The sequence below is a fragment of the Rhineura floridana genome, chromosome 5 (assembly GCF_030035675.1).
Source record: "Rhineura floridana isolate rRhiFlo1 chromosome 5, rRhiFlo1.hap2, whole genome shotgun sequence".
Taxonomy (NCBI): domain Eukaryota; kingdom Metazoa; phylum Chordata; class Lepidosauria; order Squamata; family Rhineuridae; genus Rhineura; species Rhineura floridana.
In genome coordinates, this window is record NC_084484.1 from 60,658,022 (window position 1) to 60,710,720 (window position 52,699).

At 43.0% G+C, this 52,699-nt stretch overlaps 1 protein-coding gene across 3 annotated transcripts; it reads left to right on the plus strand.

The window, feature by feature from the left end:
* The first annotated feature begins 9,282 nt into the window (after positions 1-9,282).
* Positions 9,283-43,706, plus strand: LOC133384946 (inosine-uridine preferring nucleoside hydrolase-like). Of its 3 annotated transcripts, none has more exons than XM_061626913.1 (6): positions 9,283-9,339; positions 22,469-22,659; positions 29,216-29,395; positions 35,133-35,244; positions 37,952-38,088; positions 42,636-43,706. In XM_061626913.1, the coding sequence occupies exons 2-6, from the start codon at positions 22,480-22,482 to the stop codon at positions 42,978-42,980; spliced, it is 954 nt and encodes a 317-aa protein (XP_061482897.1). In that variant the 5' UTR covers positions 9,283-9,339; positions 22,469-22,479; the 3' UTR covers positions 42,981-43,706. The 3 variants fall into 3 exon arrangements, with proteins under 3 accessions (XP_061482897.1, XP_061482898.1, XP_061482896.1); XM_061626914.1 differs by lacking the exon at positions 9,283-9,339 and adding an exon at positions 21,097-21,157; XM_061626912.1 differs by lacking the exon at positions 9,283-9,339 and adding an exon at positions 21,346-21,532.
* Positions 43,707-52,699: the final 8,993 nt, after the last annotated feature.

The following is a 52,699-nucleotide window of genomic DNA, read 5'->3' on the forward strand; positions in this document are numbered from 1 at the left end:
ACATTTTAATCAAGTACTTGAACACTTAAGTTATTAATTTTCAGCTTTAAGTACTGCTTTAGAGGAAGGGCTACTGAATTATTAGAAAAGATTTCAGTAATTTAAATAGTCTAATCACCTAAAGCTTGGGCCAGCAGTGTGCTTAAAACTGAATGCACAGAATATTGCGAGCATGACATCACAAGATACAACAACCTTTCCCTTATTTCACCCATCTCTTCTAGCCATGGGCCTTTTTCTGCCTTCAGGTGTTTCCCCATTTTTTTAATAGAAAAGAGAATCTGTGCACATTAAAAGAGATGCATGCAGAACCACCCTTTATTGAATGAAATCATGAAACCCATATGCACAAAGGTCGACATGTACATCATAAAATAAATACAGCTCTGAATTGGAACAGTATCAGCAAAATCAGGATCAGATTTTTAGTTATGCCCCCTCTAAATAATTGTGAACCCTTATTTTACATACTACTTGAATTACACTACAAAAAACTGTTCGTTTTTGTAATACTGCATTTCCTTCAATGAGGCTTTGCTGATAGAAGATTATCTAGCATTGCAATACTTATCTGAATAATTTCCACATTCTTAATATACCTACTTTGAACCCCTCATTTTTTAAAATAAGAGGCAGGACACCAAGCTACAATGCTGCATTAAATGCGAGGAAGGTATTCAATATTCTGATTTCTTTCTTGTTTTGTTGCTTGCAGTATGTAAAGCAACTTTCTCCACCTAATAGCTTATATAGACAATTTGACATACATATAAATAGGATTCCATGGAGAGCAGACTGAATAGAGCTTAATCAAAAATTGGAAAATGTAAATCCATTAATCCATATAGGAAATGTCATATCATTTTTAAAGTTTTATTTGGGGGATTGCATTAAAAAGGCATTCTTAAGGAGTACTATAACATGTTTTTTTAAGTATCTTTTAGAAATGAAATCTACTAAAGGGGTATGAAAGAAACTACTGCCAGGTCTGTTCTGTCTCTGTTCTATGAAAGCATCCACAGCACAGTTGCCTTTGGGTATAATTTATGTATGTAGAGCTATTGTAAAATAGAACTTTGTTTTTGTCCCAACACAGTTGTATTTGCCAAGCTTGGTGCACTGAAAAGTTTATTTTATTTATTTGCTTTGCAACAGTATTAACACACCATAAACATATGGTTACTGTTTTATATAGTCAATTCTTCCAATCCATGTATGCTGTAAATGTGCTAGTCTTTAGGGGTTATAATAATAATAATAAAGAACTGACAAGAACGCTGAGATGAGTATTTCTCCTTTCGTTCAAAAAGAAACTGGCAAATGACATTACAACTTTCAAGGATTTTCACCATACATTTGGTTATATGCCCCAGGTTTTACCTACTAGCAGGGGTGTCAACAGGATTTTCTGGGGCTAGTACACTGTATGCAGATTGGACCCTCCAAACTACCTGCAAAAAGGGACACATTTGCATAAAATTTGCATGTGTATTATCATATGTAAATTTGTGCCCTCTTTTGCTGATGGATTGGAGGGCCCAAAAATAAATCAGTGGCCACACACAAAATTATATAGCCACAAGAGTGGCAGTATACTATAGCCAACATGGATTTTTCACATTCTGTCATATTAAATTGAAAATACTCCCGTGTCATTCTGCTGCTTCCCATAAGCTCATTTCAAAACACAATCTTCCAAAACATATAGTCCTGAACTCAGAAACACTTGCTTAACAACCGTCTTACATTTTTGCGGCAATATACAAAACTCTAATGGAAAATTCAGAGTTCAATGTCTAAAACAAGAGTAAAATAATCCAGACCCCTGTTGGACTTTTTTCTGTCAGTGGTCTCGTAATTTGTTGAAATTAATTAAAAATCAGCCATGTTCACAGAGTACATGTATTCCTGTTACTGGCTTTGTCCCATACTCTGACCTTCATCTTCTGTAGCTTAAAAGTTAAAAAAAATGCATGGCTGACTTTTAATTAAATTAAACATTGGAGCCTATGACAGTGCAGGCATGCTCAGTAAGAACCAACTGTCAGTGTTCTAAAAGCCAGACTAATAGTTGTTTGGCTTGGCTAATCGGAGCCACACCCACGCCAGACATTTATTCCACTTAAAGCAGTCATGGCTTCCCTCAAAGAATCATGTGAAATGTAGTTTGTGAAGGGTGCTGAGTTGTTAGGAGACTCCTATTCCAGTGGCCAGAGTGGTTTAACAGTCAGCCCCTTTCCCAGAGAATTCTGGGGATTGTATCTTTGAGGGGAATAGGGTGTCTCCTCACAACTCTCAGCCAGGGTCAATTTTGGTTTAAATTTAGGTGGGAGACTATGTGTGTCTGCTATAGCATAAAAAGGTGGGAGAAATCCCCCCAAAAATGATACTGTTAACAATGTTTTCCTTTTGGAAAGGAAAAGGGCTTTTCCTCTGCCCAGTGCCCACCCACCCAATCTCCTTCCTCCCCCTTTTCCTCCCCCTTCCTCCCTACCCCTAGCCTTACTCCCCTTCTCCTCCCCCAGGTCAGTTTCACCTATCCTAAGTATGATTGCACAGGAGTAAATCCTGTTGAACTCAATAAGCATGCAAATGATCAAATCTGCCCTCTCCCTTCCTTCACCCTCCTACCCTCTAGATATGTCAACCTAGTGTGCGGCAGCTGTGAAAAAGCCAAATTCCATGTTAGGATCACTAGGAAAGGTTTTGAAAATAAAACTGCCAATATAATGCTGTTATACAAATCCACGGTGTGACCGCATTGGAAATACTGTTCATAATTCTGGTCGCTTCACCTCAAAAAGGATACTGTAGAGTTGGAAGAAGTTTTTAAAAGGGCAGTTAAGATGATAAAGCGGATGGGAGCAACTCCTCTATGAGGAAAGGTTCAGCATTTGGGGCTTTTTAGTTTAGAGAAAAGGCGAGTCAGAGGAGACGTGATAGAAGTGTATAACATTATTGCATGGTGTGGAGAAAGTGGATAGAGAATCTAAAATTTGGCACAGGGGACACAGAAAGCGTAAAGCAAGAAAGAACATGATGATTTCAGTTACACATGCTTAGACTTGATTACAGGCTCAGGGAGCAATCCAAACCCAAGATCTGCCGGCAGAGTTTGGAATAGGTGGATTGCTAGCTGAGCCTGGGCTATACTGAAGCTATGCCAGCTGAAATCCCTCATCCTGGCTCAGCCAGAACTGCAGCATAAAGTCTTGCCCAGGTCAGCTGAGGCAGGCCCTGAGAAAGGGGTATTCTGGGGTGTGTGGGAGGATGGGCTAAGGGGAGGCTTATCCCTATTCTGAACGCTCTTCAGCTCGGTCTCATGACCTAGCAACCCAGTGGAAGTTACACTAGTGAGAAGGGTGGTGTAAGTCAAACTTTATTTTGACCTGTTTTCCCTCTGCCAAGCTGGAGGTCAGATGGGGTTCTCAGCCAGCAGTAGCCCTGCTCCTGAACAGGGTTTGGAATAGGGGTAATTTGCACCGGCATAATTTACTTCAAATATAATTTGAATTGCTCTGCCCATTGCTGTATGGCATGGTAACCAGGGGGCTGAACCAAGGCTTCACAGAAAAGGTGGATTTTGAAAAGGGATGTGAAGGAAATAAGAAGGAAATGGCATCACACATGTTTCTGGGAGGCAGTTCGAGATGGACAGGCCAGCAAAGGGAAAGGAGGCATAATGTTTTGAAGCAGGAGACTTCTGGGTGACTGAGGGTGGTGGAAGTGGAAGAGTGACAGCGATATATATGAGGATACTAGGGGCTCCACCCCTGCTTGTGTTGCTCACTGACCCCACCTACAACTCCACCCCCACCCCTGATTGATCCTTCTTCCCTTAGACCTCACCAAACCCCCCAAGACTAACTCATTAGATCAGGGGTGGGGAACATATTTGGCTCCCACCCTATGGGCCACGTTTGACGGGAGGGACAACTCACATGCCAGTCACGTGGCAAGATTGTCATGTTACATGATTGACAGGATGGTTGCCCAACCCACATGTCAAAGTTGGCTCACAGGTTAGGGGCAAAAAAGGTCCTCCACCCCTGGTCTAATGAGTTAGTGTGGAGGGTTTAGAGCTGGCTGAGCCTCCCTTCCTTCCCCCCCGGCACTCAGCAGGATTGCCCTCCCACCCCTTATCAGCTTAGCACTAGATTCAGATGCATGAAAGAGATCCCTGCAGGGACCTCCCTCATGCACCTGGACTAAGCAGGGTCACCCTGCCTTCGTATCAGCTTATGCAGAGTGGAAGGGCAATCCTCCTTATCATTGGCTTCAGGGGCACAAAAGAGATCCCTGCAGGGACCTTTTTCATGCACATGAACCCTGTGCTAAGCAGGGTTACATCTTCTCCCGCAAGGAGGAGGGAAATGGGGGAGTTAGACAGAGGTGGGTGGCCCAGGCAAGTTACTGGAAAATCTCAGGTCAGGCTGGGGCAGCACCTCAGCAACTGTCCTGCCGCCCACTGCTTCCTTCCTCCTCCACCACCACTAAGCCTGAAACACCATCATCAATGAGACAAGGCAGTAGTGGCACAAAAGAGCAGGACAATTGCTGAGTCATGATTGCTCTTCCGTGGCTTGCCTACAGCAGCCACCATACCACCTCCCTCGCCTCCAGCTGTGGTGCGCCTGTTGGTCCACTCAAATTCCTTGCTTGCTTATCTTGCCTGATCCTCCACTGCCACCCCCGTCTCAGTTTCTTTCTGCTAAACCTTCACACCCACCCCACTTTACTGCTACTTCTCTCTGTTTCTCTGTTCCACTATACATTTTCCCCTTTACTCCTGCCTGTTTCCAGTTCTTTTTCATCCCTCGAGCATGTGCCTCGCACATAGGGTTGCCATATTGCCCAGTTAGCCAGGTTTTACCCGGATTCTTTGCATGCCACCTGGCGCCCGGCTCGCCCCTTAGGTGGCCCAGATTCTCAGCTTTAATTTTTTAAAAAATTAAGTTTCTAGGTGGTCTGGTTCTTGAGATATACATAAAAACATCAGCTGCCCCCGACTGTTAAATCTTTCTTTAAACAGTTCTGTATACTATAGCACTTCGTAGCTTTAACCCCACCCATTCAGGATTGCAGCCAATCAGTGAAGCCAGGGTTGTGTTTCAGTTTCATTGACCTGAGGCAGTGTCTAGAAAACAAAATGGTGGTTTCCCCGCGTTTATCTGAAAATCTCATGAATTGGGTAAGTACATTTCAGTTTTTTTTTTCTTCTTGTGTGCAGATCCTGGGCAGTGTTTTGAAGACCTTCCCAATACTTGCTTTTGTGGGGGTCAAAGCTAATCCCATATGCCCAGAGTAAATCCCATTGAATTCAATAGGACTTACTTTTGAGTAGACATGGTTATGAATGTGCTGAAAATCAATGGGACTTTGGAGTGAATGTAAAAAAGAATTGTGTTTGTGTTCTAACTCTTTCTGTCCCCCCCCCTCCAATCCTATTTTAAAGCAAGTAGGCAGGGCTTACTTAGGTATTACAGTTTTTATTCTGTAGGAAACTAATACTGATTTTTTAAAACTAATACTGATTTTTCTGCAATGACCAACTGGTTTGACAATAAACTATTATATGGGCTGTATGTATTTATACATCTGCAGCATGTGCGTGTGCGTGTATGGAGTCTTTCCAACAACCCTGTGAGGTAGAGTTGGAAACCAAGGCAGCTCACAACAAGAAATAAAGCCATTTAAAATCCAATAACCATAAAAACAAGTATAAACAGTTGCAAAACAGCATAAAGTGGCATGATTTGGAATTTTGGGTTGCTTATCACTTGAGGTTGCATTTCTGTCCCTGTTTGAGTAAGCCCCACTGAATACACTGGGACTTGCTTCTGAATAAATAAACCTAGGATTGCACTATAAATATCTTTACAGTTTGTGTAAATAATAAATATATTTGATAGTCATGCTTATATAAATATTTCTTCATTTATCATATTTTTGGTTTATGGTTAGGAATCCTGACTGGTTGTGAGATGCTTAGTTTTCTGCCTTACTCATAGGAATCTTGTTGTGGTTGATATGGTATTGCATTTAAGAAATCATGGTATGAAATGGCCTGAATCAGTATAAGGCAGATTCCTTGGTTCCTAAAAGTGGGAAGAGACTCAAGGGCCACAGTGACTCCAACATTTATTTATTTTTATTTACAACATTTATATACCGCTTTATTGTAAAAAATCTCAAAGCGGTTTACAGAAAGAATTAAAACAATAAAATTATTGGCAAAAGCATTAAGGACAGATACTTAAAAACATTCAAAATAATAAAACGAACAATGAGTTAAAAACAGATTTAAAAATACAATAGCTTCCACATGCCTGGAGAGCCTTGCCTCTAGAAAACTGATTTTAGCAGGTGCTGAAAAGAGGCGTCTCCCTAATGTCAATAGGCAAGGAGTTCCAAAGTGTAGGTGCTGCCACTTTACAGGACTGATTTCTTTCAAGAGCAGAACAAGTACTATGTGGCACCCATAACATGGAAAGCACAGCTTGAACTTGGCCTGGTAGCAAATCAGCAACCAATTCAGATTTCAGAGCAGAGGTATTATGTGCTGATAGGATCTCACTCATGTCAGTAATTGTGCTGCAGCATTCTGCATTAACTGCAGTCCCCAGGTCAGGCTGTGCTGCATGGGGATTTCTGTGACCTTGGCTGACTGGCTGCTAGGATGTTTTTAGTTTGGGTTTTTGGTTATGAATCCTGACTGGTTGTGGGATGCTGAGTTTTCTGCCTTACTCATAGGAATCTTGTTGTGGTTGGTATGGTATTACATTTAGGAAAGTGTTACTGCCTTTTGTGTTGTTTTTTTCCTATTTGCATTTCACTTATCTTTAACCTCTCTCCGTTACAGCCATAGAAGCAACAGCAGCATATGCAAGATAATTAACCCATTAGTGATAAGAGCAAGAATTTATAATTACTATTTTAATTAAAACAAGAGGCTTATCAGTACTTTGAAGAGGACCAGATATTTATTTTCTTTCTGAGCCCAGGACTGGGTCTTTCATGATGCCCGGGGGGGGGGCAGGAGAGTAGTCGATAAGACATACATCCTGGCATTGGTAATCTAATTAGCAAGATATGTGTGGGGTTGTTGCACACTTCCAGGCCCAGTTTCACTTTGAGTATGGAGGTGGAACCTGTGTAGATGTGGTTGATCAAAGGGAGAAGAAATTTTGAGTTAAGCAAAGCTCTGCTTTTATAAAACCTAAGAAACATACAGATACTTTGAATGTCTGAGTGCCTGCACCAATGGAATACTGGAGGAACTTGTAAAACTTGCTGCAACAGTATTTAGAACTGAGCATGTGGTGTGAAAGACTCCTTTTCCTAACATTTTGGCTTCTTGTTTTTCTCCACCCACCACATCTTTGAAATATATCGTATATGGTTAACCGTACTGCTGTCCTGACTTACTTTATGTTTGTTGCTATTTTGTGTTTTTATTATGTTTTTATATTGATTGTGTATTTTTATTGTTTTTATTATATTTGTAAGCTGTGCTGAGCTCTGTTTTTAACAGCAGAAGGGCAGGATATAAATCCTCTTAATCAATCAATCAATATTCCATAGTGTTGGAAACTAGAGTCTAGGCATTTAAGGCTGAAAATGTTGCTTTTAAAAAAAAAGATTTCTCACATCTTTCTCCAGTTTTTGGTGGTAATTCCTAGACACAAAAACAAAACAACCGAACAATCCAAATATTAATATGCAAATATTTGCATAATATGCAAATAATATGCATAATATGCAAATTAGCCTGCCTGGATTTGTGGAACTGGAATATGGCAACCCTACTCGCACACTCATTCTCCTGCCTGGCCTGGCCTGGCCACTATCATGGAATGATACCTGGCATTATCATGCTATAATTCACAGCACCACCTGTCTGTGGCCAAGCAAACTGCAGCGTGACACTTAATAAAAATATTACATAGATATATTTATTACCCATCCTTCACCCTGAGGTCCCAGAGCAACCATTTAAAATACATCCTTAAAAACAAATTTACAATTTACAATCACAAAAATAGGGTGGGTCCCAAAAATATACATCTCAAGTGTCAAAGGTGAGGGTAAAGAGGTGTGTCTTCAGCATTTGCCAAAAACTGTATAGTAAAGTTGCCAAATGCACCTTGGAGGGTGTTCCACAACTTACGGGCTGCCACAGAGAATGCCCCCTCCTGGGCCAAGCCCCCTCCCCCAAGCTGAGGGTGGTGAAACTACCAAGAGGCTCCTTCTATAGATCTTAACATCCAAGAAGGTCGGTAGGGATGGAGGTGGTCTTTCAGATATTTGGGGCATGAGTTTAGGGCTTTAAACATTAATGTGAGTGCCTTAAATTAGGTCTGGCAACTAATGCAGCTGTTTTAAAACAGGGTTTATATGTGATTTAATCAGAACCCTAGCCAGTAATCTGGCCACTGCATTTTGGACCTGTTGAAGTTTCTGGGTTGTCTTCAAGGTCAGCTCCACATAGAGCATGTTACAGTGATCCAACCTGAAAGTTACCAGAGCACAGAGTATAGTGGCCAAGTCATTTCTGTCTAAAAGGTGGCATGAGCTGGAAAAAGGCAGTCCTAGGCACCAAAGTGAGCTTAGCCTCCAGTGACAGTGTTGAATCCAGAAGTACTCCCAAACTGTGGACTTGCTCCTTCCAGGAGAGTGCAACCCCATCCCAGATCAGGGCATCTCCCCACCTCCTGGACATCAGAACTCAAGACTCAGAACACCTCTGTCTTTTCAGAATTCAGCCTCAATTTACTGGACCACATCCAGCCCATCACTGTGTCATGGAGATGATAGGAGGCTAATGGAACAACCACATACTTAATTTTCATATGCTTTTTGTTTCTTTGGCAATATGGATTTGCAAGGAGGCTAGGAGATAATATACTCCTGCATCATTATTTTTATTTTGGTTTCCCTGTTCTCTCACATCCACTATGAATGAGTATGATTGGGTGCTGCTAAATCAATGTCTGGAAGCACCCTTTATTTGTGATGACAAGATCCATTAAATACTCCACAGAGACATGATTTAGGGAGTGAGACTTTCAGGGGGGAAAGTCAAGAAATCCAATCCCATGGGATATGCCATATAAGGTGTAATTTGGCCCTAAGAGTATTTATTAATTTTGATTTCCATGATCACTTTCTTCTCGCCAGTTGTTGAAGAGACCTACTGTAAACCCACATTATTATACCATTGGTAAATATTAACTTTCATGCTGTTATAAAACATATTAGTTCAGGTCAAGTTCCACTGGGCTAAAAGGTAGCAATCAAAGAGCAGTTTGCAAAAGAATTTGACAAATACTCAGTCAGGTAAGAGCATAAATTTTAAATTCAGTTTGGAGGAGGGATTAAAGTGATGAGTGGGGAGGGAGAGAAATGGTATTTCCTTTGATGAAAAAATATTTTATTATTGCACAGTACCATACATAGTTATGAGGATCCGATGTTTAGTTTTGAATTTCCAAGTATGCATTTTTCAGTTTAACTGTGTTTGAGAATGCTCCCAGGGCAATTTTTTTTTCATTTCATGAGAGGGTAATGCAGTTTAAAAACCTAGCTAATACAACTTCAAGAAACTGTGAGGAATGTGGTTTCTTGGGTATATGGTTTCAGGGCTTCATAAGCTGGATAAATAATACATTTTAAAATGCAGCACTCTTGTAATACTACTGTTGGCTAAGATCCTTATTAATAGGTTATGTTCTCCCTAACTAGAGAACTGTAATGTGAGATAGAAAGGCTGTGTACACGCTAGAGTGTTAGTGTGCACATGGGTCACACAGATCCAGTTTTTCCATGTCCGCTTTTGTACACGTTTGTCCATACATGAGTGTGACGGCTCCACCCGGCCACTCTGGGTCTCTGGTTGCCTGGGAAAGGGAGATCTGGTCACAAGAGAGCATACCCCTCTCTTTTCACCCTCCCCCCCATGCTACCACCAGATAAGGAATTACAAAGTTTGAGAAAGCCACTCCTTATCAAACAGCTTCATCAAAGATGCCACGCAACAAGATCAGCCTCAAAAGGCCTCGTCTCTATCCCACCAGTTAAAACAGCTAGAGTGGTGAGGACTAGGGAGAGGGCTTTTTCTATTGTGGCTCCCACCCTGTGGAATTCCCTCCCAAACGATCTCTGTCATGCCCCCACTATGATGAGCTTCCGCCAGGCCTTGAAGACCTGGCTCTTCAGACAGGCTTTTGGGGTGGGTTAGGTTTATTACTACTGTTGAGATTTTAATGTTTTAATGTATTTGTATGTTTTTATTCTGTACGTTGCCCAGAGTGGCTGGACAACCAGCCAGATGGGCGATAAATAAATAAATAAATAACAGCCTCTAAAATTCCTTGGTTTATCTCTGAAGCTTCTTGTGGTACAATGGCTTCAGGCATGGTGGTGAAAATAAAGAGAGACCACACCAGGTTTATAAAACAATTAAAGAGTTTACTAACAGAAAGAAAAAATTGAAGTTTAAGCCAAGCCAAAGTTATAGAGAAAGAAATGCAATGCCCCAAAATTACAGGAAACTCCCAGAATATCCGTTTGAAGCAAAAACAAATTGAAACAGTCCACTTGCCCTAGTCTAGACAGTCTCACCAGGCCCTCAGTAGGATTCCGTGCACACAAGTAGCCCTTTGTTCCTTGGAGCCTTCCTCCCAGGGTCAGCAAATTTCTTCCTATCTCCCAGGCACCTTATCATAATGAGAACGTGTCTTATTCTCAAAAACTTCAGAATGGCTATTCTGTAATAAAAACTCTGCATGTTAATCATATGCCCCACTCCAGTAGGTCATAGGAAGTAATGGATGGTCCAGACTAGGATATGACTTTCCACACACAGGCAATGGTGGACACACTGCCTTGAAAGTTTTGCCACCAGGCCAGATCATGCCATTTGGCTGGTTAACCCTATAACTTCCTAAGCAAACATGCAACATGCATTCCTATATTATACACAACATGTTCTACCAAGTAAAGAACAGATTAACAGTCCAGGACAGCAAGGATCAATTAAGCTGAACTATTTCAGTGTTTTGTGCCCACACTAGTGGGCAGTGCATGATGGGATGTATTCACACCGTGTGTTGCCTCTTCCCCTCAATTAGAACTTCCCCACCCTCACTGAGTTCTGGAAACTGAGGTCTACACTGGGGAAGGAGCAGATATTGCGCACATGACAATTTTTTTAATGAGATATGTTTTCCAGTATACCAGACATGCACAAAACAGTGTGTCTTAGATCTTAACGTGTTTTAGATCTTAATAAAACAAATTAACTGTTTTATTGATAATTTTGTTTTTGTAAACTGCTTAGAGGTTTTTTACAATCAAGTGGTATATAAATTTTGTTACATAAATAAAATACCTCCTGGATACCTTCATTGTACGATACCTTCATTGTACCTTATTAACAGAGGTACAATATGAACAATAGCAACAGTGATATTTATCATAGATCCAACCATACTGCCTGAACCCATTGTATTCATTTTCATGGATGCAGAAAAAGCTTTTGTTTTTTAAAAATAGTGTCTTCTGTATTTGAGATGCTATTGGGCATAGCTGAACCAATTGGATTCAGTGATCACGGGTAGAGGGAAATAAAACCATGGGGATGTGGTGAATTACCATAGAAGATGAGGGCAAGGCTATCTGCGCCTTGTTCCTTGTTGCCACTCCTCTCATGGATGGGTTCCTTGTTGCTCATCTGCTGTGCCCACTGGCCAGTGTGTGTTGCTGTTTAAAGCCAGATCAGTACACAATAAGACCGCTGTCGTCCATGATTTGATTTTGGATGAAGGGGCCAATTTGGTGTGCATTACCAAGACCTGGGTGGGTGAGCTGGGAGGAGTTGATCTGACCCAGCTTTGCCCATCTGGATACTCAGTGCAACACCAGCACAGGCTGCAGGGATTGGGGGGGGGAGAAGGAGTTGCTGTGGTCTAGAGAACTACCATCTCTGTCACCAGGAAACCATTCTGTCTTGGAGCTGGCTGTGAGGGCCTGCACCTGGTGTCGGGCCAAGGAGACAGTAAACTAGGGTTGCTGCTGGCAGCTTCTCTGACCGAGCTGGCGGAGTCCATCTCGGCTGTGGTGTTGGAGGAGCCCAGAATGATAGTGCTGGGTGATTTCAACGTCCATGCGGAGGCTGTCTCCAGTGTTCCGGCTCGGAACTTCATGGCCTCCATGACAACCATGGGGCTGTCTCAAGTTGTCACTGGCCTAACACATAGGGCAGGGCACACCCTCAACTTGGTTATTGCTCCAGATGGAGGAAGGGGTGGTCTGGAGATAGGGGGGTGGATGTCACCCCATTGTCATGGTCAGATCACTTCCTGGTGAAGTTTAGACTTATGGCTCCTATCCTTCCCTGCAGGGGTGGTGGACAGATTAAGATTGTCTGCCCCCGGAGCCTAATGGAATCCACAGGATTCCTGAATGCCCTGGGGGAGTTTCCAGTAGATAGAGCAGGTGACCCTGTTGAAGCTCTTGTCACGCTGTGGGACAGTGAGGTGCATCAGGCTCTTGACACGGTTGCCCCGGAGCGCCCTCTCTGGCATTGTGGAGCCCGGTTTGCCCCTTGGTACACCAGTGAGCTAAGGGCAATGAAACAGACTGGACAATGGCTAGAGAGCAAGTGGTAAAAGACATGCTGTGAGGCTGATCGGGCACGAGTAAAACATCATAACCATGCCAACTGTGTGGTAGTGAGGGCGATGAAGAAGGCCCACTTCTCTTCCGCCATCATATCCTCAAGTAGCCATCCAGTGGAGCTTTTCTGTATTGTCAGGGGTCTGTTGACATCAACTTCAGGAAATGGGAGTTTTAGACCCTTCAGAGGCCCACTGTGAATCGTTTGCAAGGCACTTTAAGGGTAAAGTTGCTCGCCTCCATAACAGTCTTGATGCCCCATCCACATCTACTGTAGTCCCCAATGAAGTGTCCAATGCAACGTCTGCTGCAACGTCTTGGGAACGGTTTCAGTTGATGCAGCCTGATGACGTAGACAAGGTGATTGTGATGCTGCTGCCAGCAATGTGTCCTCTCGACCCTTGCCCTTCTTGGCTTATTAAAGCATGCCGAGGGGGTTTGACCGAATGGATCCAGGGTGTGGTCAAAGCATCATTGCAGGAGGGAGTGGTTCCAGCCGCCTTGAAAGAGGTGGTGATCCGACCTGAAAAAGCCCACCCTGGACCCATTGGTTTGTGACAACTACCAACCGGTTGCAAATACCCTCTTTTTAGGGAAGGTGATTGAGAGGGTTGTGGCACAGCAGTTGCAAGTACTCTTGGATGAAACAGATTATCTTGACCCATCCCAGTCTTGGTTCAGGCCTGGTTATGGGACTGAATCGGCCTTGGTCGCCCTGATGGATAACCTTTATCGGTAGAAGGACAGGGGGAGTGCGACCCTATTATTCTTACTTGATCTCTCAGTGGCTTTTGATACCATTGACCATGGTATCCTTCTGGGCCGACTTGGTGAGATGGGTATTGGAGGCACTGTTTTACAGTGGTTTTGATCCTATCTCCAGGGTCGCTGTCAGAGAATAGCATTGGGTGACTGTCTTTCGGCCCCCTGGCAGTTGCGCTGTGGGGTGCCACAGGGTACCATCTTGTCCCCCATGCTGTTTAACATCTATATGAAGCCCTTGGGAGCAGTCATCAGGAGCTTTGGGGCAAGTTGTTAGCAGTATGCTGACAATACCCAGCTCTATTTCTCCATAACATCTGAATCGGGAGAGGTTGTGCAAGCCTTGAACCTCTGCCTAGACTCAGTGGTGGGCTGGATGAGGGCCAATAAACTGAGTCTGAATCCTAGCAAGACTGAGGCGCTGTGGGTTGGTGGTTCCCGAGTTCGCATAATTGGTCAGTTGCCTGCTTTGGACGGGGTCGCACACCCTCTGAAAGAGCAGGTCCGTAGTCTGGTGGTCTACGTAGTCTTTAACCCTTTTTAAAATATGTTTTTAAAGTTTTTTTAAAAAATGTTTTTAAAGTTCTTTTGATTTAATGTATTTTAAGGTCTGTTTCTATGATGTTTTCATGTGTTTTTTAGCGCTTTTGTTTGCCGCCCTCGGCTCCTGCCGGGAGGAAGGGTGGGATATAAATCAAATAATAAATAAATAAAAATACTCAATACAAACCTGTTTGCTAAACTGAACATACAGAAATTATCATACTTTGGAAATCTTTGTGCATTATTTTTACTAGAAGACCAGGACTAACCACAGAACTGGATGAAACATGCACAAATGAAAACCCAGATATGTGCTGACGCATGGAACAGAGTATCTTGTAGCCAAGTGGTATCAATATTACAAACACTGACCTGCTGAATTCTTTGTCAAAAGTTCTTGTACTTATAAAACACTCGAGAAAAGTAGTAGTTTATAATATAAATGCAGAAAAAAATCCATTTATGAGCATTAATAGCACTTGAGATGGTTATGAAATACTGGTAAATGTATATGGATTAGGGATATATCTTTATGTACAGAATATACTAATATCTCAAAAGATTAAGGAATTAAGAGATTTTTACCCTTAAAAGAAATTGCTAAAAAAAAAAACCTGTACATTTGGAACTATTTCCATTTTATCTTGGCTACTGCAGATTTGAGCCATAGATTTATTTAAATATTTTTATACTGCCTTCCTAAAAATATCCCAAGGCAGTTCTCAATAAAACATTAAAAACACAATAAAAACAATAAACACAGCAGCAATAAAGTCTGGGTAATCAACACACTGGTATTAATGGCCAGCAAAGATCTGGGAGAAAAAAAGTCTGTAGCAAGGGCCAAAGACCAAGAACATGAGGTGTTAGCCTATGGAACAACCTTCGCCCACAGAAAAGGCAAAGGGCCACAAGAAAAAACGCTGCCCAAAGGTTGCCACAAGATAGACCTTTGGAACAACTTGGAAGGCCTCTTTGGAAGATCTTAGTGACTGGGCAGGTTTACACAGGAGAAGGCATTCCTTCAGAAAGCCCAAGTTCTCAGGGCTTTATAGGTAAGTACCAAAACTGGTGGTGTTACATGGTCATAATAAGCTGCCCAGTTAGCAGCCTTATCACTGCATTGTGCACTAGCTGCAGCTGCCAAACCAGCCTTGAGGGCAGCCCCACATAGAGCTCAGTTCAGTCTTCAGGTAACCAACACAAGCTGTCTTAGGCCAGGAATGGTTGTAGCTGGCACTCCAGCCAAAGCTGGTAAAAGGCATTCCTAGCCACTGCGGCTATCTCATCCTCCAGCATCAGTGATGGATCAGTGAGCACCCCCAGACTATGCCACTGATCCTTTAGAGGAAATGCATCTCCATCAATAATAAGCAGATCACCTAATTCCTGGTCTCAGGACCCACATGCCTTCAAGGTCACCCTCTTATCACCTTCATCTTACTGTCCCTCATCTAGCCCACCATTGGATCCAGGCACCGATCTAGGGCTTTTATGGCCACACCTGATTCAGAAATAACAGAGAAATAGAGTTGAATGTTATCAGCATACTGTTGACATCACACTCAAAATCCCTTTATTACTGCTCCCAACGGCTTCATGTAGATGTAAAACAGCATCATCGCCCAATGCCATTCTCTGGAACCAGCCCTGCAGGTAGGAGCAGAACCACTGCAAAATAGTACCTCCATCTCCCAAATCACTACGCCAATTCAGTAAGATGCCATGGTATCAAAAACTGTAGAGAAATTCAGCAAGAGCAACAAGGTTTCACTCCCTCTCTCAATAAAGGTCATCTATCAGGGTGACCAAGGCCAATTCAATCCCCAAAACAGGCCTGAACCTAGACTGAAATGGGTCTAGATTATCGGTTTATCTGGCGCACTGGGAGCTAGGCTGCTGTTACCCTCTCAAGTAGTACCCTCAAAAAGGTGTATTTGTGACCAGGTGGTACTTTCTGCAAACCTTGGCATCCAGGGTATTCCCCCACTGCAGGGGGAATGTCTCTTTAAAAGCAGCTTCCACCATCTCCTTACATTAACAACATGTTTACCACACCCTGAACCCACCCAGTTAACCCCACCCAGTTAGCTCATATCAGCCACAAGGAGTAAGAATTGAGGGGGCATGTAGTTGGCCAAACAGCCTCAAATGCCTGGTTCGTGTCTTGAGGCCTCAAAAGCTATAACCGAGTCCACAAAACTGGACAAGATGGTGCATTGGGCACCTCCCTTCCCCTGGACCTGTTAAAACAGCATCCAAGTCATCAGAGGTGAGCAATTTTATCCTCAAATGGGCTCCTGAAGTTCCAACACCCCATTCTCTGGGGTTGATGTTAATAAACTCCATACCACTTGGAAAAGCTGTGCCAGATGGCTACTTGATGCAGTGAAGCCCCAAAGTATTCTGACTTTCAGGGCCAGGAACAGGCATGACTGGGCCCTTGGGCACCAGCTTGTCCTGGGCACATGACTCCTGCTTGTTTCACCTACCTCTCTCTTGTCTCCTGTTGCTGCGTGCACTGTGCGCACAGGGCTGCCACCAACCAAGATGGCAGGGGAGGCTTCTCTAAAGGGCTGATGTCCCCTCTGCCATATTGGTTGATGGCATGCACACGCGATATATTACGCGCATGCACATGCACATGCCTGCCATCAACCAAGATGGCAGTAGGAGCATCAGCCCCTTAAAAAAGCCTCCGCCACCATGTTGGTAGATGGTAACCCTGCGCGTGCAGTGCCGCAGCCTCAAAAGACAGGAGAGGTAGGTAGATGGAGCAAGCAAATGGGTGGGTGGCCTGAAAGCTCCCCCCTGCGATCTGTGGCAAGGGAGCGCTCCTCCCCCACCCTAACGAGGAGCCCCTGTGGGCCGTGGGGCCCTCAGCAAGGGCCCGACCTGGCCACCCTTTGGTGCCGGCCCTGCTGACTTTGCTGCCCTCTGCCACACAATGGGCACAATTACTTGCACTGACATTTGTTCAGTATTTTCACAATGAGTTCCAAGCCATTTATTTATTATTTGATTTATATCCCACCCCTCTTCCCAGCAGGAGCCCAGGGTGGCAAACAAAAGCACTAAAAACACATCAAAACATCATAAAAACAGACCTTAAAATACATTAAAACCAAACAACTTTAAAAACATTTTTTTTAAAAAAAAGCTTTAAAAACATCTTTTAAAAAGGGTTAAAAACATTTTTTTTAAAAAACATATTAAAAGCAATTCCAACACAGATACAGCCTGGGATAGGTCGCAACCTAAAAGGCTTGTTGAAAAAAGAAAGTCTTCAAAAGGCGCCAAAAAGATAATAGAGATGGCGCCTGCCTAATATTTAAGGGGAGGGAATTCCACAGGGTAGGTGCCGCCACACTAAAGATCCGTTTTCTAGATGGTCTTTCAGATGTCCTGGTCCCAAGCTGTATAGGGCTTTGTACACCAAAACTAGAACCTTGAACTTGGCCCGGTAGCAAATGGGCAGCCAGTGCAATTTTTTCAGCAGCGGGGTGACATGTCAGCGATACCCTGCCCCAGTGAGCAGTCTCGCCACCGCATTTTGCACCAGCAGCAGCTTCCAGACCAACCTCAAGGGCAGCCCCACATAGAACACATTACAGTAATCCAGCCTGGAGGGTACCAGTGCATGGACAACAGTGGTCAGGCTATCCCGGTCCAGAAATGGACGCAGATGTCTTACCAGCCAAAGCTGGTAAAAGGCACTCCTAGCCACGGAGGTCACCTGGGCCTCTTACAACAAAGATGGAGCCAGGAGCACCACCAGACTATGGACCTGCTCTTTCAGAAGGAGTACGACCCCATCCAAAGCAGGCAACTGACCAATTATCCGAACTCGGGAATCACCAACCCACAGCGTCTCAATCTTGCTAGGATTCAGACTCAGTTTATTGGCCCTCGTCCAGCCCACAACTGAATCCAGGCAGCGGTCAAGGGCTTGCACGGCCTCTGCCAATTCAGATGTTATGGAGAAATAGAGCTGGGTATCGTCAGCATACTGCTGACACCTCACCCCAAAGCTCCTGATGACTGCTCCCATGGATCGCAGGACAGGAGCTTCCACATTCCCGGCATTCCCTCTTTCCACCTACCTGTCTCCTGCCTTTTAGCATTGCCCTTAATGAAGATGGCGGCCGAGGTTTCCCTAGGGTGCTGAAGCCCCTGCCGCCATCTTGGTTGATGGCAGAGATGCACGTGTGTAGCACACATGTGTGCCATCAACCAAGATGGCGGCGGAGGCTTCATCCCCTTAGGGAAACCGTGGCCTCCATCTTGGTTAATGGCAATGCTAAAAGACAGGCGACAGGTAGGTGGGGGGTATAGGGGCCCCGCGTGCTCACACATACACCAGGGCCCGGGGAAAGCTGATGCCCAAGGGCCCTGGCATGCCTTGGGCTGGCCCTGAGCATGGGGGACAAGATGGTACCCTGCGGCACCCCACAGCTTAACTGCCAGGGAGCTGAAAGACAGTCACCCAATGCTATTCTCTGAGAGAGATTTGTGCTCGCATTTGTGCCCCAGCCAGCAAGTTCCAAGCCACGAGTTCCAAGCCATTTGTGCTCAGATGTGTTTCATTGTCCTTAGCTCCCCAGAATACCAGGAACTGCAAGCTCCACAGCATCAGAGAGGGCACTCGGGAGCAATGCGTTAATGGCCCGTCACTTTTTGCCATTCCATAGCAAGACAGATTCACCATCCCCGTCAACTGGAAAATCCCTCAGAGCATTCAGGAATCTATCCTTTTCTATAAGATGAATCTGAGCTGCCCTTACATGTTACACACATAGAAGAGTTAATGCATGGGTGATTATATTGTTAAGATTCATATAACAAAACAAACCCCAGAGCATCAGAATGGATTTTACAGTCTCATTTGTGCAAGGTATGACTGATACTTCAATCTGTAGCAGAGACTTTCACAACTGCATGATGACATACTTACAGATGGTTTTGACCCAGCAGCTCTGGAAAGATAACGCAGAGTCAACATGGGTGTGTGTGTGTGTGGGGGGGCAGATCAGAAATGAAAATAAATGAAGTTTCCTCACAATGTACAGATATGTGCATGGGTTCTGGCTGGACTTCTCAATAATAAATTGACATTACTTATCAAGCACTTAAACTTTCTGTGTACTCTAGACAGAAAGGTTTGGTTGTGAACCTGTGTACAGGGATTGTCTTTATTTTTAAAAAAGACAATTCCTGCCCACAGGTTCACAATCCAACAGGCATGATACTAAAGGGAAAAGGAATGGAAGAGAAAAGGAAAGCAAGCAAATTCAAGTTTTAATTCCTGAGTTACATAATCTCAGCAGTATCATCTGAGCTGGATGCACACACACACACACACACGGACACCATTGTACATTTTATATCATTTATTTGTTTTGGTATTTTAAAATTGTAAACTGTCCTCAGTGCCTTGGCAGAAATATATGTATGCAGTAAACCAATCAATATGTATGTGCATTTGTCTGTGTGTGTGAGATTGCATACATAGTTTATGTGCCATTTTCAGAAGAGAGAGGTCGAGATGCATTGGAACAGGCAGAACAGTGAGCTTGTTTCTAGTCTACCCGTATATATATATTGAGTTCTGGAGTCCCAGGGTAAATGCATCACTAAGATCATTATTAAGCTCTTTATGTGCAGACGCCAGATGCACACAATGGTGGTGGTGTATGTATGGGTATAGTCCAGGGGTGGGCAAAAATTAGATTGAGGTCTTTACTAGTAGATCTCTAAGGTATTTGTATTAGATCAGTAAGAGATGCTGACCCGTATTCATTGGTAGCAACAACGAAAAGGCTCCACCTTAGTTTCAATTACTCCTGAAACAAACGTGGGAAAAACAGGAATGGATTTTTGCCCTTTTTGTGTGTGTGAGATAACAAGACAACCCCACAGAGTAAACCAGTTTGTAGTGATTCATTCTGTTTTTGTTTCTGGTTTGTAGTGTTGAATGTGTAACTTGCCTTTTAATATGGTGGTTGGGACCTAATCAGGAGGTTTGAGAATTCAGACAGTTCTGGTGCATAAATGAGGTTTGTAAAGTGTATTGCCCTCTTTCTGCCTATTCCACCATACAATAACAAAACACTTTACAGAGACCTGGGCTGACATTCATGGAGGTGAAGTAGAGATGGAGGCTCCTTGACCTACCTGGATTATGATGACCGGCCAGCATAACTGCCCATTCATAATATTTTAGAAATCATGCACCTTGCTTTTTCTGCATCCTGCCCTTTGCTGGAGAGGTGGGGTATTTGAATGGGCATCATCTGCGGCAGTGACTGGCACTGACCACTCCTCGGCCATAGGTCTGTCTACCTTAACGCTCATTCACAGCTCTCTGTACAAAACCCAAAGATTGAAGGAGAGATGGCCCTACTCAGTAGGGGGAGAAAACAGTGGGATTTTCAGGGAGTGGGTGAGTTAGAAGAGAAATGAATACACCTTTCTAGCCCACCAATTCCTTAAACCTATAGTAAGGTTGAACTGACAGTCCACTCCACTTCAGGATAGCTCCCATAGGTCTAAAAAAGAACCACCTTCTAAATGGTGGTTAAACAGTTTCTTTGCCCATTAAAAATTAGAGAGAGATTGAGAGAGAGAAGCTCTTTTCAGGGGAAAGTTTCTATGTCTTGGAAAGCTGCATTGCAGGCAGAAATGCAACCGATGCTACTTTCATCATTACATTTACAACTTCTTCCTACATGGGAGAAATACAACCCTGCTTCAAGAATCGACATTCTGCTCCTAGACATACAGCTGCTTACCAGAAAATGGGCCAACCTTCATCCCAAGAAGAACCCCTGGCTGTCGCCAACAAACACACAGGCAGATCGCCATTCGAAGTTATGAGACTTCAGCCCCTCCCCACCCCCCAGCCGAGAAAGCCGTTACAAGTGTGCACGCGCACACGGCTGGAACTTAAACCGCAGCTGCCATAACAACCGTGCCAATTCTCCTTCCCAGCCCTTCGCCGTATGCAAATTTACAGGGAAGGGATTATTTAAGCCTTAAGGGGGGGGCGTGTCGCAGAGTGGTACGCAGCCCGAAGCTCTGCTCACCCCCGGAGTTCGATTCCAACAGAAGGAGGAAGTTGAATCTCCAGTAAAAGGGGTCGAGGTCCACTCAGCCTTCCATCCATCCGTAGTCGGTAAAATGAGTACCCGGCATATGCTGGGGGGTAAAGAAAGGCCGGGGAAGGAACTGGCAATCCCACCCCATATATACGGTCTACCTAGTAAATGTTGCAAGACATCACCCTAAGAGTCGGAAACGACTCGCACTAGAAGTGCGGGGACACCTTCACCTTTACCTTTAAGGGGGGCGAGTCAAGGATTTGAGCTTGTGATTGGCCAGTGATTAGTGGGGCATTCTGCCCTACCTAGGAAACAGTGAGCTGCGGTCCCTGTGACCGCAGGTAGGAGGCGAGGACGGGGGCCGAGGAAAGGGGGACTGTGATTCATTTAAAAAAAGGAACACATCAGGGTCATTTGCTGTAGTATCTTCACAGTTGCTCCCTTTTTTGGTAAGAATGCTGTTTAACAGGCAGAAATTTTGTTTAAGATGTTTTGTTTTTCACATTTTAAAGGTTTTTAGTGTTTTTGTTCGCTGCCCTGGGCTCCTGGGAGAAAGGGCGTGCTATAAAGTTAAATAAATAAATACTCCATTAATATCATTGTGGTCGTCATTGTTACTATCACTCCAATTTGTATGCCGCTTTTACCAGGTAGCTGTGCCCAAAACAGCTTTGCAATACAGCACTGCAGTAACAGGAATACATATTAACCCATAATCATTACAATAATTACAAAGTCTTGTGGCAGTTCAATTAATAAAACAAATTTATTATGGTACAAGTTTTTGTGGACTACAGCTCACGTCATCAGTTGCAGGGATGGTTATCTCAAGTTGGCAGGCACACAAAGGTGGAGAAAGGATAAGATCAGAAATTACAATAGCAGTCACTGATTTGTTGGTGCCATAGCAATTCATTTCCAAACAATATAGTCATGGAGGCTAGTAATAGGGGAAAGCTGCACTGCTGGATTTCTGCTGATCAAACATCTTTTAAAGCACAGCAACCTATCGGACAATGTAACAACTCTAAATGCATCTTGTGGTGGTCACAGTGAATGAGGTCCAAGCATTTTTACATGTGTGACTAGCTGGCAATCATCATATATAGACATATCCAGAACTGTCCTATATTCAGTTTGTTACAAGTGGGCTAAAGCTGGCCATAATACTATTGCTACCCAGGGCTAAGCGTGGGAGAGAAAAGGACAAAGGTAGAAGGCCATTTGGTGTCTCCTTTGTCATCTCAATGCCTCGGAGTTTAATGCACCCCAGAGGAGGGGTAGTGGGTCACAGGTTCATCCCTCTATTACCATAGTTCTAACCCTTTCATGGTCACATGACACTAAGGTTCTCTGTTTAAATTATTTATTTTTCTTCTTCATAGGCATTTCTGAAATGAAGAAACTTCTACTGGTTGATGTTGACTGTGGTGTTGATGATGCTCAAGCTATCATGATGGCTCTAGCATCTCCCCATGTTGAAGTCTTGGGGATTACTTGCTGTTATGGAAATAGTCTTTTGGAAAATACATGTAGAAATGTACTCCGTGTGTTATATGTTTGTAACAAGCTTGAGGTAAGTTGCTGAATAATCTTTCAGACAAATTTTACATGATAGTATCATGATGTGGGATTCATAAAATGAGAGATTGGCACCCGGATAGTATGCATATTTCCTTCCAAGCAGTGTCCGCTTTACACATAATGGCAATTTTGTATAATTTTGGGGAATGTGATGGAGAGAGTTGTAGTGGAGCAACCAATCATCTGGATCCATTTTAGTCTGGGTTCAGGCCTGGTTTTGGGGCTGAACCAACCTTGATTGCCCTGATGAATGACCTTTATCGAGAGGACGGGGAGTGCAAGCCTGTAAATGTTACTGCTAGGCCAGCTTCAAAGTTCTTGTATTAATATACAAAATCCTGAATTACTTGGCTCTACGATATGGACCGCCTGAGCCTTTGTATCCCAGCTTGATCTCTGAGATCATCCAGATGAGTGTTGTTAGTTGTCCCTCATGTTTCAGAAGCGCAACTGGCTTCAACTAGAAGTTGGACATTTAATGTCTGGTCCCATGCTGTAGAATATTCTTCCAGCAGAGATTCAGCAGGCATCCTTGCTGTTAACGTTCAGGTGGCTCTTGGAGACCTTTTTAGGCCAACCGACCTATTCAATTGTTTACTGTTTTTGAAGAAGATGAGCCACATCAGTGTTATTATTCTGTATTGTCTTTATGGTATCTTACGTTTTATTGTACCTATTGTTGTACGCCACCTTGATATATTTTATGAATGGATGATTTATAAGTATTATTCCTTGTAGATAAATAAAATTTGTTGCTGTATCTGTGATCTTAAATAATACGGGTGCTTCTCTGACTTGTTTACTGCCTTCTGTTAATAATCACTCATGTGGTTACAAATACATGCATGGCTTCCTGGATACGGTTAGGCCTGTGTTTCACAGCTTGCAGTGGAAGTTATTACCAAGTGTGTTCAGGATTTCAGTTTAGGGTGGAATTCTTAATGTGTTTATTCTGTTCTGTTCCATCCAAATTAACAGAGATTATTTACAAATGTATTTAAGATTTTTAATGTGTTTAGTATTTTGGTACAGAAGGTAAACAAGAGTTGTGTGTTTTTGTGTTGCTTGAAATCCAAAAAGCTAAGCATATTTCTGAGTGTGCTTTGGGCTGAAGAACATAAAGAAGGGATTTGTTAGGGTGGCAAAGTTTGGAGAGGGCTACCATTTGATAAAGTGGATGACTTTCTCATAATTTTAAGTAAGATTCTTTTCAATGGCAGTTAGGGTTGCCAGGTTCATGGCCTGAGACTGATCCTGTATCTTTAGGAGAAGAGAAAGTCAGCCAAGTACAGGTGTTCTTGCAACTCTGTAATGGGAAAAACCACTAGGTGGGATTCTCCCTCCCCCCTGCACAACTTTTAAAGATACAGAAGACCTCTTGGAGGCCGGGCCTGGCAACCAAAAGGTCTTCTGTATCTTTAACAGTTGTGCAGGGGGAAGGGAGAATTCAACCTTGTGGTTTTTCCCATTACAGAGTTGCAAGAACACCTGCATTTGGCTGACTTTCTCTTCTCCTAAAGATACAAGATCAGTCTCAGGCCCTGACCCTGGCAACCCTAATGGCAGTGCATGCACTCATCTTGATTCTGGTAGCTGATTTTTGTTTTTAATTCCCATGGTGTCTCTCTGCAGCTCTCAGCTTGTGTCAAATAGGTAATTTGTCATTTGCTTCAAGCAGAATTCTGAATGAATCATAATGAGCAAGGAGATGCATAGGGAGAAAAATAAAAATGGTCAGTGAGCAGGACAGTCTTGTGTGTCAACACATTAGACTGGTGATATATGCTCCCTTCCACAGATTTATACTTAAATTCAAGATTAACTCCTCCATTCCTTCCGTTCTGATGTAAAGTGGGCTTCCAATATCAGCAGGCCTTTAAAAAAAAAAAACACCCAAACCTCAGATCTTTTATTTCCCTAGTCTGATAAAAAGACAGATCTCAATTGTAAGTAAGCGCTTACCAAGCTAGTATGGGTAAAGGCATGACACTAAAATCTAACCTGAAGTGGTGAACAAAATGCCTGAGAATCTTATCAGGCCTTTTGTAGCACCCCACCATACTTCACTCAAATTGATTCCTCTTAGAAATTTGTTACCATGTTCATGTTTTAAATATTTAAGAACAGGTGCAATGGCCAGAGTTGAATGAACTGTTTCTAATTTTTCCAGTTTAATGTCTAATCTTAATTAAACATTAGTTAGTGGCAGCTGGAACAACTGAGTATTGGGGGGAGGCTTCTGCTCCCCCAGCGCCTCCTGGAAGTTATGAGAGGCGGCAGCAGTGGCAGGAGCCGCCCAGTGGAGAAACTGTGGCCTGTGAGGGACTATAATATCTGGCAACTCCAACCGCCAGTTCCAGGACAGGAACTTCAGCTGCAGTGGAGCAACTAAGGAGTGTGTGTGTGTGTGTGTGTGTGTGTGTGTGTGAGTGAGTGAGTGAGTGAGTGAGTGAAACGGGGGGGGACTTACAGTACAGTAGTTACTTTTGCCCCACCCTAGTAATTATTGTTATTGGCTATTTTAAATATATTGTCTTTTAAATATATTGCAATCTGCCTCAAGAATTTTGGTTAGTTGGCAGGTATAAATGCTCCTAAATAAATAGCAGATAAAAACAAATTAATAGCATCCAAGGAAAACTCAACAGCAACAAACAAATCACTTCAGCGGTCCAAAGGCCTGTCTAAACATGAAAGCTTTCATTATCAACAGAAAGGCGGCTAAATGGGCTGCTCTGGGAAAGGAGTTCCAAAGCTTAGGCAAGCCAACTAAGAAGTCACTTTCTGTTGTCCCTTCCAAACATATCTCAGATATTGATGGGGCATGAAGAAAATCCTCTCCGAAAGATCTTAAAAACAGATATGTTCAATATAGACAAGAAGTTGGTCTTCATATAACCTGGTCTTAACACATTTTAGGCTTTAAAGCTCAGGACTACCACTTTGAAATCAGGTGCAGTGATGGTTAGATGTCAGATTCAGATAAAACCTTTTTTTTGGGGGGGTGAACAAATGAGTTTTGCCCCAGGCATCTGCTGGGTGGAGTAGGGTGGGGAATTTGGTCCTTCAACTCATTTAAGTTTGATACCCATAATCTAAATTCATAAAAGAAGACACAAGTTTACATAAAAGTTGCACACACTTTATGTATCCTCTTTGTAGGTGGGGTGGAGGGCCCAGAAATAAATCAGGAGTCACACACAAGTAATAGAATGGCTGACAGAAAGAATATCAGTGAAACTTTCCCCATAATTGTAGTTCCCTACTGGAAAAGGCTTACTCTGTTTACTATTTGCCTATCATGTAGCCATTAAAGGGACAATAGCCCTGCTCTCCTCTAATGCCAACCCAAAACCATGAAAAGAATTCCAGTTTCTTGAGTAAACGTATTATGCTACATAAGTCTTTCATCAGATAATCTTAGGCTGGCAATACTGTTTGGGTAGGCAGTTCCCTTATCTAGGAGACAGGCAGGTAATCTGTTGTGGATGGTGTCGCGCTTCCTCTGAAGGACCAGGTCTGTAGCCCGGGTTACTCCTAGATTCATCTTTGTCACTAGAGGCCCAGGTATCCTCTGTGCCAGGAGTGCCTTTTACCAACTTTGGTTCATCAACTATGGCCATTCCTGGACACAGAGAGCCTGACCTCTGTTGTCCATGCATTGGTAATCTTGAGGGTGCTTTACTGCCCTTCCTTGGCCCTGGTTCGGAAGCTCAAGCTAGTGCAAAATGCGACTGCTGATGGGAGCACATGGCTGACAACATGCGACACTGCTTTTAAAACATCTGCATTGGCTGCCCATCCACTACTGAGTCAGGTTCAAGGTCCTTGGATTGATTTACAAAGCCCTGAACAACGTATGTCCAGGGTATCTTAGGGACCTCCTGAACCATTATATCCCAGTTCGATCACTGAGATCATCTGCAGGAGTAGCTTTGGTCATCCTCCAAGTTGGCAAGGCTCATTTAACATCAATACAAAATTGAGCGTTCAGTGTCATCGGCCCAGTTCTTCGGAATGCTCTGCTAACAGAGATTCAGCAGGTGCTTTCTGTTTTAACTTTTAAGCATTTGCTGAAAACCTTTCTGTTCTGTCAGGCTTATGCAGGCAATTATGAAGATACTTTTTCCACAATGGTTGCCCATTATTTTTCTTGCATTTTTAATGTTTTTATTCTATGATTGTTGTTTTTAAGGTGTTGTAAACGACATTGATGTTTTTAATGAAATAGCGGTATACAAATAAAATAAAGTATAAATAAATAAATACTACATTCAATGTAAGATCAGGCATGGTATTTCAGATTTTGGGGTCAAAAGTGATTTAAGATTTAAAGTTTGGATTTACGGCTTCAATTCTCCTCTGCAGGGGTGGTGGACAGATTAAGATGGTCTGCCCCCGGAGACTAATGGAATCCACTGGGTTCCTGAATGTCCTAGGGGAGTTTCCTGTAGATAAGGTGACTCATTTGTCACGCTGTGGAACAATGAGACTCATCAGGCTCTTAACACGATTGTCCCTGAGTGGCCTCTCTGGCATTGTGGAGCATGGTTTGCACCTTGGTACACCAGTGAACTAAGGGCAATGAAACAGGATGGATGATGGCTCAAGTGCAAGTGGTGAAATATGTGCTGTGAGGCTGATGGGGCACAAGTAATCATGCCTTCTGTGTGGATTACTGTAATGCACTCTATGTGGGCTGTCCTTGAGGTTGGTCCAGAAGATGCAGCTAGTGCAAAATGCTGTGGCACGACTGCTCACTGGGGTAGGGTATTGTCAACATGTTACCCCACTGCTGAAAGAATTGCACTGGCTGCTCATTAGCCAAGTTCACAGGCCAAGTTCAAAGTTCTGGGTTTGGTGTGCAGCTAGAGACCAGATGATACCTGAAAGATCGTCTTGCCCCTTATATGCCCAGTTGATCACTGCTCTCTGCAAGTGAGGGCCTCTTGCAGATATCATCTTATCAGGAGATCCGTTCCACACAACAAAAGTGGACCTTTAGTGTTGTGGCACTGCCACTTTGATGTTTAAGGGGAGGGAATTCCAGACAGGCACCATCTTTGTTATCTTTTTGGTGCCTACTGAAGACCTTCCTCTTTCAACAAGCCTTTTAAGTAGAGACCTTATCCCAGTCTGCGTCTGTGTTGGAATTGCTATTTAACATGTTTTTAAAGCTGTTGTGTTTTATAAGAGGATTTTAAAGATTTTTTAAAATATGTTTCAAAGTGTCCTGCTTTTAAGATGTTTTACAGTGTTTTTAGTGTTTTTGTTTGCCGCCCAGGGCTCCTTCCGGGAGAAAGGGTGGAATATAAGATTGATAAATAAATAGTAAATAAAATATGATTTGCAGCAATTTTGTGCAAATGCTCATACTTAGATATATTCAAGATTTAAATAGTTAAAAAGCAACCAGTACATTCATTTGCTATAGTTATTTATTAATACCTCATAGTAACTGCATTTTTTTCTTTTTTGAGAAAATCAAATCAAAGAATTTGAAATTCCCACTCAGCCATACAAATCACTGGGTAGCCTTGGGTCAGCCACTGTCTCTTAGTGTAACCTACTTCATGAGGTTGTTATGAGGATAAAATGGAAAGGGGGGAACCATGTACACCATCCTGAGCTAAATAATAATAATAATAATAATAATAAAACCATTTAAGTGTTTATCCCAGGAGCAACAGCCCATCCCCAAGAACTCCCATATTTTCTCCCATGGGTGGAAAAGCAACTAATCACCCCTCCCCACATATTGCTGCTACAATCAACTTTGCGAAAAAACAACCCTAATTTCCCTAGGAAAAAAACAACATGCCAATAGATGGGATAACGACAACACTTCAGTTGTGAAGCACACAATGAATAGTTCTCTCTACTCTACCTTTCCACTGCTACATGCTGTAAAAACGCCAGCAACAAAACCCATGCATGCACACACCTGTAACTGTATAATTTGTAGTACAGCATTCACAAGCAAAAAAAAAAAGTGATGAGACGCTTGAAATAAAAATACAAAGCCAGACATCCCCTGTCCCTGCATGCTTCGCTTGCCACGTTCCACTCCTGATTTCTTACAGCAAACAAAAACAAAACAAGAAAACCCCTAGCTTGTCAACCTTGATATTAAAAAGAAAACTCTGAACCTGTGCAGGTTCACATTTTAAACTCGCTTAACATCATTGTTTGCTCACTTCCTGCTTTGGGCCAGTCACCAACTCTCAGACTGACTTATCCCACATGGCTGTTGTGAAAATACAGGAGGTGTACAATGACCGCGTAAGTGTACTCAGTGTATTTATTATAGACATCAAATTTTGCTTCCTTTAACCAAAGTGACACATCTTTGTACTATGAAGGGACATGTTTTCTGCTATTCTCCTCACAAATTAGTAGAGACAATTCAGTCACAATTTGGCTTCAGTCTAACACTGGCAGATTGATTAGTTGACAACAAAAGCTACTTGACATCATTATTTACTTTCAGCAGAATCAATGGTTTTTGTCTTAAAATTTGTATCACATTGGTATCATATCTTGTATAGATTCCAGTTTATCCTGGTGCCTCTTCTCCGATACTTGGTGGACCTGTGGAAGGGGCACTATATCATGGAAAAGATGGACTGGGTGATGTTCCAGATCCTAGTGCTCCAGGATTGGAGCTTCTGCAAGAAGAACATGCTGTGCATGCAATATTAAGAACAGCCAATGAACGACAAGGTCAGGTGAGATGATATAAAATATATTCACCTCCTCCCTGGTGAATTTTACTCGCCAAAGTAGACATGGATCCAAACAATACATGGCTGCATATAAAACGTTATCTAGAACTTTTCCATGGGACAGTTGGTAGTAGATGGCTCTGTGTGGAGGAGGTGATCATCCAGCTAGAGCAGGCCTTGACATCTTCTTTTATTTTATTATTCTTTTCTCATATATTTGTGCTTTGGGGGTTTAGCTATCCTAAAGTTTCTTCACAATCCTTTATTTTCCCTTTAAAAAAAATAATAATAATGCAACTTTTATACATTGTTTGAACTGTGTTGTCTCCCATCACATTTCATTTCTACCCACCAAACTACTTTTTAAAATCCTTTAGGGGATTCAGTTAACTGTATTTTAAATACCCTTTGTAGTTAGCGACAGTGAAAATAATACTGCTAATAATGCTTAAAATTGTACCAATTGGAGGGGTTAAGCATAGGGGGCACTGTTCTGCAGTAGTTCCGTTCCTTCCTCTCTCATAGGTACCAAAGAGTAGCACTAGGGGATGAGGTTTCGGATCCTTGGCCTCTCACTTGTGGGGTGCTGCAGGGTTCCATCCTCTCCCCAATGCTGTTTAACATCTATATAAAGCCACTGGGGGCTATCATCAGGAGATTTGGACTGCAGTGTCACCAATATGCGGATGACACGCAGCTCTATCTCTCATTTAAATCTTCACTGAGGTTGGCTGTAGAAACCATGTCCAAGTGCCTGGAGTCGGTGAGTGCCTGGATGGGAAGGAATAAGCTGAAACTGAACCCTGACAAAACCGAGGTACTGTTCGTGGGAGACAAGGGAAGGTTAGGGGATTTGGACCTGGTGCTCAATGGGGTACAACTGCCCCTAAAAGACCAGGTCCGCAGCCTCAGGGTCATTCTTGACTCCAAACTGTCCATGGAAGCTCAGGTTTTGGCTGTGACCCGGGCAGCACTGTATCAACTCCATCTGATACGGAGGCTACGCCCCTACCTTCCCAATCATTTGCTCCCATCGGTGGTACATGCCCTGGTCTCCTCTCACCTTGACTACTGTAATGCGCTCTATGTGGGGCTACCCTTGAAAACGGTCTGGAAGCTGCAACTGGTACAGAACGCGGCGGCGCGCCTGATTAAAAGCAGCCGCCAGCGAGATCATGTGACTCCAGTGCTTAAAGAGTTGCACTGGCTACCAGTTGCTTGCCGGGCCCAATTCAAGGTGTTGGTTTTGACCTTTAAATCCCTACACGGTTTCGGCCCAGTCTATCTGAAGGAGCGCCTCCAGCATCATCAGCTATGCCGCCTAACAAGATCGGCCTCAAAAGATCTTCTCTCTGTCCCACCAGTCAAAACAGCTAGACTGGTGAGGACCAGAGAGAGGGCTTTTTCAATTGTGGCCCCCACCCTATGGAACTCCCTTCCAAATGATCTCCGCCAAGCCCCCTCTACAATGAGTTTCCGCCGGGCCATGAAGACCTGGCTCTTCAGGCAGGCCTTTGGGGTGGGCTAGATTTTACCATCATTGCTTTTAGATTTTAATGTTTATTGTATTGGTGTGTCATTTTGTGTCATTTTGTTCATTTGCTGGAAGCAAAATTTAGGTTGCTAGGTAGGATGCTGAAAGCCAGGACCTCCAAGGTGGCTTTCTCTGAAATGCTACCGGTTCCACGCACAGGACCAGCCAGACAGGGCCAGCTTTGGAGTCTCAATGCATGGATGAGACAATGGTGTCGGGTGGAAGGGTTTGGATTTGTTAGGCACTGGGGAACATTTTGGGACAAGCCGGGCCTGTACAAAAGGGACGGGCTCCACTTGAACCAGAATGGAACCAGACTGCTGGCACTTAAAATTAAAAAGGTAGCAGAGCAGCTTTTAAACTGACTGAGGGGGGAAACCCGACAGGAGCTAAGGAAGGTCCGGTTCGGAATAAACCTCCCCCCTGGGATAAAAATCAAAGAAATGATGAAATTTTAAAAGGGGTAGGCCTAGAAGTAGGCGTTGTGAGAGCAGGGGCACAGGATATCAATTCAGAAGAGCAAAATTACCACAGGCCAAACCACAAGTGCCAAAGACACTTGAAGAGAGACACTGCTTACAAGTGCCTGTACGCTAATGCTAGGAGCCTCCGAATCAAGATGGGAGAACTGGAGTGCTTGGTCTTAGAGGAGAGCATTGATATAATGAGCATAACGGAGACCTGGTGGAATGGAGAAAACCAGTGGGATACGGTTATCCCTGGATATAAACTATATCGGAAGGACAGGGAAGGACGTATTGGTGGCGGAGTCGCTCTATACGTGAAAGAAGGCATTGAATCCAGCAAGCTCGAAACCCCAAAAGAGGCAGACTCCTCCACAGAATCATTGTGGGTGGTGATACCATGCCCCAGGAGGGACTTAATACTGGGAACGATCTATCGTCCCCCTGATCAAAATGCTCAGGGAGACCTTGAGATGAGATATGAAATTGAGGAAGCATCCAAACTAAGAAATGTGGTAGTAATGGGTGACTTCAACTAACCGGACATAGACTGGCCGCATATGTGTTCCAGTCATGACAAAGAAGCAAAGTTTCTAGATATTCTAAATGACTATTCCCTAGACCAGTTGGTCATGGAACCGACCAGAGGGACGGCAACCCTGGACTTAATCCTCAGTGGGGACCGGGACCTGGTGTGAGATGTAAGTGTTGTTGAACCGACTGGGAGCAGTGACCATAGTGCTATTAAATTAAACATACATGTAGATGGCCAATTGCCAAGAAAATCCAACACGGTCACATTTGACTTCAAAAGAGGAAACTTCACAAAAATGAGGGGATTGGTAAAAAGAAAGCTGAAAAACAAAGTCCAGAGGGTCACATCACTCGAAAATGCTTGGAAGTTGTTTAAAAACAATATATTAGAAGCTCAACTGGAGTGCATACCGCAGATCAGAAAAGGTACCGCCAGGGCCAAGAAGATGCCAGCATGGTTAACGAGCAAAGTCAAGGAAGCTCTTAGAGGCAAAAAGGCTTCCTTCAGAAAATGGAAGTCTTGTCCGAATGAAGAAAATAAAAAAGAACACAAACTCTGGCCAAAAAAATGCAAGAAGACAATAAGGGATGCTAAAAAAGAATTTGAGGAGCACATTGCTAAGAACATAAAAACCAACAACAAAAAATTCTATAAATACATTCAAAGCAGGAGACCATCTAGGGAGGCGATTGGACCCTTGGATGATAAGGGAGTCAAAGGTGTACTAAAGAACGATATGGAGATTGCAGAGAAGCTAAATGAATTCTTTGCATCTGTCTTCACAGTGGAAGATATAGGGCAGATCCCTGAACCTGAACTAACATTTGCAGGAAGGGATTCTGAGGAACTGAGACAAATAGTGGTAACGAGAGAGGAAGTTCTAGGCTTAATGGACAATATAAAAACTGACAAATCACCGGGCCCGGATGGCATCCACCCGAGAGTTCTCAAAGAACTCAAATGTGAAATTGCTGATCTGCTAACTAAAATATGTAACTTGTCCCTCGGGTCCTCCTCCGTGCCTGAGGACTGGAAAGTGGCAAATGTAACACCAATATTCAAAAAGGAATCCAGAGGGGATCCCGGAAATTACAGGCCAGTTAGCTTAACTTCTGTCCCTGGAAAACTGGTAGAAAGTATGATTAAAGCTAGATTAACTAAGCACATAGAAGAACAAGCCTTGCTGAAGCAGAGCCAGCATGACTTCTGCAAGGGAAAGTCCTGTCTCAGTAACCTATTAGAATTCTTTGAGAGTGTCAACAAGCATATAGATAGAGGTGATCCAGTGGACATAGTATAGTTAGACTTTCAAAAAGCGTTTGACAAGGTACCTCACCAAAGATTTCTGAGGAAGCTTAGCAGTCATGGAATAAGAGGAGAGGTCCTCTTGTGGATAAGGAATTGGTTAAGAAGCAGAAAGCAGAGAGTAGGAATAAACGGACAGTTCTCCCAATGGAGGGCTGTAGAAAGTGGAGTCCCTCAAGGATCGGTATTGGGACCTGTACTTTTCAACTTGTTCATTAATGACCTAGAATTAGGAGTGAGCAGTGAAGTGGCCAAGTTTGCTGACGACACTAAATTGTTCAGGGTTGTTAAAACAAAAAGGGATTGCGAAGAGCTCCAAAAACACCTCTCCAAACTGAGTGAATGGGCAGAAAAATGGCAAATGCAATTCAATATAAACAAGTGTAAAATTATGCATATTGGAGCAAAAAATCTTAATTTCACATATACGCTCATGGGGTCTGAACTGGCGGTGACCAACCAGGAGAGAGACCTCGGGGTTGTAGTGGACAGCACGATGAAAACGTCGACCCAGTGTGCGGCAGCTGTGAAAAATTCAAATTCCATGCTAGCGATAATTAGGAAAGGTATTGAAAATAAAACAGCCAATATCATAATGCCGTTGTATAAATCTATGGTGCGGCCGCATTTGGAATACTGTGTACAGTCCTGGTCACCTCATCTCAAAAAGGATATTATAGAGTTGGAAAAGGTTCAGAAGAGGGCAACCAGAATGATCAAGGGAATGGAGCGACTCCCTTACGAGGAAAGGTTGCAGCATTTGGGGCTTTTTAGTTTAGAGAAAAGACGGGTCAGAGGAGACATGATAGAAGTGTATAAAATTATGGATGGCACTGAGAAACTGGATAGAGAAAAGTTCTTCTCCCTCTCTCATAATACTAGAACTCATGGACATTGAAAGAAGCTGAATGTTGGAAGATTCAGGACAAACAAAAGGAAGTACTTTTTTACTCAGCACATAGTTAAACTATGGAATTTGCTCCCACAAGATGCAGTAATGGCCACCAGCTTGGATGGCTTTAAAAAAAGATTAGACAAATTCATGGAGGACAGGGCTATCAATGGCTACTAGCCGTGATGGCTGTGCTGTGCCACCCTAGTCAGAGGCAGCATGCTTCTGAAAACCAGTTGCCGGAAGCCTCAGGAGGGGAGAGTGTTCTTGCACTCGGGTCCTGCTTGCGGGCTTCCCCCAGGCACCTGGTTGGCCACTGTGAGAACAGGATGCTGGACTAGATCCAGCAGGCTCTTCTTACGTTCTTATGTTCTTATTTTGTACATCGCCCAGAGTGGCTGGATGGCCAGCCAGATGGGTGACTAAGAAATCCAATAAATAAATAAATAAAATAAATAAAACATATACAGGGCTTTGTGAGTGTTCAGTGCATTTTCCAGACATGAACGCATATCCAGCTCCTGTGGGTGGAGGAGGGTAGCACCATACTTCTGTGGTGGAAAAGTGAGCTTGCCCCTCTGAACCGCAGAAATAACCCTACATGGGAACTGTGGCTCCATGTAAAGACCTGATCCTGCAGACACTCTTCAAAACAGGGGAAAAGGATAATGCAAACAAAGTGCTCTATGTGATTGGGCATTCACTTTGAGTGCCTGGTTCTCATTAGGATTTAGAACTGGTCTGTTCATATAGAATGCTCATGGCTGTGCTGTTGTTTGAACCAGAGATTTCCTAACTCATCATTCATTGTTTGGTTATATTATCATTCAGTTGTCAACTAACCAGAAAACAAAACGTGGCCAGGCCTCCTTCTGCACTTGTAACAACAGGTTGTTATTTGAAGAAGTTGGGCATACTTAACAGCAGAGGTTATCATACAAGACAGCATAACGATGTAAAGAAGTGCTCAGAATAAGTCACCTCAAGAAATAGTTGTGCGTGTTTTATAGGTTTCTCTAGTTGCTACTGGCCCCTTGACAAATTTAGCACTGGCAGTGAAAATGGACCCAACACTTCCTAAGAAACTTAAAAGCGTGTTCATCATGGGAGGAAATACAGAATGTAAGTAATTTGAAGAATGCTTCTTAGGCATGTTTGTATCTAACTTTTTTGCCCCTTAATCTTTCATAAGCGAGTTTTTAAAAGAATTTTAAAAGAATATTAAGAATTTTAAAAGAATATTAATGGCTGCAAAATGTCACTTTGTGTTCATGTTTGAGTGTTTTATAACAAGTGATATTGATTCATCATTAGCGATGAAACAATATTGGAGACGGCTTGAGTGCAGATGGAGACAAACTCCTGGTGGATGCAATTACACACTGGTAAGTGCCTATGGTAAGCTGTATTTAGGGGCAGTGAGGGCAGCAAAAAACCAATATTTTGCTGCCACTATCAAATCATCAACCTGCTGCCCAGCAGAGCTCTTCAGAATTGTCCGGGGCTATTACACTCTGGCCCCAGGGACATGGTAGAACCATCTGAGGCCTGCTGTAATGAATTTGCTAGGCACTTCCAGATAAAATCTTTAGCATCCACCAGGACTTAGACTCCAGTGTTATAGCAGGTGAATCAAGCGGGGTATCCAGAGCACAGCCTTGTCACGATTTCTTGGATGAGTTTCAGTTGATACAGCTAGAGGACGTTGACAAGGTGCTTGGACAGGTTCGTGCAACCACTTCTGTGCTGGATCCTTGCCCTTCTTGGCTAATAAAAGCTAGCAGGGATGGAACAGCCAGCTGGACCAGGGAAGTGATTAATGTCTCTCTGCGAGAGGGGGTGGTCCCTGGCTGCCTGAAAGAGGCGGTAGTGAGACCACTCCTGAAGAGACCCTCCCTGGACCCAGAAAAATCTTAATAACTATAGGCTGGTAGGAAATGTTCCATGTCTGGGCAAGGTCCTTGAACGAGTGGTGGCAGGCCAGCTCCAGACACTCTTGGATGAGACCGATTATCTGGATCCATTTCAGCTGGGTTTTAGGCCTGGTTTTGGCACAGAAAGAGCCTTGGTCGCCCTGTATGATGACCTCTGTCGGGAGAGAGACAGGGGGAGTGTGACTCTGTTGATTCTTCTTGATCTCTCAGCGGCTTTTGATGCCATCGACCATGGTATCCTTCTGGGATGACTGGCTGAGCTGGGAGTGGGAGGGACTGCATGGCGGTGGTTCCGCTCCTACTTGGCAGGTCGCCTCCAGAAGGTGGTGCTTGGGGAACATTGCTCGGCATCTTGGACTCTCCAGTATGGGGTTCCGCAGGGGTCAGTTGTGTCCCCCATGCTGTTCAACATCTACATGAAACCGTTGGGTGCAGTCATCCGGAGCTTTGGAGTGCTTTGCCATCAGTATGCTGATGACAAGCAGCTCTATTTCTCCTTTTCATCTTTAATTGTTGTAAACCGCCCAGAGAGCTTCGGCTATGGGGCGGTATACAAAGGCAATCAATCAGTCAATCAGTCAATCAATCAATCAATCAATCCATCAATCAATCCATCAATCAATCATTCGAGTACTTAATTAGTCTTAGTATGTTGTTACTTTGATTATTTGGCAACTGGATTTGCAAAAAATCTGCCTGATTAATCTTCATTTGAAGGCAACATATCTTTCTTTTGTCTGGGAATTTTCTTGACTGTTTTGAAGACATCCGAAAGTGTTTTATATGGAAACAACTGTGCAATCCTACACATGTCTATTCAGAAGTAAGTTGTATTGTTTTCAGTGGTGCTTTCTCCCAGGTTGTATGCGCAGGACTGCAGCCTAAATTAATTTTAAATATTTTATTAAATATTTGGATAAAGTGAGATGAATGACAATAGCCTTGATCCAAAGATGTAATTAATGTATGAAAAAAAGTAATGTACAGGCACTGGTTGATTTTCCTTGAAATACTTTCATTAAGACAACCCATTTCTGAAGAGACAAGCCATCTGCACAGTACAATTGGACTTGCTTCTTTGAGAGTGGAAGCTATTGCAGGGGGAAAAAATAACAAAGGATACTCCAACTGCAAGCTCACTCACATATAATTTAATTAGATTGCTTAATTAAATGCTATGAAAAATTTAGGGCAGACACTTTACTCCTTAAGAACATAAGCACCCCCTTGCTGGATCATCCTATGTAGTTCAGCATCCTGTTCTCACAGTTTCCAAACCAGATGCCTATGGGAAGCCTGCAAGCAGGACATGAGTGCAAGGCCACTCTCCCACTTGTAGCTCTCAGCAACTATTAGAGTATTCTAATAGAGTATTCTCCTGGATGTAGGAAAAAGTTCAACTCCCAAACAACTTAGTGCGATTTGCAGTTTAGATGCTCAGAAACTGAGATGGCCAATGGGGTTCCAATGCAGAAAAACAGCTTTTGTTCTACTGGGTATTAGAACATCTCCAAGTAGGATTGTGTTCCTCCTTCTGTTGAAGGCAGGAAACATCACTCCACAGGAAATTGCTCAGTGTCCCTTCCTTGGAATGTCAGTTCATTTCCTGCCTTCTCTGGAAGCAGACCATTCCCTCACATGTTCCTATTCTTCTGGCCTCTTCTGTCTCAGGCTGTGTCTTTTTAAGTGTGGTGTAGTTGGTATGAGTGTTTGTATGGCAATGATGTTCACATATGATAATGTAAGTACATGTTTGTGTGTGTGTGTGTGTGTGAGAGAGAGAGAGAGAGAGAGAGATCCTATGCTTGTGCATATAATGAAGAGAGGAAGCAGTTCTTACAAACTAAATGAATTGTACAATAGTAAACTAAAGTACCTCTTTTTGTTTCTGTTAGCCAGAGGAAATACTACAGTCTGTGGAGAATTCAATTTTGTAAGTGACCCAGAAGCTGCTTACATTGTCTTAAATGAATACACCTGTCCAACTTATATTGCAGCGTGGGAATTCACATGGTCCTGCCCACTGTCCTGGGTAAGATGTTAAATATCTGTAATAAAGGTTGATATCTAAATGTGTTGTGATGTGCTGTCTTCTTGGTCCCCAGATATCTAGCACGCCTCTTAGTCATATGCAGCTGGAGAGTACATCACACTTGCACACCCGTAGCTCTTATCGTCACAGGACATACCCTGCCTAATTTCTCTCACTTTTCCCCCTCTGGTCTGCCATGAGGGGTTTAATCTCAGAAGTCCTCAAATTCCTCCTGACCATTCCTCTTTCTCATGCTGAGGGATAACTGTCCATTTAACCCTTCATGGGGCTAAATTCTCCTTGGACTGTTCTTTCCTCCTTTTCTGCTTACCCTCCTCCCAAGAGTTCCTTCTCGTCTCTAAGGGAGCAATCCAGCTGCCAGGCAGGTGGTGGTGGAGCCGGCAGAAAGCTCCACGGGATCCTCCTCCTATGCGGGAGCTGCTGGCTGGCTGAACACCAGCTCCACTGGGAGCCATGCACGTGAGCTGACTGGAAAGCACCGGCTCTAGCCAACAGGCCTCCCAGGGAGTAAGCACTCCTCATAGGCCTGAATGGGATTTTACATTTTTTTTACTCCACTGGTCTTTTGGCCAGCAGAGTTCAAAGAGAGATCAGGACCCAGGGGAGGGGTCTGAATATGAGAAGGATCTCATGTAATTCCCCCCATGCCTCCAGAACACCCTGTTTTCAGGCCTTCCACCAGGCCTCCCCGTCTGCCGGACTGGCTGTCCCCAGAAGAGCCAGGTGGCTGCTGGCAGAGCCACATCTCCGCTGTGGCAGTAGGCTGCTGCCAACAGAGACTGGCAGAGCGCAGCACAGCTGGGAGCCTCCTGGTGCTGCCAAAGATCCATGGCGTCTAACTCACCCCAGCTTGGCAGAAGGGTGAGTTGGATTGCTCCCTAATGCCTTATCACTGGGGTTCCAAAACTATGATCTGTAGACCACCTGTCCATGGATCACAGGCTTCATTCAGGTGGCCTGTGGCATGCCTGTGGATTTGTAGCTGAAGACAGCAGATAGTACATCCATCGCATTAAATATTCATATCGATTTTTCATTGTATTTTTATTGCTTCTTTTAATTCTTATATTGTATTTTATTATTAATACAATAACATGCAATCTATAAGAAATAAAAGAAGCAGTAAACATGCAATCAAAAATCATGCAGCACTATGCGTTACATTTGCTATAACTCAGAAAAATCAAGTGGTTCACCAAGACCCTTAGCAATTTTCAAATGGTCCATGGGAAAAAAGTTTGGGAGCCACTACCTCATTGTCTCCTTTTTCCTTCCCCTGCTCCTTTGCAGTCTTAATCTGCATCTATCCTTGTTCTACTTCCCTCCCACATAGCATCTTATAACCAGTGTCACTCAGACTTTCACTCCTACTGCCTTCCACCTAGCTTGCCTTTTGTTTTCCTAGTCACATCTATATTCATTCTTGCAGAGAATGATAAATACTTACCAGAAGGCTAAGCCCATAACTGTTGTTATAAATGCTTACTAATTTTTGTAAAGTAGAAATTCAGGAGTTTAGAAAGGAGTGGAATAGGGAATTAGAATGTGCTATACAACCTAAACAATGGAAATTTGCTTTAGAATACATACAGAACATCTCCTTAGCTTTAAAAGTGAGATTCATACAGCAAAAATTAATGTTTTGGGTATCTTGGACTCCACAACATGTGTACAGGGAGGCACTGTCTAATATAGATAGATGCTGGAGATGTAATGACAGAAATGCCTCATTGAGACATATATGTGGGCATGCCCAATGCTATATTATTTTTTGTCTGAAGTTGTCAACTATCAATTTTGTTTTGACAAATTCCTTTATATTTACAGATGTTCATGTTCTTTTAACTTACATTCCTGTAGCTTGGGGATTAATGACAGGACAACAAAAGTGGGTTTTGTGACCCCTTATGGTCACCAAGATTGAGCCTGGAAGGATAAACACCTACTGTCTATTATGGAATAGTCTGAGGACCTAACTACCCTTTCTACATGTGAACATTATTCTATAAATATCTATTTCATGTGGATACCTATCTGGACCTTTGGACGGCCTATATTGATTTATGTGTTTAAATTTTGGTGATTGTATCTTAACATGAGCTGATTTTTTTCTCTTTACTTCCCTCCCTTTCTTTCTTGTTCCCCCATTCTTTCTTTGTTAGATTGTTATTTTAAAAATCAAATAAAAACACAACTATCTTCACTCTCAGCTCTACATCCACAGCCACTTTCTTTCTCCTTTGCCTCAATCTATCTCTCGCTGTTTTTCACTCTGGGTGTGCTTACTCCTCTCTTCTCTGATGTTCCTTAACCCACTTCTTTGTTGGTGCATCTTGGGATCCACAGCCTTTTATCTACCCTTGATTTGGGTGTTTCTCTGGCATCAGTATTTCCTTTCTGCCTTCCAGCAAACCCTACTCCTGCCACAACTAGAGACTGGTTTGAATCCCGCTTAAAATCAGAATTGAAAGCAATCTCTGGGATAGTTCATAGGTCTGAGACCAATTGAGGACTGATCTGGGTGCTGTGAACTTCCAGTGGCTTTTCCTGACACAGGATTTTTTTTTTGCAAGCAAAACTGACCAGCCTACTCTGTATTCTTTGCTCTGCTAAGTTGAAATTAATAAGCCTGCAGTTTGCCTTGATAATGGGGGTGGGGTGGCTGCCTCTAGCCTGCCTGTTTGCGTAGCGGAGGGTCGCAGAGAGGAAACTGCTGAGAGAGAGGTGGGGCAGCTGTTTCAATTGGAGGACTGGAGGCAGCTGCTGTTTGTAACTCTCCCTGTTCCTCTTGCTTCATACAGACATTGGAGGAGCTCTCTCAAGAATCTCCACCAGGGGTGTAGTCATCTGGGGTCATGGAGGGGGGTGTCATAGACCAGTTACTTATATGGTAGCAGGGTCCTTATGTATGAGCAAATCAGCATGAAAGGGGAGTGTGTTATCCACTGAGAGGAGTCCTTTTCCTTATGTGCTGATTGGAGCCAATCAGAGTGAAAAGAGGCGAGTCAACCACTGAGAAGACTATTCTCAGTAGCTCACACACAGCCTCCCCTTTTATGCTGATTGGCTCCTAGGGTGGAGTGTGGACTTCCGAGAGGAAAGGGAAAGCAAGGAAGATGAGGTAAAGTGGAAAAGGGGGCATGGCTGTGAGGGGGCATGGTGTGACCATCATGAAGGGACTCTGCACTTCTGAATTTGCCACTACACTACTGGTCTCCACCCCCCCTTTCTGTGTATATCTATCAGACAGAATGTGGGAAACAGTACCATGTGGAATCCTAGAAGCTCAGCCTTCTTTACTTCTTGGCTCTGCTTTATGCTTGTGGGCACATGCATGTATCATTAACTTAGCTGCTTTAATTGCCCCAATAGAAGCTCCCTGACAAAAACATCCTTTCTCTCACTCCAGAAGACAAATGATCGTCCCTGACCTGTTTCTGCGTGCACACACACACCCTACACACACACTTACAGGCAGGAGGCAGAGAAGGCTGCTCTCTGTCTCCTGAATTCTCTCTCCTTTTTGTCTGTTCCTTGTAAGCTGCGGAGGGGAAGAGTCTCACTGTGAATGGACACATGCATGTGTGCTTGTGTCTGTGCGCCTCGCTTTCCTTCCATGAAAGCATGAAGAAAGATTTGATTCCATGGTATAGCACAGTGGGGAGGAGAGCCTGGCTGGGAGTCCAGAGTCTGTGAGTTCAAATCCCCGCTCGTGTCTCCTGAGCGTAAAGGGCCAGCTAAAGATCACCCCACAGTGAGTGGCTCAGGGGTTACGTGCCCTGCCACCTGTGCAGCCGTGGGCAAGCTGCATAGTCCCAAGGAGCCCAGTTGCCCCCCAGCTGGTAGTTGCGGACAAGGAAAGGGCTGGCTTGTGCAGCTGTGGCAAGCTGAGCAGGCCCTATCCAGCTGGGGAGGACTAGCCTCAGAGGGAGGCAATGGTAAACCCCCTCTGAATACCGCTTACCATGAAAACCCTATTCATAGGATTGCCGTAAGTCGGGATCAACTTGAAGGCAGTCCATTTCCATTTTCAAACACCCACTGTAAACATCAAAACAGATCCCTGGAAAAGGGCGAGACTATTTTGTGTGGAAGGTGGGGAGGGCAGCTGCTCAATTCCTGCATTGCACTGATTTAAGGATCACCGCCAAAGCCCGACTTTGTTCTGTACCTGGCAAGAGGCAAGGCCCCCGCTTGCAGTCCTCATAATCACAGGCTTCCACTTAGTGGGATGCAACCTATTTGGGGGGGGGGAACTTGATAACTGATTTTTATTTACCTGAACTGAATATGATAAATCTACTTTATACAAAGAAATATATCATTCTCACGACTGTATATTTCCCTCAAGAGCTAAAATCATTGTTAGGTCTTGCTTCTGTGAATTCTCAGTGGAACATTACTGATGTCAAGGGCAATAATGCTGAAACAAAACTCTCATGTTTATTCCAAACTTTTTTACTTAACTCTTCATGTGGTCAAATGGCTCTCCTTTTTAATGGCTAAAATTGTTGTTTACTTTGCAGGAATTCTACCATGAATGGGTTAATCAGGATACTGAGAAAGCCAAGTTCATGAAGAAAATATCTGCTCATTCTGTAGAATATGCAAAGAACTCTAGGGAACATCCAGGCGAGGAAGAATCAGCATTTATTTCTTGTGATTCCTATGCTATGGCTGCTGCTATGGATGAGAACTTTGTAACAGAAGTCACAGTAATTGGTGTAACTGTAGAGCTCAATGGCTCACTGACTAGAGGAATGATGGTAGTGGATTGGACTAACAAACTGAAAAAAGAAAACAAAGCTTTTGTAATGAAAAATTGTGATTTAGGGAAGTTCCAGTCACTTATGATGGCTGCTTTAGAATAAGAAATGGTTTTATGGAGGTTTCTTCCTCAGGTATACATCTGATGGGTACCCTGATCTTTGACGTTGCTGTTTCATGACACTTCTCTTTCTGATGGCTCCTGATGGCCCAGTATAGGGAGCTAAGATAATTACACTGTCAAGAGCATGAGGAGCAACATTAGGTCAGTAGGTATTGCCACTGCCACCATACAATTAGTATGGATTCTGTCTTTTTAAAAATCTGTAACAGCATGAATTTGTGAAACGTCCAGTTTAAACTTACACCATTGAGAAGGAATCCATGATACATGATAAAGCATTTTGATAGTTGTCCAAGAATATTTAAAGCCTTTGTCATCTCGTAGACTGAAATAGATGCTTATTGATTTATGTACAAAGAACAGGGAAAATTTAATTCAGGGAGTAATGAGATCTAGTACACACATATTGAGCACAAAAATAAGCATAACTTTGTTATTACTTTAGTGCATTAAAATTGCCATTAGTAGCAATACTATGTATGATAACTTTTAGGAAAGACACACCAATTATTTAACACAAGTTGATTTTGTATGATAACCGCAGCTAGGATAAGTTACACAAAATAAGTGTTAGTGCTTTCAGCTGAAGGGAAAAATAAATTACATAAATATGCCCTGTCAATATTGAGAGAAGGAAGATAAAGCTGTAATAATTACTTTGAGAACTGGAATTCTTTTAATAATTATAATAAAGCACATACATCTATGAACGTGGTTAATATAGTCTATTGTAGCAAATATTAAGTTAAAAGTGTGTGTGTGTACACATATGCATACACACTCCTGATAACCTGTTGCACATAGTTTGAAGTTCTGTCTCCAAGAACCCATGCTGCTGTTGGATTAGACTGGAGGGGGAACTATGTACACGAAGTCCCAGGAGGAAGAGGATTGTGAAGTGGATGGCACCTTCCCCAGGAATATAGAGAGAAGTCTGCTCTTGGCCTAAACTCAATGGTTCTCAAGAGGATGGAGTTGCCTTCAGCAGGACCTGAAGATGGATTTGAAGTTCCAGGGAAGAATAGCCTTCTGAAGGAGGTGGTAGTGCCTTGTTCCCATTCCAGCCAAGACTTGGATAGATTATTGCCCCTCTTCTAGAGAACCCTCAGTAATCCACACTGGATTTGTGGGAGGTACCCTCACTGCCCCATCATCTCAATGTGTTTTAGCAAGGATGATATAGAAAAGGAGCTACTTCTTTGAAATGTTGTGTTCCTATGAATTATTTTAGGAGTAGGTCAAAGAGACTGCTTCCCCCCCCCTTTTCTAATGTTGTATTTGGAATTAGTTTCACAATCCACAGATCTTGTATGTAACAAGAGTAGGTTGTATACATATAGCTGTATTGAAGACTGCACATTTAGCTGTAGAACTGGCCTAATCAATTCAGTGCTAATCTAACAATGTTCTGATATCACAATCAAGTGCCACTAGAAATAATGGAATAATACAGCCAGTATACATGTTTGTATATAAATGCTTGCAGGGTACCTCTCTGCAGGGCTCCCCCATCCCCGCCTCACAAGGGTGCTGGGTTATATGGGTTAATATCCTTCTCTTTGTGTTTTGTGATTTAAAAAAATGGTACTTTTGAGCAGTGTGTGCTCAAAGGAATTGAACATCTGGATTCAGAGATGCCTGCAGCCCTTGTCTACTGGTGGCTTCCTTCCTCTGCCAAAGTAGAAAGTACTGTGGCATCATTGTATCAGGTTGGTGATACATGAGGGGAGGGATGAAATGAGGGTATCTCTGTTGGCATGAATGGATTAGGTCTCCTTTCACAGATGGGGCCATTGCCACGGCATCTATGCAACTTTCCTACAATATCTTGGCAACTTTGTCATGTCATCTTCACATCACCACCGCACTGGCCGTCTTCTTGTTGATGCCATATTGACTTACAGCATTGTTGGTCTTTGTTTTTTGTTTTGAGCTTACATCAGCCTTCCTCATCCTGTGGCTCTTCAGATGTTGTTGGATCACAGTTCCCATTATCCTGGATTAGTGGTCATGCTGGCTAGGGCTCATGGGAATTGTAATTTAAAATATCTGGAAGGCACCAAGATGGGAAAGTCTGGTTTTCATGCAAGAGCAGCAGTCAAGCAGCAGTCATAAAGCAATGGTTAGATGAAGGCAAAGTAATTATCAATATGGAGTATTGTGCTACGGAAACACAGTACATCTTTCCTGTCCTTTTCACTTCTTTTCAGATTTAATGGATGTGGAAGCAGAAGGCATCCAAGCAATGGGATAGTTGGACAGTATAATTAACCCATTAAACTGTCAGCTTGCTCTCCTCTTGCCTAGTTGGAATGATAGGAGTGGAATAAATCAAGCTCAGGGACATACAACAATATAATCTGAATTAATAATAATGAGAGCACAGGCAGCAAAGAAATAAGAGGACACTGGTGTGGAGATTAATGTGTTTGAGAAATGCAGAATGAAAATGGAAAGAGGCTATAAAAGGAGGATTAGAGGGCAAGAGTAGTTGAGGCTAGGGAGATACCCATGGGAGAAAGAGGTTTGGGGCAAATGTGGAGCATTCCTGGCAAAGTCTGGGAGTGGAACCTTTGTGCTAACTCAAACGCTTGGGTCACTTCTGGTTGTCCTTGGAAAAATGACTAAATATATTTGCTAGTGTACCTTTAAGTGCTTGATTGCAGTTGCTAATTTATTTATGTCTTGTGTTACAATCACATGTGTTGGCATGACAACTGCTTTATGGTCTACCACACTACAAAATAATACCCCCTCTGGATTTTATACATGGCTGCATCACAAACAGCAAGATTTGGCATTTGATACAGATCTGGCACAGATAGGTGATGTTTTTTGCAATGACAATAACTGTCAGGCATATACCTTTTTTTTTTTTGCTATATGCAAGTGGTATACAATACATCAGCCTTCCAAATACCTAAGTTTTTATAAAGATAAGTAAATGAGCAAGATTCTAATCCATTAACATTATGGAGAAAAGTAAGATGGCAGCAGCATTTATTTAAATTCTGCAATACAATCAGGGGCTTGTGATAGACCTTCAATGCCTGGGTTAAGAGAACCAATCTCCCCCTCTAAAACCATTTCAGTTTCTTGTGCCTTCTCATGCAGAGCATTCCCTTTTTCCTCTGAAGGGTTAAACCGCCCTTCCCTCTATGCTGCAATCTTGATACCCTCCCTTAAAACCATGCAGACACCATATACTGTACATTTAATGTAACTTAGTTAAGCACTAAGAAATGAGACCATTGGTCCCTACCTGTAAATGGGTCTTCTTCAGGCATACAATGATGACATCAGGTGAGAGTTGGCCTCCCCCTCGTGGTTGAAAGCACTGTTCCAGATTTTAGAGGCTTCTGGCATTCCATAGCTGCATCTGACCAGTTCTCTGACAACGAGCCATAACAAAAGGAGACACTAGACATAAGAACATAAGAACATAAGAAGAGCCTGCTGGATCAGGCCAGTGGCCCATCTAGTCCAGCATCCTGTTCTCACAGTGGCCAACCAGGTGCCTGGGGGAAGCCCGCAAGCAGGACCCGAGTGCAAGAACACTCCCCTCCTGAGGCTTCCGGCAACTGGTTTTCAGAAGCATGCTGCCTCTGACTAGGGTGGCAGAGCACAGCCATCATGGCTAGTAGCCATTGATAGCCCTGTCCTCCATGAATTTGTCTAATCTTCTTTTAAAGCCGTCCAAGCTGGTGGCCATTACTGCATCTTGTGGGAGCAAATTCCATAGTTTAACTATGCGCTGAGTAAAGAAGTACTTCCTTTTGTCTGTCCTGAATCTTCCAACATTCAGCTTCTTTGAATGTCCACAAGTTCTAGTATTATGAGAGAGGGAGAAGAACTTTTCTCTATCCACTTTCTCAATGCCATGCATAATTTTATACACTTCTATCATGTCTCCTCTGACCCGCCTTTTCTCTAAACTAAAAAGCCCCAAATGCTGCAACCTTTCCTCGTAAGGGAGTCGCTCCATCCCCTTGATCATTCTGGTTGCCCTCTTCTGAACCTTTTCCAACTCTATAATATCCTTTTTGAGATGAGGCGACCAGAACTGTACACAGTATTCCAAATGCGGCCGCACCATAGATTTATACAATGGCATTATGATATCGGCTGTTTTATTTTCAATACCTTTCCTAATTATCGCTAGCATGGAATTTGCCTTTTTCACAGCTGCCGCACACTGGGTCGACATTTTCATCGTGCTGTCCACTACAACCCCGAGGTCTCTCTCCTGGTCGGTCACCGCCAGTTCAGACCCCATGAGCGTATATGTGAAATTAAGATTTTTTGCTCCAATATGCATAATTTTACACTTGTTTATATTGAATTGCATTTGCCATTTTTCTGCCCATTCACTCAGTTTGGAGAGGTCTTTTTGGAGCTCTTCGCAATCCCTTTTTGTTTTAACAACCCTGAACAATTTAGTGTCATCAGCAAACTTGGCCACTTCACTGCTCACTCCTAATTCTAGGTCATTAATGAACAAGTTGAAAAGTACAGGTCCCAATACCGATCCTTGAGGGACTCCACTTTCTACAGCCCTCCATTGGGAGAACTGTCCGTTTATTCCTACTCTCTGCTTTCTGCTTCTTAACCAATTTCTTATCCACAAGAGGACCTCTCCTCTTATTCCATGACTGCTAAGCTTCCTCAGAAGCCTTTGGTGAGGTACCTTGTCAAAAGCTTTTTGAAAGTCTAAGTACACTAAGTAGACAAATGAACAATGATAGCAAAGACAGTAATATAGCAGAAGCCACACTTTCAGCCAAAAATCAGGTAACTATGTGTTTCAAGTGGTTGAAAAAAAAATAAGTGAGTCAGGAAGGCAGCCAAAGTAAAAGATAAGGGTAAAGCCATTGTGTCATCATTATTTGCACAAAGAAGACTCATTCACAAGTAGGGACCAATAGTTTCTTCACTTGTGTATTTAGATAACACCAGGTGGGACTTGCCTAGGCTGACCAAATAGGGTGGACAAACAGAAAAATAAATGACTGCCTACCAGCTAGGCAGGACATAATGTAAGACATGCCTACCAAAAACTGCCTCAGGTGAGGCATAAATGTCTACCTTGTAGTGTGTAATGAATGTACTTGCCCAATTGCTCTCCTGCAAGGGTACATTCAAGGAAAATGCTGCCGAAGCAGCTGTGGCTCTGGGCAAATGAGCAAAAATCTTAGTTGGAGGAGACAGAACCAGGCAACAATATGCCAGAGTAATACATGCTTTGAGCTACTAGGCCAACGTGAAGGAAGAAATCCTCTTTCCCAAGGAGGACAGGTAGAAGAAAATGGAAAGGGAATCTGACTGGTGAAAGGGCTTAATACATGAGAGGTCAACTTTTAAAGCCCTTCTCACATGTAAGGAATGCCAGCCAGGCTCTCTCAGAAGAATGGACAGGAGATGGGCACAAGGCAGGAAGAATTAGGTCCTGTTGACAATAAAACAGAGGCAAGACTTTAGGGAGAAAAAAAGGGTCAGTACATACAATCATCCTGTCCTTGTGGAAAACACATAAATGTTTGACTACTCAAAGGGCATTTAGTTCAGGAATCCTTCAAGCTGAAGTGATGGCCACCAAAAATAACACCTTGAATGGAAAGAGACTGACTTCATTGACTTGAAGGGAGGCTTCTGCAGTGCAGCGAGTACTTTGTGTAAGTCCCAAGTAGGAAAATGGTGTTGGGTAGGAGAGGGCAAGGTAGCTCCTCTTAGAAAATGCTTGAGGAAAGGATGGGATCCAAGAGAATAGATTTTCTCTCTTGTCACTCAAGAAGTCTCCTTTAGATGCCAAACATTTCAAGAAAACTGATTCTACCAGCTCTGTGCAAGTAATTTTTTACATTTTATTTATTTCTGCATCCTTGAAGTTTGATCCTTTTATATGGTTACATTTATACTTTCTATATAAAAAGGAGTAAGATAAAGTCATTTTTAGCCATAAGGTGGTGCTGTTGATCTACTGTTGTAGCCATGAAAAACAGATTAGCCCAGTGGTACAGTGTGTGTTTTGCAATGCAAAAGGCCCCACATTCTATTCCTGGCATCTCTGGGTAAGGCTGGAGAAGACTCCTTTGAAACACTGGCTTTTTTATTTATTTTTTATTTTATTAGATTTCTAAACCGCCCTATAGCTTTCTAGCTCTCAGGGCGGTGTACAAAAGGTAAAAACAGATTAAAATACAATAAACATGATAACAATACACTGTAAAATATAGAAACAAAATCAAGACAAAGACAAATTAAATAAAATTAAATTAAAATGCCTGAGCAAAGAGGTAGGTCTTTACCTGGCGCCGAAAGGATAACAAAGAAGGCGCCAGGCGTATCTCATCAGGGAGGGCGTTCCATAGCTCGGGGGCCACCACTGAGAAGGCCCTAGTTCTGGTTATTACTCTCCGGGCCTCCATATGCGTTGGAACCCGGAGAAGGGCCTTCGATGTCAAACGTAGTGAACGGGCAGGTATATAGCGGGAGAGGTGTTCTGGCTCAGTAAGACAGCTTCCTAGTCCCTTTGTTGTTGTTGTTATGTTCCTCCAAGTCGACTACAACTTTGTCTAGTACATTAAAAGGGCTCGCTTCTTGAATTGATTTCATTAGCGTTTCCCAGAATGTTTGCCTATGCATGTTCCTATTTTATAAGACCCACTGTAGAGATTCCTTGGGGGAAGACCCAAGACACCGTCAAGTCAAAAAGGAGAGCCAAAAGTTAAGTTGCAACCCTTATCCTAAAACCTGCTGATTTGGCAGTATTGTTTATATTGCTTGTACAGTTTAGGGCAGTGCTCTGTGAGCTTCATTCAGGCGGTCCATTTGTGGATTTGTGTTTGAAGCCTGGAGATGGCACATCTGCCTCATGAAATATGCATACTGATTTGTTTTTATTGCTTCTTTTCTTCATAGAATTCAAATTGTATTCAGTAAAATACAATGTATAAGAAAGATAAGAAGCAACAAGAACACAATTAAACACCATACAGCATCTAGCACAGTGCATTACAATTGCTACAAAAGGCAGAAAAATCATTAAGTGGTTGCCAAGACCCTCAGCAATTTTCAAGTGGCCCATGGGGGGGAAGGTTTGGGAACCCCCGGTTTAGGGTTAGGCATGACATTGCAGTGATGACACACATTTAGAATTCTTGGTTGTTGCTTTCCAAACGCAAAAGGGACACAGCAGAGGAACTTGTGATTAATTAGGAAGCAATTTCAAGATGGCACTTCAGATGCAAAATATTGTAGTTGCTTACCTCAATCTCACTGTTCAGACTGTTTTGCCACACTTTCCCCAGCAGTGCAAAGCTCCAGGGGCAGAACTTACCAGGGTTGGCTTTGTTTGGGAGATAACTGGACACTTTTTTGCATTTTTGTAATACTGATTTGTAAATATGCAAGTAGAGTATTTGCGGCTTTGACAAACCACTTAAAACACTCCTGTAAGAAACAAATCTACTGCCCCACCAACACCATGAAAAATAGACTGCAGAGAGAGGTACCCAGGATGCTTCAGCCTTCAGCTGTCTGCCTCTTTCCTTCTGCGTTTGTCTTGTTTCTTTTATTCCTCTTACTTCCATCCCTTGGAGCCACCCCCAGCTGGGAGAGGGAGATAAAAAGGATGTTACCTCTCCAGTTCCAGTGGCCTCTCCCATTCAGAACACTCAAGGAAGATTTTCAGCTATTTTCTGGCTATTGGTTTAGGAAGGGGGCCTCAACCACCTATCTCATCATGAGTATTCCTTTGATTAGTCTCAGATATGTGGTCTAGCTTTGTTTCAGAGAAAATCCACAACACCAAATTCATGGTGATGTTATGTGCTGACACAGTGCACATTTATAATTATCGATCATTTTCCCGACACAAGTGACATTGCAGAGGAACATAAGAATCATTAGGAAGCAGTTTCAAGTTGGTGAAAGACTGTAACTGTGTACTTCAGTTTCACTGTATGTATTTTGCATTCAGCTCCTCTTTAAGACAAGAAGTGGTACTCCTATTTCTACGTTTTATATCTGTTGAGAATGGCTCTCTCTATCCACATTCCTCTTTCAAAACATGAAACTAAATGAATGTCTCAGAGCAAGTATTTAATTTGCATATACTTACATTTTGGTATAACTCCTTCAGGTGGTAAATACTATCCATTTTTCATTGTGGCAAATCATGAATGATGACCCTGAAAACTATTTAATACTTCATTCATAATATTAGCTGGCTTGCTGCCCAAATGCTCCTAAATGACATACATGATTAAAAATGGTTACCAGTAACCCTTGTGGGGAAGTACAGATAGCAATGTTGAATCTTCATATTTTTGGTACTCCCTGAGTTATCAAATAATTTAGTCATATGGGTCATTAGCTATAGAAAGACCAAGATAATTTTTAGCTAATTTAAGAAAGGGGGCAAAATACAGGCTTGACAGTACATTAGGACTTCCAAAATGTCAAAATACTGGGCAAGCTTCCAAGTTCTCCAGAAAGCTGGATGTGACCCAAAAAAGGGTAGAAGGAGAGACGAGAGGAAAAATGAACAGGCTGGACATAGAAGCCATAAGGTCTGCATTTAGACTGAATCTCTAGACAGACAGTCCAGACTGACTGAACTGACTTAGTCTCTGTTAGGGCTGCAGTATCAGACCACACCTGGGGGAGTTCTGGGATAATGAAGCAATGGCCGACTACATTTTTTTTCAAAACAAAGACCAGCAGTTATCCAGATCATTCTTGGCATTTATTTTGCTTGGAACTTAGCACTTCTATGGGATTTTATCCCTAATAGCATTTTTTTATGCAAATGAAGTTTCATTGCTGGGGATAAGGGATAACAAGAAAAGAACAAAAGCAGAACCACAACATGCCAGGCAATTTCTGATGGAGTAAGTGACCCAGAATAATGATACGAAGAGAAAACCAAGAGGAGGAGGAGGCAAAGGAAAGCTGTTACAATGGGCAGAAATGAACCATTGGTTCCCACCTGAAAGGTAATTTTACTGAATGCCAGTCCATCACACAAGTTAACCTGCCATCTGGTGTCCAGGGACAGGAAATGCACTGTAGCTTTGAGGAAGTAGTCAGCCATCGCTGGCTTGTAGAGACCACTTCATTTTCGGACAAGTCCTCTGGGTGATATTGCAGGAGAACCTACATTTAGTTACTGTACACTGCCCAGAGAGCTTTGGCTATGGGGCGGTATATAAATACAATAAATAAAATAAATAAATGCAGACATGCAAGGGAAGAGGAAGGCAAAAACACAGAAACAAAACCAAGGAGAAAAGCAACAAACAAGCAATGGTGTGCCTGTTGGCCACCTATGAAGATTACATCCTTGCTTGGATGCTTGGTTGAAGTGCCTGAAGCGCTTGAAGAGAAGCAAGGATACATGTCAGTGCGACACAGTCCTGGATTGCTTGGTTTTTAAAAAAATAAAGGAAAAACCATAATGTACCATAATAAGGGGAAGCTATATGCAAATACCTATACTCTACAAAAAAGGGAAGCCTGTACCTTAATAAGGGGAAGCTATATACAAACACATGCACTATATGAAGTTAGCAGCTGTGCCTCGATAGAACCGAGAGGGCCGCGATGGACAGGCATCCAGTAAAATCACCTTTCATGTGAGAACCAATTGTTCATTTTCCCTGGATGCCAGTCAGGGAATATACATGGGATATACCAAAG

Bases quoted from the DNA above. Each gene is read 5' to 3' on its own strand.
- LOC133384946 (XM_061626913.1), top strand. From the start codon at position 22,480: ATGAAGAAACTTCTACTGGTTGATGTTGACTGTGGTGTTGATGATGCT. The intron at 29,396-35,132 runs GTGAGATGATAT...CGTGTTTTATAG, and splicing joins CCAATGAACGACAAGGTCAG to GTTTCTCTAGTTGCTACTGG. The intron at 38,089-42,635 runs GTAAGATGTTAA...TTTACTTTGCAG, and splicing joins GGTCCTGCCCACTGTCCTGG to GAATTCTACCATGAATGGGT.